Source organism: Onychostruthus taczanowskii, unplaced genomic scaffold (assembly GCF_017590055.1).
Source record: "Onychostruthus taczanowskii isolate IOZ18803 unplaced genomic scaffold, ASM1759005v1 scaffold99, whole genome shotgun sequence".
Classification (NCBI taxonomy): Eukaryota; Metazoa; Chordata; class Aves; order Passeriformes; family Passeridae; genus Onychostruthus; species Onychostruthus taczanowskii.
The window spans coordinates 1,259,640-1,329,774 of NW_024507990.1; the positions used below are offsets into that span (position 1 = coordinate 1,259,640).

The 70,135-nt window shown below is 43.5% G+C and overlaps 3 protein-coding genes and 1 long non-coding RNA gene across 6 annotated transcripts in view; all 4 read right to left on the reverse strand.

Moving 5' to 3' along the window:
• Window positions 1-326: 326 nt before the first annotated feature.
• On the reverse strand, window positions 327-13,328 carry LOC121348115 (myosin-1B-like). The gene is given in 28 exon segments (XM_041427322.1): window positions 327-516; window positions 1,108-1,203; window positions 1,346-1,450; window positions 1,542-1,712; window positions 1,807-1,932; window positions 2,268-2,471; window positions 3,335-3,643; window positions 3,794-3,918; window positions 4,092-4,257; window positions 4,337-4,520; window positions 4,902-5,098; window positions 5,368-5,486; window positions 5,586-5,712; window positions 5,948-6,640; window positions 6,829-7,071; window positions 8,020-8,275; window positions 8,377-8,513; window positions 8,597-8,720; window positions 8,879-8,996; window positions 9,090-9,177; window positions 9,683-9,765; window positions 9,877-10,186; window positions 10,918-11,088; window positions 11,801-11,950; window positions 12,050-12,168; window positions 12,812-12,950; window positions 13,027-13,130; window positions 13,230-13,328. Coding segments are annotated over 28 exon segments (4,848 nt in total). The 5' UTR covers window positions 13,258-13,328; the 3' UTR covers window positions 327-360.
• Window positions 13,329-27,607: 14,279 nt separating this feature from the next.
• Window positions 27,608-33,034, reverse strand: LOC121348117. 3 transcript variants are annotated; one of them, XR_005954329.1, is made up of 7 exons: window positions 32,975-33,034; window positions 32,502-32,576; window positions 29,830-29,881; window positions 29,667-29,709; window positions 29,049-29,143; window positions 28,813-28,923; window positions 27,608-27,975 (listed from the first exon to the last, which is right to left on the reverse strand). It is a non-coding gene; the product is annotated as an uncharacterized LOC121348117 (long non-coding RNA). The 3 variants fall into 3 exon arrangements; XR_005954328.1 differs by lacking the exon at window positions 27,608-27,975 and having other exon boundaries at window positions 28,567-28,923; XR_005954330.1 differs by lacking the exons at window positions 27,608-27,975; window positions 29,667-29,709; window positions 29,830-29,881 and having other exon boundaries at window positions 28,567-28,923.
• A 2,978-nt stretch (window positions 33,035-36,012) lies between these two features.
• LOC121348114 (myosin heavy chain, skeletal muscle, adult-like) lies at window positions 36,013-53,503 on the reverse strand. The gene is made up of 39 exons (XM_041427321.1): window positions 53,257-53,503; window positions 53,024-53,167; window positions 52,776-52,932; window positions 50,879-50,906; window positions 50,666-50,780; window positions 50,481-50,573; window positions 50,288-50,351; window positions 50,093-50,191; window positions 49,884-49,987; window positions 49,646-49,784; window positions 48,903-49,004; window positions 48,535-48,551; window positions 47,035-47,184; window positions 46,309-46,479; window positions 45,796-46,105; window positions 45,568-45,641; window positions 45,229-45,316; window positions 45,017-45,134; window positions 44,735-44,858; window positions 43,936-44,072; window positions 43,578-43,833; window positions 42,605-42,847; window positions 42,198-42,374; window positions 41,967-42,112; window positions 41,794-41,884; window positions 41,316-41,705; window positions 41,071-41,197; window positions 40,776-40,894; window positions 40,129-40,325; window positions 39,584-39,767; window positions 39,333-39,498; window positions 39,038-39,162; window positions 38,270-38,578; window positions 37,981-38,184; window positions 37,588-37,713; window positions 37,323-37,493; window positions 37,127-37,231; window positions 36,889-36,984; window positions 36,013-36,297 (listed from the first exon to the last, which is right to left on the reverse strand). The coding sequence occupies exons 1-39, from the start codon at window positions 53,461-53,463 to the stop codon at window positions 36,142-36,144; spliced, it is 5,829 nt and encodes a 1,942-aa protein (XP_041283255.1). The 5' UTR covers window positions 53,464-53,503; the 3' UTR covers window positions 36,013-36,141.
• A 16,132-nt stretch (window positions 53,504-69,635) lies between these two features.
• Window positions 69,636-70,135, reverse strand: part of LOC121348135 (myosin heavy chain, skeletal muscle, adult-like) — a 1,593-nt gene continuing 1,093 nt past the window's right edge. Inside the window, exons 3-4 of the mRNA XM_041427350.1 lie at window positions 69,986-70,073; window positions 69,636-69,895 (exon numbers count right to left, since the gene is read on the reverse strand). Of these exons, the coding sequence (XP_041283284.1) occupies window positions 69,636-69,895; window positions 69,986-70,073 (348 nt within the window). The remainder of the gene's footprint in view (window positions 69,896-69,985; window positions 70,074-70,135) is intronic.

A 70,135-nucleotide genomic window follows, 5' to 3' on the forward strand; every position in this document is an offset into this window, starting at 1 on the left:
ACAGAAAATGTGCTTGTCCTGCCTTTGTTCTATTGCTCTCCCAGTATGGAAATTAAATTAGTCTTATTCCCTTCTTGGTAATGGAGTAAGCCAGAGTGGAGAAATACTGGAGATGGGATAAGTAAAGCTGTACTGTTACACAGGGCTTAAAGTGAAATAAATATTTCATTTGAAAATGCTCCAAACTTGCGTAACTGCAGAACTGAATTGTAATGACCAAAATCACTGATTCTGCTGTGTATGCGACGAAATCTATGCTCTTTATTTTCTACATATAGACAAGGCTATGAACACTTGAAGAAGGACAGAGGGCACACATTTTGTGCAGCCCTCAGGTCACTTTGTTGTCTCATGACATTCTTACTCTTCCTCTCCTATTTTCTTGCCATGAATTTCCCGGCTCTTGGCTCGGAGCTTGTTGACCTGTGACTCTGCAATGTCAGCCCGCTCCTCGGCTTCCTCCAGCTCGTGCTGGATCTTGCGGAACTTGGAGAGGTTCACATTGGACAGCTCCTCCTGTGTGGGGAAAGGGAGTGAGTGGTGAGGAGCCCAGGGCAAAGGTTTAGTTCCTGCAGCAAGTCAGCCTTATAGGGCTGCAAATCTCCATCCCCCTCCCACCACTGCTCACACATCAGCCACACACAGGGCTCCTCATCCTCCCCTTCTCAGGTTCCTACTGGGACAAGCTTCTCCAGGACCGGATCACAAATGAGAATAAATTTCACATCTTCAATTTATCATTTCTGTACTTATCCTCCCACTAATTCCTGCCCAATTGTCAGTGCAATTTACTGGGTGGGGAAGACCAGGAAGCCTTCTGCTACTGGCTATTAGCAGAGATTCAGGAACTTGTCAGTCAGTGGGTGTCGCCCCTGGGTTTGTTTACTCTGGCCTTCTGTGTGAAACAGGCTGCAGAACTTCCCTTAATGAATGTCCCTGACTGCAGGGTGCCCAGAGCTCACCAGGGCCTTGAGAAACGATAGCAAAGCAGCCTGGCCAAGACACTTGTGTCTTGGGAGTTGCTTTCATACCCCTCTCCTGGTATTGAGCCTCATTCAACGTGTGTCCTGCCCCAATGGAATGTTTGCCCTTTCTCCAAGTACTTACAGCCTCCTCAGCTTGTCTCTTGTAAGATTTCACTTTCATTTGCAGCTTGTCCACCAGATCCTGCAGCCTGAGAATATTCTTCCTGTCTTCCTCAGACTAAAAGGTTTGGCAAATGGGAAGGAGAGTCAGTTCTTGGTTTTGCATCATGTGAGGTTAACAATTGCCCTTGGGGATGGTGTGGGCAAAATGTGACTCGCTGTGAGAAAGCCCTGTGAGAGCAGGAGAGCTCCTGCCTTACCTGGTAGGTGAGTTCCTTCACCCTCCGCTCGTACTTGCGCACACCCTTCACGGCTTCAGCGCTGCGCTTCTGCTCAGCATCAACCTCCCCTTCCAGCTCCCGCACCTGCAAGGACAAGCCCATCCCTGCAGCTTCCCTGACAATGACTCTCCAAGCAGAGACACGCTCACTCAGGCACAGCCCCAGCCCTACACACCCTGGCCTCCAGCTTCTGGATCTGCTTCTTCCCTCCCTTCAGTGCCAGCTGCTCAGCCTCTTCCAGACGGTGCTGCAGGTCCTTCACACTCTGGTCCAGGTTCTTCTTCATCCTCTCCAGGTGGGCACTGGTGTCCTGCTCCTTCTTCAGCTCCTCTGCCATCATGGCCGCCTGATCAAAGCAAAAGGTCAAAGCCATTTTGGGGCTGGACATATTTTGGGGAGAGTACATTCATCCTCAGCAATGCCAGGAATGTCCAACTCACATCTGTGATGGCCTTCTTGGCCTTCTCCTCAGCATTGCGGGCTTCCTGGATGGTATCTTCCATTTCACTCTGGATCTGGGCAATGTCTGTTTCCAGCTTCTTCTTGGTGTTGATCAGGCTGGTGTTCTGTTGAACAATAAAATTTTTCTCAGTTATTCCCAAAAGAGAGCAATTACTGAAGGAATTTAATGTTTCAATGTAAAGTTATCCTCTAAATATCTAATATCTGCATTTTCCTGATGTATCTTGTCAAGTCATACACAGCTAGATAGCAGAAAATTACTGAAATTTGAAGCAGCTCTTCTAACTGCTCACGCAATCCTACTCATTTTGCCGTAATCCATTACAAGTGTAATAATTCTGGTTCAGAAAAAGTACTTTATTACAAGAGTCGATTTAGGAATTTACACTGAAGAAAATCTGTAAAGGAAGAAAATTGCCCATGAGATTTTGAATCTAACCTGAGTGTGGAGGAGCTGAACTCTCTCACTTGCATCCAGAATCTCTTGCTCAGCCAATTTACTCGACCGCTCCGTCTGCTCCAGGGCTGCCCGGAGCTCCTCAACTTCAGCCTGCAGCAGGTTTGCTCTGCGCTCCACCATGGCCACCTGCTCCTTCAGGTCATCCTGTGTCCTCAGAGCATCATCCAAGTGTATCTGGGTGTCCTGTAGAGAATAAAGAGAAATTATAAGGCAAAGAATCAAGAGAAATTATAAAATGACAGAGCACTGTTGCACAATGGCAATTGCCACCAGTCCCATAATTATTATGGTAGTATAATGTGTATAATTATAGGAATATATTTATATGTGGACTTATTTTCCGTCTATGCACAATATGTTAGAAAAGTCAGCTGGAGGTTGATTAATGTGAATCTGGGACAGCTGAAGAGTAATGTAAAGTTTCTGAATTTTAGGAGAGTGGACTTGAGTTTTTTAAGGAATTCCTGGATGGAACCCCCTTGAGAAACTCCCCTCAAGAATAAAAAAAAAAAAAAAAAACAACAAAACAAAACAAAACAAAACAAACAAAAAAAAAAAACCAAAAAAACCCAAAAACAAACAAACAAACAAAAAAGAGTTAAGAATGTAAAACAAAAAAAAAAAAACCAAAAAAAACCCAAAAACAAACAAACAAACAAAAAGAGTTAAGAATGTTTTTTTCTGGAGTGAAGAAGTTCTCATTTCACATGTAAAAGCAATCAGGCAAGAGAGGTAGGAGATCAGCATGGCTGAGCAAGGACTTTCAGATCAACCTGAAGTGCAAGAAGGAAATGCATTGGTAGAACAAGCACCAAATGTCTTCAGAAGAATATAGAGATGCACATCCTGGGATGTGTGAGGATAGGATTACGAAAGCCAAGGACGAGCTGGAGCTGAATTCCTGTTTTGCGTGGTGAGTATTGCATCCAGGTCTGAGCTCTTCAATTAAGGAGAGTTATTAAGGAACTAGAATATATCTAGAAGACTGCAGCAAAGTCAGTATTGGAAAAGTAAAACCCACAATGCACATTCTTAGTGTAACATACCTTGAGCACAGCCTGGGTGTTCCTCAGGTTCTTCTGTGCCTCTGCAGCCACACGATTGGCATGGCTCAGCTGGATCTCCATTTCATTCAGGTCACCCTCCATCTTCTTCTTCAGCCTCAGGGCTTCATTCCTGCTCCTGATCTCAGCATCTAGGGTGCTCTGCATGGACTCCACAATTCTGAGGTGGTTTCTCTTCATCTGGTCAATCTCCTCATCTTTCTCTGCTATCTTCCTGTCAATCTCAGACTTCACTTGGTTGAGCTCAAGCTGCAGGCGCAGGATCTTCCCCTCCTCATGTTCCAGGGAAGCCTGCACAAGTGTACAAAAACGTTGATAAAATAAAAAATATTTTCAGAAATCTTAGTTGCACCTCCCAGCCAGAAGAGAGGACAACCCAGGCCTTTTCAGCCCTATTTCCTCATTTATTTCCTGCAGATGCCAGTGGTTGTGGCCACATACCTCAGCTTCCTCCAGAGCAGCCTGGATTTCAGATTTCTCCTGCTCAATCTGCTTCTTCACTTTCTCCAGCTCATGAATTGCCTTTCCTCCCTCTGCAATCTGCTCTGTGAGGTCAGAAATCTCCTCTGCAAGGAAGGGAGAAAGGCACCATGGTCAAGCAGAGAGCTGAATGGAGAAAGGTCCTGGTGCATCAAGGTGCCAGGCAAGATCTTATCCCTGCAGGCCCAGAGCTGTTCAGTGTGGCATATAGACAAGCTTGTGAGAAAGGCCAGGGAGGAGCAGAGGGCCAGGGACTTACGCTGCAGGTTCTTGTTCTCCCGCTTCATTGTTTCCAGGTGGTCCAAGGACTCCTCATAGGCATTCTTCATCTTGAACAGCTCCGTGCTGAGAGAGCGCGACTCCTTCTGCGAGGCCTCCAGCTCAGCCTGCGTTTCCTCATACTTCTGCTTCCATTCTGCCAGGATCTGAAGAGAAACGGGGTGTGAGTAGGGCTGTGGCCATCATGGGGCCATGCTCTGGCCAGGGGTGCTGGTGTCAAAAGACCTTGTCAAAGTTCTTCTGCTTCTTATCCAGAGCAGCACAGGCAGCATTGGATCTCTCCACATCAATCATCAGATCCTCCACTTCATTCTGCAGCCTCTGCTTTGTCTTTTCCAGGGAGGCACATTTGGCATTGACAGCCTCAACATGTTCCTCTGCATCCTGCAGGCGCTGGGCCAGTTTCTTCCTGGGAGGAGACAAGCACAGTTGCATGTTAAAGCTTGGAAAGATATGAGTTCTATACTGTCATGAGACAGAATTGATCACTTTAAGGGTTGACAATTGATCACTTTAAGCATTTTGAGCTGAGCACTTTTCACAAATATGTAGGGATCTAGCCTTTGCTGTGTCCTATCACCTATTAGGCCTGGCTTAGTGCTTCTAGTCTTAAAGCCTATATTTTCCCTTCCATTCTACACATTTTCCTCTGCCTTCTTCTCCCCTTTTTTTACAAATCTATAACCTTGCCTTCAACTAATTCTTGTGTTAACCCACTCTCAGAGATTCCAATTTCTGTTGACCAGCCTCCATTTTCTCCAGTCGTTTCCCATCCTGCTTCCCCACATACTTGGCTTCCTCGAGCTCCTCCGTGCGCTGAATAGCGTCCGTCTCGTATTTGGTTCTCCACTGAGCCACTTCGCTGTTGGCCTTGGACAGGGCTCGCTGCAGCTCCCCCTTGGCCTCCTGCTCCTCCTCATATTGTTCCCGGAGCAAGTCACAGTCATGGCGAGCAGACTGCAGGGCATGGGCCAGGGCGTTCTTGGCCTACATAGAGAGTGGGGATGCGTCAAGGAGCAGTAATATCCCATGAAATCTCTTCTAATGAATTAATTTCACATTACAAACATGAGTGCTTGAAGAGTGTTTGCAAAGAAGGAGAGATGTAAGCCTGGGGACAAAATCTATTAATCAAACTTATTACTGAAACAAAAGCCTTGCCCCAGGATGGCTTGTGCTAAGCAGATCCTGTCACCACTAGGCAGTGTGAAGCTACAAGTGTTGTCAGTGGCCAGTGGTAAGAATTCAGGAATAACCTTAATTTCTTCCTCTAGATGCCTCTTGAGTTCCTCAATCTGTTGGGTGAAAGCCTGTTTGCCTCTTGACAGCTGAGAAATCAGAGCATCTTTCTCATCTACCTGGCGTGAAAATTCACCTAAGGAAGCACATAAATAAGAAGATATTCTAATTGTTATTTATGACCCAAACAAGCTGTTTTAGGAATCATGCCAAAACACATGGGAGTCTCTCTAACCTGACTCTGTCTGCAGACGAGCTCTTTGAGCATTGAGGTCATTGATCATGCGCTGATGCTCTTCTTCCTTGCTCTTAATCTCACTCAGCTGATCTTCCAGAGTGCGGCACATCTTCTCCAGGTTGGCCTGTGGAGACCACAGAGAATGAAAGAAGATTAGTATCTGGATGCCTTCTTATGAACAGCAGGATTCTAACCAGAAAAAAGTGAACAGTCTTGCACATTATAGACTGTTCCTTGGAGTTAGAAGGTTAGAAACAAGTTCCATACAGAGACACGAGGTAGATGGCAATCTGTCCATAATTTTAAAGCATATACTTCAACATTATTTATATTCGTGTTTTTTTCATATTTTTCCACACCTTGGCTTTGGAGACAGACTCCATGTTGCTGGCCAGGTCATCAATCTCCATCTTCATCTCACTTTTCTCCTTCTCCAGCTTCTGCTTCACGCGTTGCAGGTTGTCGATCTGCTCGCCCAGCTCAGCTGTGCTGTCCGCGTGCTTCTTGCGCAGGGTGGCAGCCGTGGCTTCGTGCTGCAGCGTGGCCTCTTCCAGGTCACGGCGCATCTTCTGGAACTCTGCCTCACGCTTCTTGTTCATCTCCACCTGAGCTGCTGTGGCCCCTCCTGCTTCTTCCAGGCGCTCGCTGATCTCCTCCAGCTCCCTGGACAGGTCAGCGCGATGCTTCTCTGCTTTAGCGCGAGAGGTTCGCTCTGCCTCAATTTCCTCCTCCAGCTCCTCAATGCGGGCCTGCAGAACAGCAGGGACCCTTCACACCCGTGCCCTCCTCCTGCCTGAGCTGAGCCTGAGCAAGGCAGGGGAAGGAACAGACACTTGCCTGCAGCTCCTTGATTTTCTTCTGAAGTTGCATGCCCAGGGCTTGTTCATCCTCGATCTTACCCTGGATCTGGCTGATTTCAAAGTCTTTCCTTTGGACGAAATGAATCATGTTAGAGTTCAAAGAAAAGAGACAAGTGTTGCAGCCCGGCACTCAGGAACCACAGAGTCAATGGTCTCGTCCAGGGCTGCCATCTCCTCAGTCAGGTTTTTCACCTACAAATATAAGCAGGTTTTAAAATTTCAAAGGAAACATGTTCACTGGTTTTGTGTTTCATTTATCTCTTGGATGCTCAGAGAAGCCCAGCTCAAGATTTTACAAAGTCTGCATGTCTTTTGGTGAGTTGCCTCTTACTCCAAGACTCTGTAATTTCCTCAGCCTTTATGTGACTGCCAATGTGTACCTTGTTTTCAGTGGCATGTTTTTCCTTCTCCACCTTGGCCAGTGTTAGCTCAAGGTCATCAATATCTTTCTTCAGCTCTGAACATTCATCCTCCAGCTTCCTCTTCTTGGCTGTCAGTTCAGCATTATTTTCTTCTTCATCCTCTGCCCTTTCAGTCACCTCCTTGACTTTGGCTTCGAGCTGGATTTTGGTTTTGATGAGCTGGTCACCCCTTTCCTCAGCATCAGCCAAAGCATCAGCTTCCTGGTAGGAAAATGCAGGAAATAGTACTGAAGGAACCCATGTGAACTGGCAAGACTTTCAGAATTACTTTTGGGTAAAAAAACACACTGTGCAATTGCATTGGAAACTACAGATCTAGAAAAAGCTTTTAGTTAGTTTATTTGTTGGACCTTTTGCATCTTTAATACAGCTCCATTTAGCTACATTTAATTTCAACCTATATCAGAAAGTCACTTAGATTTAACTGGTGTATTCCGTTTCTCCTTTAGAAAGTGACTGTGTCTTACTATGTACTAAATTCAACTTTATGTGGAAGTGTTGAGAAATGTTGATAACTCTACCTCCGTGGAAATATTTGAAACTCCCATTAGTAGATTTATACTCAGCCAATGGTGTCAGTGGACAATAGAGTAAGATTGATCATTCCCTAAGCCAGACATTTCTACTCAAGGGTATTGCCAAAAAGTTTTTTATGGCTCTGGGAGGCCAAAAGACATTTGAGACAGACATGTGGAGATGATGCTTGTGCTGTAAGTTCTAATGGTCATGTGTCTTCTGGGAGTAGTAGGTGCAGGACGCAACGTGAGATCTGCTATAAGAAATGGTAACCAGCTCTTCATTTTTACAATTGAGTTAAGGCAGAGTAGTAGGTCAGTCAAGCTACTGTCTCTGCTCCACTAGATATACTACAGTGATTACAGTAAGGCTTTATGTCTCATATAATATCTCTCATATGGCTTTATGAACTGACACATGTAGGTATGAATACTAAAAACTCATACTTTCTAAACTCCAGCTTACAACAGTAAGATTGAGTGGAGAAAGAATGTGGTGTTAATTTTACCTTTAGTTAAATGGTATTAGGCTTAAAGTATTTTAGAAACCTTAGTATGAAATTTGTGAGTCCTGTATTAGGAAAGAAGAGTTAGATCTCATTTACTTATAAAAAAATAGAAAAATGTTACTTACAGCCTGCACTTGGAGCTGCAGGTCATTTTTCTCCTTCATTAGAGATACCATTTTCTCCTCAAGCTCCTTCCGCTTTGCCTCAGACTTTGCAAGTTCCTCCTTAGTTTTCTCAAACTCTCCCTTCATGTTGGCCATTTCCTTCTCAGACTCTGCACTCTTCAGCAAGGGCTTGATCTTGAAGAACAGCTTCATCCATGGCCAGTGCTTGACATTCATGAATGCACGAATGTTGTACTGGATGCAGAAGATGGATTCCCTGAGGCATAATTAAAAAGTACAATGAATATTCTCAGCCTGATGAGTGTCAACACTTTACCATGAACAAAGTGATTTTAACTGAAGAAGAAGAAGGTATACCTGCGCTCCACCATTCTCTGGTACTCCACCCTCATCAGGAAGCCCCTGCACCTGGCCTGGGTGCGGGTGATGAGCTGTGCCAGCTTCTCATCCCTCATCTCCTCCAGGATCCCTATCAGCCCAGCTTTGAAGAACACCTTGAGAGAGGCAATGTTGCAGCACATCACTGTCAGGTAGAGAGAGCAAAGCCCAGGCAGGCAGTGAAGGGGGGGGTTGGTACCTTGGTGTGTCCAAATTTGTACTGGGTGTGGTCCACATCGATTGAACTAAGAAGCTTCTCAGAAGCCTTCTTGCTATCGATGAACTGTCCCTCGGGGATGGCACTGGCATTAAGCACCTTGTATCTGGAATCAGAGAAAGATAAGGCTGTTTTTTACCAAGCAACACACAGCAGCCACTACTAAATCCCATCAACCGTTTTTGAAAACAGAGCACAGCCTAAATGGACCCATGAATGAACCAACATTGCTATTAATGACGCTGACAAGAACAGAGCTCTCACCTCTGTTTGAAGTCAGCATAGAGGACTCTGCTGGGGAACCCTTTCCTGCAGATCCTGATCCCTTCCAGCACGCCGTTACAGCGCAGCTGGTGCAGCACCAGCTCGTGCTCCATGGCACCTGGCAATGCAGAGCACAAATGAGTGGCACAGATTGCAGAGCAGAGGGGAATGGATGTATCAGAGCAAGGATCTTTCTGCTTGGGGTTCTTACCAGGTGTTTTAGTCTCATTGGGGATGATGCAGCGCACAAAATGGGGGTGAGTGCTCCGCAGATTGGTCATCAGCTTGTTGAGATTCTCCTGTGGGATCATGCATAGTAGTTCAGATAAAAGAAATTTACTTTTGCATACTTTGTACCTAGATGCCAAGGAACTAATATAATAAATCTTAGAAGCAGCTTTCAAATTCAATGTTTAGATTTAATGAAACTTTCTATATACTTTTTATTGAAAAGTATTCTCATTTTAAAAAAGTATAAAATTCTCCATCTTATTTGGATGAAGAAAAACACTATTCTATAAATATTTTAACACAAGCCTTTTTGGGATAAATATTTATATTCATACTACATTACAGATTCTGAAAAATATTTTTCACAATAAATTGGAGTGAACTTTTGTAAGAAATTCAGAGATCCAAATGATGACTGAATCCTGAATTTGAACACAAAATCGTTGTGAAATGCACTTCATACTTAGTATCTCTTCTTTAGAAAACTATTGCCAGAATACAAACCTGAGTGTATTTAACTCATTTTTGACATTTTGTTCATGTCACTTTATAGAAAATGAATCCATACTTTACCCGGAAAAGAGCTGAGACAGTCTGGAAAGAAGAACCCTTCTTCTTGCCTCCCTTCTTGCCGCCACCACCACCACCACTAGCCTCTTAAAATTTAAAAAAAAAAAAAAAAAAAAAAATTCAATATAGCCATATAACTTTTTTTGTTGTATCTTTACATACCCCAATTGTTGAAAAAGAAAATTTAGAAAAATAACCTGCTTCTGCTCCACCATAAGAAGCAAAGAGTAAAGCCAATGTCTTCACAGATGATTTCTGGTACAGCCCAATGACAGTTTCATTCAGAGGGTCCTTGTTCTTCTCCAGCCACCCAGTGATGTTGTAGTCCACTGTGCCAGCATAGTGCACCAGGGAGAAGTGGGCCTCAGCCTTGCCTTTGCCAGGCTTGGGCTTCTGGAAGTTGTTGGACTTGCCCAGGTGCTGGTCATAGAGCTTGTTCTTGAAAGAGGTGTCAGTTGCCTTGGGGAACATGCACTCCTCTTCCAGGATGGAGAAGATGCCCATGGGCTGGAAGAGAGTTCAATAAACAAGAGAGAATGCCTGTAGAATATATGATTATGGCTTGGTCTCAATGGGAATGTAGTAAAAGGCAGGAAGCTGAAAAACAAACTTTGCCATATAGAAAATTTATTTCTAAAAAGTGAGTTTAAAAGATTCATCATCTTGATTTACACTTTGTATTGTGATTTGGAATGTTTTTTATGCCAAAGACCATGTTAAAGTTCATGAGGAGAAAGAATGTATTTTAAAGTGTTTTTCACAAATGTGTCCATGGCATATTTAGTTGTGATTTTGAATTTTCAATCAGTGCCCTAAATTATAAGGAACTACAAGAAATCTCTGTTTCTTCCTCTCAGAGGTCAGGCACTGTACTTGCTTTGCTGTGAACCATACAGAAGCATTACAGGTAACTGTACAAATAACCATACAGTTATCTATTTCAAGATAGCTTTATTCCAGAGCCCTAAGAAAACGTTTTCATTTTCCTTTAGGAACTGCCCTGTGTTTTTGAAGGTAATATCCTTTAGCCAAGCAAATGGAGATAGCTTCCATGTAGAGAATGTGTGAGAATTGCTTCTATAGTTTTCAGTGGGGTTTGTAATATCTATAATGCATAATTAGCCACAGTGCAGGTCAAGACGTATTTCTGCAATTAAAACTGAGTACAAGAATCCAACCATTGGAAATTTAAAACAATGGGTTCTTGAAAATCGAAGATATCTTGAATTAAAACATACCTTCTCAATGAGCTCAATGCAGGCAGCCAGGTCCATCCCAAAATCAATGAATGTCCATTCAATCCCCTCCTTCTTGTACTCCTCCTGCTCCAGCACGAACATGTGGTGGTTGAAGAACTGTTGCAGTTTCTCATTGGTGAAGTTGATGCACAGCTGCTCCAGGCTGTTGAACTGCTCAGTGGAAAAAAACCACAACAACCAGCCCTCAACAATATGCCCAGTTCTTCATCATTCTCCACCACCCTTTATAAATCTCCCCAGTTAAAACACAGCTGTATTATCAGGACCACACCATAACAGAAAAACCTATATGCAGCTCCAGAAAGAAATAGCTACATAATGAAAATGGGGGATTCTTTTCAGAGCAGATTTTTTAAGTGAATCTCCTAAGATTAATCAAATACTTTGGCATTTTTTTATTCAGCAAGCAAGGTGAGTGCATGCTCTTGTCTCCAAATTGAAAACCCTTGATATCTCTGATTAAACACCTAACTATTCATTTCTTGGTCGTTTAATAATTTTGAACATATTTAACTCATTATATATTTGCCAATGCATCTCCTAGCTCTGCTCCAGAAGCTCTTTTATAAATGTATTGGAATTATTTTGGGTTTTAATCCTTAATATTAAGCTCAAACAGTTGTAATATTGCAACATATAAAATTCTATTTTCTGCATCTGCACAAACAATATGACTCTGTGCTTGTACTGATGGAGCTTTTAAGGATTTTGTTTTCTGCTAGAGAAAAAATGACTCAGTTTTTTTTTCTGCATAAAATTGCAAATGACTGGCATGTTAAACTTTCAGAGGAATATTACTTGCAAGTCCTCTGATATAACAATCCTTCCCTTCAAGAGCAGCTGTTAACCCTGGAATCCTTACATCAAAGATCTAAAAGCCAGCAATGTCCAGAACACCAATGAAGTACTGCCTGGGCTGCTTCGTGTCCAGCTGTTCATTGATGCGAACAACCATCCACAGGAACATCTTCTCATAGACAGCCTTTGCCAGGGCACCCACTGAATTGTACACCTAAACCAAAGGAGAATGGAGCAGAATAAATACAATATCCAGAGCAAAGAGTAAGTGATTCAAGTCAGAGGTTCCCAGTCAGCATCTGGTTGTTGTTACCTGCTGCACAGTCTGGCCCTTGGTGACGTATTCATTCCCCACCTTGACTCGGGGGTAGCAGAGGGCCTTGAGCAGGTCTGCTGAGTTCAGACCCATCAGGTAGGCAGCCTTGTCAGCAACTAAGTACAAGGAAAAGGAGATAGAAAAATTAGGGCTACCAAACATGCAGCACTTTTGATGAACCCTTCCCAAAACAGCTGCAATAGTTAACGTTCTTGTGATCGAATTTTTCTTACTAGTTCTCAGGGGAACCTTGACATTATTATTCAATTGAAATCATCTTTGCATTGAATGTTTTACAGAGCAGTACATCTAAAGTCTATTTGTGTCTTTAAAAATCTTCACAGAAACATGTAGAAACAATGTACTTATTAAAAATTATTCCTGGAATTCATGAGTAGTTTTGCCATAAAAAGTGATTCATGAAGTAGAAGTTCTATAACTGAATATAATGCCTTTATTTTCTTTAACTATCAAGCAGAAATAATTTTTTTTAAAAAAATCTTTTCTTTCTTAGTGGGTCTAAGCACACTGAGCAAGTTACATTAACTCAGAATGGTAGCTCAGGAGAGAGTTTTGGACATATATGCAGTTGGTAGTGCAGATAATAATGAGCAGTAATTGAAGAACAAGTGCATTTTGGATGGGAGTTTCATACCTATGTACCATCTCACCTAAAGACACTTCTACTCCATCTTCCAAATACTGATTTCTTATTGCCACTTCTATTTCTAACAAGTCAGCCAAAGATTTTGCTGATACCTTCAGTGCCATCAGGCTCTGCCTGCTCCTCTCGTTGTTTCTGCTTGAACTTCAGGTTCCCGTAGTGCATGACAGCCCCTGTCAGCTTGTAGATGGCTGTTTTCTCATCAGCACTGAAACCCAGGATGTCAATGGCACTCTGAAATAGGACCAGTAAAATAAAAAGCTTTGCCTGAGAGATGCAAATAGTTACAATACTCTGAATTGTTACTTACATCTGTTGCCATGAGCTCCTCCTGGTCGTTAATGCTGGCGACAGTGATCTCGCCTTGACTGACAAATTGATAGTCATAGGGGTTGGTGGTAATGAGGAGCATGTCTGAAAATAAGATGGGTCATGTAGGCTTAGTTTAGTCAAGCAAGTAATAGTGTGAGCAGATATTCAGCAATCTTCCTCCAAGTTAGTAATTCTTCCTACCGATTAGCTCTGGCTTCTTGTTGGACATGATCTGATAAAAGATGTGGTAGCTCCTTTCCGCCTTGAGCTGGAAAGTGACTCTGGACTTCTCCAGCAGATCTGGAAGGAAAATTTAGTTAGAAACAAGAAGAAACAGCAAAAGGGAAAAAAAAAAAAAGAGAGAAGATGGGAAGAAAACAGGGAAGGCAGTATAGATGGTGGGGTGAAAATATGTTGTATGGATAGAGGGGGGAATGGATGAATTGTGAACTGCAGTGAAATGTCTTACATGTTTCAATATCTGCAGAAGCCAGTTTTCCTGTGGCACCGAAATGGATTCTGATGAATTTGCCCTTTAAAGGAATGAGTGTTTTAAGATTTACAACATAGAAGGTATATATTAAATGAAGAAGTTGGCATAAGTTTTCTACTTAGAGACATTTTCTTAAAATCTCTGTATTTCCACCGCTAACATAAAGCTATCTTTTTCATTCTTGACCATGAAAATAATCAGCAGTGGCAAAACTGTATTTTAAGTATGCTGAGTTTACAAATGAGAAAGAATGTGTGAAATTCATTCAACAAATTAGACTAACTATATCCTCCACACAGAGAGCAGTTTCCTTAATGATTAAGAAATATCAATTTAAATAGTTGAGCTGCTAAAAACTGAATTGTGATCTAATGACCAACTTTACTCCTGATTACTTAAATCTGAAATATAGCAAATATATTATTCAATTATTCAATTAGAAAATTTCTCTTTCTTTCTTTCTTTCTTTCTTTCTTTCTTTCTTTCTTTCGCTCCTTGCCTCATTCCTTATTTTCCTGCAATTCTGTCTCTTAGAAAATTAATAGAAATGTAAGTAAAATTAAACAGAGCTATTTTTTAACATTACAATATGTTCCAGGAGAAACACCACATGAGATGGTATTTTTATTTGCATTTTAATGTTAAACAGAATTAATTTTTTGTGTTGTGAAATCTGGAGAATGATCTTTAGTATAAGTGGCAAAGCCATGGTAAGAAAATTCTGTTTTACTCTTGGAAACATGATGACTGAACAACAGAAAAGAATGACTGGCATAAATTCCTCTTTACTATGTTGCAGGAATTATTTTGTTAAGCAACTCACAAAGCGTGAGGAATTGTCATTCCTCACGGGCCATCTCAGCGTCCGAAGACATGGCTGCACTTTATGGAGGGGCTTGTTAGCAGAGAACACTGTGGAAGAGCAGATATGTTGCTCAAATTTGCCAGAAAGTAAGCACTTGTTAGAAGGAAAGAGAAGTTGTGGAAAAAAAGAAACTATATTAATACAGCCGGTAGCCTTTTGGAAGGAATTTTTGCATTGGTTCAATTCAATATTTATGGTAAACGTCAAAATTATATTTTGGGAGATTATTTGGCCTTTACTGAAATCACATTCAAACAATCTTTAGATACTTAGAATTCAACTATTTAGGCATTGTACTATGGAATTAAGAACCTCAAAATCCTTTCAACTGCTTAAGCACTCTTAAAATTAATATAGAATTATTTTAATGCTCTTTTTTCACAATTGATAGTTTTTCACAAAGATCAGAATGCTCATACTCCACTGTCTGAACTTCAAACTCTAGCTTCTTAATGGCTCAGTTTCAGTGTTTAGAAATCTTTTATAATTGTATTAATAATACAATTTTCTCTAATTTTATTAACTGCTTGAATCCAGGCATAAATTGCAACCTGACTATTAAAAGAAGATTAATGCTGTTCAAACCACACTGAGATAGCTTCTTTTCTAGTACTTTCTTTTGTTTTTTATAAATTAGTTGAATTTTAGAGAAAAACAAACTTCAAAGATTTAAAGCTCTAATGAAGTATTTAAAAATAAGGAATTTTAAAGCCTGAATTAATTTATCTGAAATATATTTTTCTTTCCCCCGCCCCAGGGGAAAAAAAAAAACACCAAAAAGCAAGCACTGGGAAGCTTAGGAAAACATTTAAATATCTCTTTCCATATAGAGTTAGGTACCTGATATTTACATATCATTTAATCTTGTATTTATTTGTACTAAAATGAGAAAACATAACATGGCAATTCTTTGTTTGTCTCTGGAACAGCTTCCAGAGGAGGGGGGCTGAGTCTTCCATTTCTTGTGAGGTAAAGAATAAGCAGAGCAGGTAACAAAGGGCAGCATTGCCTTTTAGAGAGGTAACAATCAGAGCTTAGTTTCTTATATTACAGCTCTTACTGCTTTAGTGATTCCATGACAAATTTCAGACAAAATATCGTATTGCATATTCTGAGACAAAATGCTGAATTTCAGGTACATCAGTAACGATGGGAAGGCAGTACACCCCTCTCCCTATTAGGTGAGTTAAGCAGAAGAGAAGAATGTCCCCATGGGGATTTTCTGGCCTGCCATGAGTAGTCAGAGACTTCAAACACAGCTCCTTAAAGAGTGGACCAGATGACCTTATGAGATCCCTTACAACCTGGACTGTTTTATGATCCAATAATTCACTTGAAAACCATACCAATCTTCAGCACCCCACCACCTTATACTGTGGCTACAGTGGACTTAAGAATATGCAGTGAAGCAGTGACATTCACTCAGCCACACACACACCACCCAAAAGGATCTGTCTCTGTCCCTAAGAATCAGTAAATCAGCTTCTTACCTCTTGTAACACCAGATGTGTGGCTTGTGGGCTGGCAGCTGGTCAATGCTGTAAAATAGAAATGGCAGTTCCCAAACTGTGCTGCACAAAAATCAAGAGTGAAAACATGCAGGTGCCTTGAAGACAGATTTGTAATGGAGTCCCCTCCTGCACAGGAGCACCGGAGGCAGCAGGAATGTGGTGGCACATTAGGCTGCCATCCCTTCCTGGCAGCCTGCAGACCCCATCTCTTACCTTGGAGCTTTCTGTGGAGCCAGGGCAGACGTGTTGCAGGGACATTTTATACGATCTCGCCTGCAGATGCTACAGATGCCTCCTCTTTCTTCGGTCAAAAATATTTTGGCAAACCCTCTTTGGCTAAGCATTGTCTGGCAAACTGAACTAAGGGCATAATTGTCATTTGACATGACTAGATATAATTAGAAAATTTTGATGTCTTAGTGGCTATATGAATACATCTCCTATAAATAATGTGACAGGGGTGTTAAGGAGGGAATCTGGACTAGTCGAAGCACTTAAAGAACTTGGATTCAGGACTTATGGATTCTATTGCTGGCTTTCCCACCGACTCACTGCACGACCTGAGATGGATTGCTTGGTATGTGTGTGCTGCAGCTATCCCAGCTGTACAATGGGAATGTCAGCTTTTATCTTTCCCTTGTGATGGTGTGAATCTTTTAAGAAATGCCTAAGAGGAATACATTAGGCAAGCCGCTAAGGGGGAAGTAAGTATTACAAAAAGCATTTGGCGGATGTGCTGGTAAGATTCTGAAAGCAGAGGAACAATCTCTGTGATAGAGTGGTAGTGCTGGTGCCTGGGAGTCATAGACAGGGCAATATAGTATAAGGGACAAAGATTTTGTCACAGAAATAAGAGGCTGGAGTGTAGCTGAACTACTGAGGTAAGTCTCAGAGAGAGATGTGAGGTCACTTCTGATACTTGAAGAGAAGCATACCTGCATTAGTGCAGACATACCAATCTGGACACTTAAAATTGCAAAAGAAGTGGGAGATTCTCCAAGAAAGAATAATAAGTCTGTGCATGAATTTGTGCAAGTATTATAAGATGTGCTGTGATTTCTGCTATGTAGATCAGTGCAGCTTAACAAAAAAATCTTTCTTTCTTTTCTTGATGATCTTTTAATTAATCAGAAAGTACCCATATCCAGCACAGGACCTCAGTTGTTTCTTATATCTTTTTCCCAAGTTTGACCTGTCGATCTGTACCATAAATAAAAGAAATCTTGAGGTAAAGATTTGGGCTTGTAGAAATCTATGCCATTTGAATACCCATCCCCTTTCAACAAAGAACATGAGGTCTGGTGTTGTTGGCAAACTTGCTGAGGATGCCCCTGAACCCACTGCTCCTGCTGGCTAAAGAGATAGTAAACACCTCTGGCTTTGCTTCTCCTTTTACAGTGGCAACTTCAGCCACGACTTCTTAAGTATAATGGACAGTGGCTTAGCCATTTCCTCTGTCAGTTCCCTCAGGACCTGTAAGTGGATCTCACCAGATCCCATGGACTTGTGCACCTCTATGTTCCTTAAATGGTCTCAAACCTGATCTTCTCCTACAGTGGGTCGTTCTTCATTCTCCCAGTTCCTGACTTTGCCTTCTGCAAATTGGATGATGTGGCTTAAGGACTTGCTGGTTAACACAGAGGCAAAAACCTCATTGAGTACCTCAGCTTTCTCTAGATCCCAGGTAATGACCCCATTTCTTCCAGAGAAGGCCCAAATTTTCCTGTCTTCCTTTTATCACCACCATTCCTACAGAAGCTTTTCTTGTTGTTTTTGGTGTCCCTGGCCAAATTTAATTCTATCACAGCCTTAGGTTTCCTCTGCTCCTTGACTGTTTGGACAATTTCTCTATATTCTTCACAGGCTACTTGTTCCTGCTCCCACCCTCTGTAGGCTTTCTTTTTCCATTTGAGTTCATCCAGGAGCTCCTTGTTCATCCATGCACACCTCCTGGCATTTTTGACTGACTTCCTCTTTGCTGGGATGCATCACTCCTGAGTTATCCCTGAAAAGTCCGAAGTCTGCTCTCCTGGAGACCAGGGCTCTGAGCTTGTTGTGTCCCCTCCTCGCTGCCCCAAGGATCTCTAACTCCACCATTTCATGGTCCCTGCAGTCAAAGCTGACCTTGAGCTTCACATTCCCCATCAGCCCCTCCTTGCTGGTGATAACAAGGTCCAACACAACCCTCCTCTATATTGGCTTCTCTCACTTGAAGAAGTTACCACTAGTTATCACAAGAAAGCCCTGGACCAGCTAGAGTGGTTCCAAATGAGGGATAAGAACTGGAACACCCCTCCTATGAAAAAAAAGCTGAGATGCTTCACAGAGTCATAGAATCATTATGGTTGGAAAAAGCCTCCAAGATCACAGAACCCAATCTTTGACCAAGTAGCACCACCACTCTCACTAAATCATAGCACTAATTGCCATGTCCAGTTTTTGGGGTTGTTCAGCCTGGAGATGAGAAAGGTTCAAAGACAACATCTTGAGGCCCTGCAATCCTTAAAGGGGGCTTGTAAGAAAGATGGAGCAGAGAATTTAAAGCACAAGAAGCACTGCTTTTAAGCTGAAAAAAATGTAGATTTCTGATAGTTATAAGGCAGAAATGTTTCATGATGAACATGGTGAGACATGGGGATGGGATTCCCAGAGAAGTAACAAATGTGCCACTACTGGAGGTTGGGTTTGATGCGGCTCTGACCATTATCCTTGAGGTCTTCTGCTGCCATTCTGTTAAGTCCTGCTCTCAGTGCCTGTCTCAGTAGCAAGCCTGTCTTATGCAGTGCTGTCAGGCTGGGACCTAAGGTAGCTTCTCACATGTAAGTCAGGCTGTGAGAAAGAATTCCTTCCTTGCTCCCTAATGTCCTCCAGTAGTCAGATGACATTTTCTCTAGTTGCAAATCATTCAAGTTTTATTTAGTCAAAGGCCAAGTGTGTTTGGTCAGTGTTCCCAGGAGGACACAACTGTCACCAGTGTTATTCTGCTATATATTATATGTTATTCTGCTATATAGCTTTCCACAGCTATATAGCAAAATAGATCTATATATATTCTTTGAGAAAAAAATTGTGAAGGAATTTCTGAAGTTATTGCAGTAAAGGTGAAGGAAATATATGCTCAATATGTAAAATTTCCAATTTTACTTCAGGAAAAAATACAGTATTGTGTACTTTTCAATATAAAATCCACAACTATGATATGCAACAGTCCTACAATATCTAAATATAAGTATATAAGGATATTCACCTCTAATTCTTACTACTTTCCAACTTGTCTGTGTATGAGCAACGTACTCTTTGCCAGTATATTTCACAGCCTAAACTCAGGTGACACCCTCTATCATTACAAATTGTGTTACAGTGGTTTTCTGTATTTTCAAATATTGTGAATATTTTTATTATCTTTTTACTGAATTTTATTCTAAAATTCAAATTATAGGCAGTTTTTTCCTGATGTAAGTGTTTTATATTGTCCAAAGACTGCAAAAAAAAAAAAAAAAAAAAATCAAAATACACAATGATGAAGAACTTTTCTTTAGTTTATGGAGCCTCACACAATTTCTACACGTTGAGTGGAGTCGATTTAGAGAGAGTAGTAACAATTTAAACCTGATGATGTTTATATGCACTGAGGCATAATGACAAATTCAGTGTACAGAGAGAAGAATAGAATTATCTCTGCTCTACTAGGGAAGCTGAGGAAAATGCCTATGTACTGAGCTCCTCTAAAATATAATAAAATGTATGTCTTAAAAGAAACTGTCCTGCTGCCTTTTCCATAAGACACACATCTAGTGCAGCACTGACCTGTCTTCTCAATGTGACCTTCAGGGGAGCCTTTCAGGGCTCTTTTTAGGTTACAGCAACAGCTGAGTAAAGAAGTTGCTGATTCCCACTGCTGCCAGGACTTAATGGAAACTCAGCAGGGGATGGCTGGAGAATTCAATTTCTTCTTATGTGTTCTCTCTGATATTAATGTCTGCTGCTCTTTGCTCACCATTTGCAGGGTGATATATACCTGAACCCTTTTCCTTGTCCCTCTCAAGTCTCTTTCCATGTTCAAGCACAGGGGGAAATATCATGCTGAGCTAGCACAGCAAAAGTTTGCAGTGCTGCAGTATTTGCTTCACAAGATCCAGGATTCAAGGTAGTGGGGATGATCTCAAGAAGATATGTTAACAAAACTGAAATTCTTCAGTTCTGTTAACCCTGGTCTAGCTCTGGTCCTACTCAACACCAGGTAATTTTGACAAGCATAGCTGGAGCAGTACTATGTGTACTGAAGAATGTGGTCTTACATTTGAGTTAATTCAGAAAATTGAGGGTTGAGTGGAGAATTAGAGGTATCTTAATGGTGTTCTGTCATGCTCTCTCCACCTGAGTAGCAAGGAGAGTCATAGTCCCAAAGATGTATCATATGACAGGAACCGTGCCGTCTCAGTAGTTAGTGCTGTAAACATGCTCCTGCAATGCCAGCATCTCACCAGGAATGGGAAGTTCTATTTCTTTCAAAAGCAGGTGATAATTTAGAGACAGCTTAACTAATAGCTTGGGAGCACTTCAGCCCCGTGTCTTGTAGGAAACATTCAACTATATGATGAACTCAAGGACTGATTAAACTCTGACAATCTATAACTAGATGTATTTCATTATGGAATGAGATTTAAATAATGATGGTTTCAATATGAGAACAAAGTAACAGCGTAATTAAATAGCTGGAATGAAAAGCTGAATTCATGTGTCCAGATTTATCTTATTTGATACTGTGTGATTGAGAGGTGCTAAAGTCATCATCAGTTCCCTATAACCTTCAACAAAGCAGGAAAACAAAAGATATGGGCAGGCAGCATAAATATCTGTTCACTTTAAGCATGATTGAGGGAAAAGGCATTACTCTGAGTGTTTCTAACTACCACATAATTGCATTGCAAACTACTAGAAAAACTTTCAAGATAAAAAGACATTTCAATGTCTTAGTTGTTTTGGTGGACTGTCATTAGTCCTCGCAAATCTGGTCATCTTGATCTAACAAATCCCAGCTGACAGCTCCTGGTGACATCCCACAGTAAATTTTCTGTTCCAGAGGAAGTCCCTTGCTGACATTAAATTTGGTATGCTGTAAAAATAAAAATAAATATATTAAAATATTTATTTTTTAATTTGACTGTTGTCTTCTACCTCACTTAAATAAGATTATACAAAAGGGACAATTCTTTAGCTGATATTTTAGTACACTTCTGTAAAACACCTTGTTCATTGGAAGAAAGAGCTACAGGCCAACTGAAAAATGTTGACAGTTTTTGAAATTTTGACTAAAAAAGCAGCAAGTATCAAGGAAGAGAAACTAGATGAAAAATGTAGGTGATTTACACATCTTGCTTGAAAAGATATTGATAAAATCATTCCAAAACAGCACAGTGCCATTAATGACTTGGATACATGTCAGAAGTTTGGCAGATGATACAACCAATAATATTAACACAGATTTGCATACATCTTCCAAGAGAAGATTTATAAATTAGCAAAGGTTTTTCAGGGACTTAATCAGTATTGTCAGTAGTGCTTTGAACTAGGAAAACACACAAAGACAATGGAAGCACAGGTAAGAAATACTTATGAGTAATTTAGCGGAAAAAGTTAAACTAAAATATATGGAAACAATAACCTGAAAACCTCTTAAGTAATCTTTGACAAAATACTGGTGTGTTGGTTTTGGTTTTGGGTTTTTTTCTATCTCAGCTCCTTGTTCACAGGCTAGGAATTTCAGGAAGTAGTCTCAATGAATAATATCAAGGCAAATAAACTAAACATTACATTGAAGTTTCAAGACAAAGTAATTTGGAAAAAGTAATTTGGACTATGTTTATAGAGGTCAAAGATGGAGAGAAATGTGTGAAGAACATCACAGAGAATCAGTGGATATCCAAAGTTTTTGTGTCATTGAAACTACCAATACTGATAGAACTTCTTTAATTTCCTGCAGTGAAATTAGAGAATCAATTATAGAATGGATTCATTTGGAAAGAGCCTGAAATAGCCATGGGCAGGGACAGCTTCCACTGTCCCAGGCTGCTGCAAGCCCCCTCCAACCTGGCCTTGGGAGGAATCTGCCAAGGAATCCAGAGACAGCCACAGCTTCTCTGAGCAACCTCTGCCAGGGCCTCCCCACCCTCACAGGGAAGAATTTCTCTCTAATGTCTAATATATAATTCTTTTTTCAGTTTAAATCTGTTATCCCTTGTCCTACTGGAGAAAAGTCCATTTCATGCTGCCTTTCCTAGAACACTGCCTCGTGCCAGGGAACATCTGCAGACAGGGGAAGCCAATCACTTATACTGATAAATCATTAGCAAATTTCTTGTCAAGCTTTTGACCTGTGCCAAGAACTCATCTCCTAAACTGATTTAAAGGCATAACTGGACAGCTGGCATTTTCTGGGACCCTTCCCAATAGAGTCTGCATCCAGCCTCACCATGCTTGATACAGAAATAGTTTACTTCTATAAGCACAAACAGTTCCATGCCAATTGGCCTAAGTTCCTGGACATGTTTAATTTACTAGTGGAGCTGTAGTGTTACTCTGGAAGGGTTTGGAGGAGCAACAGCAGTATCTGTCCTTGGGAAAGGAAGGACCTGCTGGAAAAAGCAACAACACCTTGATGAAAAAAGGGAATTGAAATAGATTGTGCCTCTATTAACTTTCTGCCAATGCTTCCATCTCTTCAGGGCTGGGCTCCACTGCAGCTGGATGCAAAACACAGGGGAGTCAAAAGAGAAGAGGCAGATTGAGGGTAGACTCCAGCTAGAGGCTGGAGTCCAGACTACAGCTACTGCACAGTAGCAAGGAGGGGGCAAGGATCTGCAGTGCTGAAATTCCCATGGAAGAGGGAGGATTTTATTGTGCTGAAAATAGATCCTTCTTGAGAGGCAGCTGCCTCACCCTTTGCCAGCTCTTAACCATGGCTTCCCCTGCACCGTGTTCTGGGACTGGCTGTGAATTCAGGAGCAGGAATTACAGCAAGCCAGCAGAGTCAAGTGGGAAAGTGGAGGCATCTCAACATTTCCAGTCTGTATCCCTTTAGGACACCTTCTGAGCCCCCATCCATGTTTTTATCTTGGCACCATTCAGCTCACAAACTAGAAACTTGAGTGTGTGGATGAGGAGATTGAGGTGGAAATAACAAATTATATTAAATACCTTGCTGAACACCCTGAGGCTGTGTAAAGTGTTTTCACAGTGTATCTTGCAGGCATCTCATTTGGAAGCTGAGGATGGGCTGGACAAATGGGTGGGTGTAACCTTTGAAAATTGTGTGAACTGTCTCAACTGTTCAATCAGCAGCTAATTAGTAGCTGGCTGGCAGTTGTTAATGAGAGCAATATCTCTGTGGCTCACAAGGAGTCTTATCTTTCAAGATCTCCATCAGAGCCCTATGAGTGAGTCACAGATTGCACCTTTGCAATAAATTAAGGGATACCAGTGACAGATTTAATCTGTCTGCAGCTTTGAATGAATAGGGCTTGTCAGATCAAGCTTATTGCAGTTAATGGAGTTTTCCTCCTTCCAAAGGCCAGTTTTGGTGATTCAGATGCATTCAGACTCTTCTCAGACATTGCAAATGCAATAGTTAGTGTACATCCATGGGTGTGGAACTCCCAGCTCATTCCGATTTCCTTTTTGTTGCCCTTGCATTCACATTTCTTCTGCTTATAGCTGTGGTAGCAATCCTATGCCTCAGTGAGCAAGGAGAGTCCTGGTGCTTAACATGTCAGTGACACTCTTACCTATCTAATGGAAGCTGGAGTTAGGGGATAAGAAAACAGACTCAATGGATAGCCATGCCCAATACTGTTCTTGAGCTACTGTAGTCCCAGCTAGACAAGGCAGGAATTATTCATGGTGGCAACCAAGCCCAAAGCCTTTCCCAGCTGGGGATTCAAGCTCTAACAAGTAGAGAGCAAAAACCTGTCTTTACATATGTCACTATTTCCTGTAAGTATTAATAAAATGAAGCCTTTAAAGAGAGACACGGTATGAAAGCAGGTGTGTCACAGACAAGAAATCTCTCATCTGGGCTCCTGTATCCTGTAGCCAAGAAAATGGGATAGGAGATATTGTGAATATTTAGGGAAGAGTGTCTCAGCATAAGGGAATCGTGCACCTCCATCATCCAAAAAGCATTAAAAAGCTAAGTAATAGATGCGTTCTGGCTTGAAAATGGGTGCACTGAGTTGCCTGCTGGAGCCTTTCCTGTCAGCTGCTGGCTGCTTGTTACCTTAATCAAATAAAAATCCTGGCTCTAACCAGCTGCTGCTCTGCCACGGGAGACAAGTCACACTGAGGAAGAGCAGACAGAGTTTGCAAACTCTCTGCAGATGGAGAAAGGGCCCCTGAGGGATCCCCCAGCACGTGGGTGTGAGTGGCACTGCTGCCCATTGCTGGCTCTGTTGGTTGTCTGGATTATAGGTGATGAAGGTTTGGTGTAGGTGTAGTCCTGTCCTGCTGAGAACATTTCAGGTCAAGATATCTTTCCTGATCTGCAATGTAGGAGGATTAAAAAGGCAATGGGAAGGGAGAATAGAAGATAATACCTGTGCTTTTCACTGGACTAGCAACTTGCCAGTTCTTCAGCCTTAAAACAGATATTTGGCATCAGTATTCAGTCAGCTCAAGGCCAGAAAAAAAGCTCTAATTAAAGAAACTAATAGGAAATCCCAGGGTGAAAGAGCAACAGGAGGTATGATGTCACTTTTTTAATTGGCAGAGTTCTTGCAATAACTCTTCTGAGAAATAGGGAACACCACAAGCCTCGTGGGAGAAGCCTGTAGTACTCATTAAATCCCTTGCATCTATACCCAGTCACAGGTGTACCAAGTTAGCTGTGACTGCTGGAAAATCTGCCTTATAGCATGAAAACCAGGATTGTTGCTGTCTTGACAAATGAGATGGTAACTTAATATTTGATCCACATAGGCTGTGTAACACTGCAGTAAATAAAACAATCCTCCATTAGTTCAGAGGTAAGATGAGAGCACAGCAGCAAAGAGTGACTGAAAATAAGAGCTGAGAGCATTAGCAAAAATCACGTGTTCTGTGGGTTTCCCAAACAGGCACAGTGATGTGGAGTGTACCAGTGCTGTACTTTGGAAACTGTTGGGGAGCACACGGGTGGCTGTGTTGAAATATTCTGTGCTATTCCTACATTACACATTCAGAAATTAGTAACTCAAGGGGTAAAGGGGAGTTTGTGAGACCACAGGGGAGCAAACTCCCTTAAGGGAGGAGCTTGGAAGAGTTCAGTTTAAAGCTCTTGGGCCTTGGCCAGCACCCAAGGGGCACTAGTGAGCCACCCACTTGCTTTCAGGTGCTTTAGATCCTTACAAATCCATCCTACAGCATGGTGTCTCCCCAGGCTCTGTCTCATGCACTTTGCAAACTTGACTTGCCAAGTTTGAAACCCACATCAGCCTGGAGCCAGAATCACCGGGCACGGCACGAGCTGCTTTGCCCAGGAAAGAAGATGCCCCAGCCAGCCCTGGCTGCAGCAGCTTTCTGAGGCTGAAAAACACAGGAATGATGAGACAGGCAGATGTGCTGAGGCTTTTCCTTAACACTTCCCATTCCTCAAGTGCTCCTGGCTCAGGCACATCCCAGTCCTGCTGTCTTTGTTCTGTTTGGGATCAGGAGTCTGCACTTCCTCTCATGGATTTGTCTGGCAGATTTTTGAATGAATGGAAACCTTCAGTAGCCACTGCATTGGTGGTGATGAGCTGTGTAGATTAATTACAAGTGTTTTGAGGAATATGTGACACTAAATGGTCTCCAAAGGATGGTTCTTCTCATTGGGGAGGTACTGTTTGGGCCATGAACATTCTCTCCTCTATTTTCTGCCACACATGAACCATAACCTTTCCAGATTTATGATGTGGACATCTGCCCTGTCTTGGCCCTGAACAATTCTGTCAGCGATACATCCCTAAGGATCCCAGACCAGTTATTTTTATGGATGGTAGTATCATTGCTCCTTGGGGTTGGGTTTCAGAAACAGGAGGATTGTTTTTCACTGACATCTTAAAATTTGAGGGGGAGATTAGAATTCTCCAGGGAGTAAGTGTGGCATTTGTCTCTGTCAGCTGCACAGAGTTTATAATCTGTTCCTATAAAAAGAACACCAAGATTTATACAATTCAGGACAGCATAAATTATGCTAAAATGTGGGGGTCTTCCAAATTCAGGAAACTGAAATGTAAATTAATGAAAAAATGAAAGTACACCCACATTTGCCTGCACACTGTTTACGTTACTCTCATATTTTCTTTCTGTGTCAATCCTGCAGTGGCAGTGCAGAGCTTGAACTCTTCTTGAGAAGAAATTTCTGCATGAATGCACAGAAGGGGTGAAAACCTTTGTAGGCTGTTGTACTGAAAAAAAATCCTGGAAAACAGATTTTTCCAGTGCTGCTTTTCCATGTAGGTGTGGAGGACACCTTTTCTTTTTTGGCAGGAGGATTGAGGAGACAGAAATATCCCCCTTCACTGGTTTCCACAGAATTCCCTTGGACAGACATCTCCTGTGTGGCTCCTTAGGGAATATGTTGGGCACATCACAGATATGCTAAGAAATGTCTACATGAGCTTCTCTGTGCTATCCCCCCCACTGCCCCCACCCCCATCTCCAGTATCAAAAAATGTAGTAGGCACTAATGCAGCAAAGTTGTCAGGGAATTTCCTGAATTTTCCTGTGGAAGATTTCACACAACAATATGCTCTGTGCTTTGACACTTCCTGTCCTCCCTCAATTGCTGCTCAACCAAGCATTTCCCCAAAATTCTGGGAGAGGGGTTAGTGAGTAGGGGTGCTGTCATCCTCTTCTGCTGTCATCCCAGACCCACTGAACAGGGAGAGCCTGGAACCTGCCTACCACAGTCAGCATGGCTCAGTCAGCCCTGAGTCAGAACAGCATCGTCATCTCCTGAGGGACAGGGATAGAAGGAAGGGAAAATGGGCCAGAGAGGAGTTGGAAGTCAGTGCAGTGCAGCTGAAGTAACTCACCCTCTCCAAACTATGAAAGAATCACTGACCCTGTGTCAATCTGACAGTTTTCCCCCTCAGAGAAAATTTCTGGTCACCTGGTATGAGTCTCCTCAAAGCTGTGGGGAAACAGGGCTGTTGATGGTGACTTGCATTTAGCTCAGAGGAAGGTGCTGGGCTTAATGTAGTTCCTGCCAGAGCAGCAGCTCCCTGATGTCCTCAGCTGAGATGTCCATGTGGCAGTCCTGACAGAGCAGTCCTGGCAAAAGACTTGTTAACATGCCCAGGAAACAATCCACACATGCAATGGCTTCTTGGATTGTTTGGGAAGAGCCCGTGGCATGGCAGCCAGTAGACAGTGGATTATCTGCATAACAAGGAAGTTTGGATTTTGTTTTATGCAGAGCATCCAGGGCTCTTCTGATGCAGGCCAACAAAGTGGCATGTGCAGGAAGAATGTGATTCCCCTGCTAGTGTCAGGAGTACAATGTGGCACGAATGAACCCTTTCCTAGCATGGTATTGTATAACCTCCAGTGAGCAGCTCATCCAAAAGAGAAGGGAGGTGCATGCCAGAGAGCACAGGGAGCACTAATCTCCTGCTAACAACATAGACAAAGAGAAGCAAAGTAAAAAAAAAATTATGTGATGTAATATAATGATGAACATTAACTCTGGAAAGAGGCCATCCCATCAGTCATTGCAGAAGAACAGATATAGAGTCACAACAGTCAGTGTAAAATTCCCAGCCCTTGTTATAAATTCAGTATTTACAAGGCACATGGTTCTCCCCCAGACAATTCTCTCCCTAATCGTGAGAAATGTTTGGCATGTCATGAAGGCTTTTGTTAAATGATTTTTGTGATTTGCAGATTGCTATTCATGAGTGGGCATTTTGGTATATCATTTGTCTATCTAAGACTATAGTTTGTGTTTTACACATCTGCCTGGCTAGAGAGGCTTGATAAATATCCCTGTCATTCATTTGGTATGCATGACAAAGCCAAAACTTCTTGAGCAGAAGAACATTGGAACTCCTGGAAGTCTATCTGGAACAAAAAAGAAGCCTTACATTAAAAGCAAGACTGCTGTCATTTGGAAATAAGAAGGATAGAAACACAGAAACAGTCACCTCCCCAGTCTGCCTGTAACAATCAATCTAACTTACAGTCAATTCTGTAATCTCATCAGGTCACAAATTATTGCCAAGTCATAGTGAAAACCAAAAGTGGGATGGAAAAAATTTCTGATATAGTGCTCACCACTGCAGTGATCAGAATTTTATGGCATCTTCCAGATTTTAAGTTTTATAAAATTTGTTTACCTTTAAAGTTCTCAAAATATGGATATATAGGTGTTTTAGGATCAGAAACATTCCTCTAATTTTCAAAACGAATTAGCAAATGGGCTCTTTGCATGCATTCATTTTGCTCTAATATCTTCCTTCAGCTTTTTTTTTCTCCTTGTTTTTTTCTTTTTTTTTCTCCTCAACGGAGTTATATAAATAAATCCATCTTGTATCAGTTTCAATCACTCAGCAAGTATGACCCATCATCATTCAAGCCAATCTTTTCAAGTCTCTCATCATAAAGGAGTTAATCCATTCTCATGAACATTTTAATAATTCTGATGGGGTGGAACAAGAGAGACAGGGAGACAGAGACATGCAGGATGGACCAGGAGGCAGGAGAAAACAAAAAGCAGTAGAGAGGTGAGTAAAAGGAAAGCTGTTTTCAAGCAGTGGGAGAAGGTGTTTACTGCTCAGTACTAACTCTATTCAATGACCACCTTGTTCAGAAAGAAATATTTCTTTCTTCTCAAATAGATCTTTTCAGTAACTTGACAGAAACTGACTGGAAGTGTTTTCCAAGCCGCCCAAAACTCACAGTGTTCCTGCATAGGATGTGCCTCTTCAGGGGTCAGGCTGGCCTCGTGAGAAGGACCATGATCTCACTGCTCTATGCTTCACAGTTGCTTGCATGAAGGTCACACTCAATCTGTATTTACAAGAGTCACCTGCTTGTAAAACAGCTCACCCTGCAGTGCCCAGTGAGCACATATTCTCTCAGGAGTGTCCTAAATACTTTCTGTCCTCCCAGTCACCACCAGTACGTCTTCTTACCCTTCCTTTGATGTTTTCAGCTGCATCTTTGGTCATTCCAGCTCACAAGCACTTGTGGTGTGGTGAAGGCACCAGACACAACCTGCCTGCCCCTCCTGCAATGACAGGAAAAAGCAGAGATTTGGGAAATTGATCTGTTACCCATGGTCTAAAGAGACAGTCATTGAGGTACTGGGCAATGAGGATGAAATTGGGTGGAAAAACACAGAATATACCAAAGCTGCTGGACCTTTTCTTCAGACATTTCCCAGAGATTCATCTTTGCTCTTTCTTTTGAAATTATACATTTGCCTTTAAAGATTGAAAACCTCTACTTATCACTGCCTAAATAATATTTATTCATAATTCCTCTTTATTTTGAATGAGCAGCATGTGCAAATGGTGAACATTCCCCAGAGTGAAAAAAATTTCCAGTATCAAGCCTTAAATTACATGCCAATCAATTTGATTGTAATACTGGGGATTTTGGGCATTAGATTATTCAGAGTAAAGCACTTTCTCTAGTTAGCCTTAAGGAAATAAAGTCACTCAAGAAAAATAGTTTCTGTGGAACAGGGATGTGTTCATCCATCTCTGATGACAGGAAAGGGAATGGAGCTCTTATGTTCTAAGAAATACCTGTCACTCTTTCACATCAAGGTTATCATGGACTTGGAAGTCTCTGCAATAAAAACAAGGTATCAGATGCATCTATTTTAAGCTTTCTCTCAGAGGTGTATATTTATGCCTATTATGGATCCATGTTTTTCCCAAGATCAGTTACCTTTACATCAGCACTTACCAGCTGACAGGCAGGCTGACTCCAGGAATAGTGTGTCACTGCAAAATGATGCCTGTCCTCCATGTATGGCAACAAATCACAAAGTGAGGAGAAATTAATTTTCCATTTCACCGCTATTAATATTCCATTTTGATCCCGATAATCCTCTGTAAGTTACAGAGTGTGCAGTGAAGTTCAGCACAGTGCAATGTGTGGGAATTTTGTGTTGCCCAAATGTACCATTTATAACAGAAAAGCCAACTAGTATTTTTAATTTTTTAACTTTGCAGGTTTTTCTCTATTAAAAAAATCCCACAGTAGCAGTAGTTTGTGCAAAGCACTGTAAAATAATCATTTATTAAGAAAGAAATAAAAACATCTGATTTAAAACATGTTATGATTGCTTTAAAATAAATATATATCATCCATTTCATATCTTTTGTGACATCATCAAAAGTAAAGTGAATGGACAATGGCTAGTTACAAAGTCTGTTTGCCCTTCAGCCAATAGACAGAGACTTCAAACTTTTCTACACTTTAAATGCAATTTTTTTTAGGGAAGCCACAAGAGCAGCATATAAATTAAAATATTCACATTCTGTTCTTCCTTTTATGGTATTATGAAGACTGTGGGATGGCTCCAATCACTTTCAGTCCCTCTGGTGGACACCAGACTGGTATCCAGATATCAAATATTATCACTAGTGCCCAATAACCCTTCACTGTGTTGAACTTGTTTCTATAATCTTATGCAAAACCTCGGAACACTTTTCATCATGAAACCCAGGATGCTGTTGGCTTTGTGTCTACCAGGTCTTTTTCTGCTTTCCAGCCAGTCATCCCCAGACCTGTGCTGGTACATGGGGTTATTGCTCCCCAGGTCAGTTTTTATTTACTGAACTTATGTCAACCTGTTTCTCAACTTGCCAAGATCCCTCTGAATAACAGCACAGCTAAGTGGTGTATCAGCCACACCTCCCAGTTCTGTATCATCAACATATTTGCTGTGTGTGCACTCTGTTCCAGCATTTAGAATGCTAATGAAGGTGTTAAAAGAATGTGGGCATTTGTTTTGATCACTGGAACACAGCACCGTTTCTCTGTTAAATTTTTTTTCCCAACAAGAAAGTCAAAACATGAAGAACATTAATGCAAATCACCTTTGAGGGACCACAACAGTGCAACAAACTTGTTTCAGAAATTTTAAGCTGTCAGATGCTGAATTCAGGAAGGTGAAATGTCATGTTAGCTATTATATCAGGGACTGCATACCCTTGCACAATTCATGGTTTTCCTGCAGAAAGACTAATATAAACAATTAAAACTGGATTTTTATCTGAAGGGTTTAAGGCTCAATCTGACACCTTGGGAAGGCAATCTAGGTTGCAGGAAGGACAGCCTCCTCATTCCTTATTAGACAACCACTGATATCCTTAGAGAACACTGTCCTCAAGAGAGGGTGCTTCATAACCAGTTCCCAGGCTCACACAAGCTGTGTCTCCTGTCTTTAACTATAATTATAAATTGCTGGCTCTCATGACTAGCAAAATGTTCAATAATAGCTCTTCATTTCAGAGTAGGGGACCCCTTCCCTGGAAGTAGACCAGCATACAAATCACAGCCCTTCACTCTCTATCTGTGTGAGTATTTAAACTGTTCTTCAAATTTCCATGGAGTCAAATCATTTCAACACTGTAACAAAAATATCTTTTTAGGATTTGTTGTTGTTGATCCTAGCACGACAGTAAAAATAATTATGTAATGATCAAGACACCAAAAGAATAGCCATGAACAGGCTGGTTTCGTGGCACAGCAAGGTCCCACATTGATAGGGGACAAACCTTTGTCCATTCTGTGGCAATGGAAATTGTAAATCTCAGCAACAATCCACAGCAAAACATCCAGTCCCTACCATGTTTTCCTGTACACAGTTCTTCCTTTGGCCATGAGATTCACTGCCACAGCTGAGAGTCCCAGCCTGTTCCCTTGCACACACAGTGCCACATTATAATAGCAGTGTGCCCCTAAATATTTTTTCTACTTTTTGCATAATCATCAGAGATAAGAATTAAAATGATCCATCTAGATCAAATAGTTACGAAATGAAAGAACAGAAAAACACCCTGGAGAGAAGGAATAATACAATCTGATACATTTAAAGTGTATGCAGCAGAGTGAGAAGGACTTCCTGCAAACACTGGTTGTTAACAACACAGTTCATGCTCTGCAGCAGGAGTTCATGCTGGATCAGCAGCAGTCCATTAGTCATGACATGTTAGTAAATCACACAAGAAATTCAACACCATTTTTGACAGGAGCAGGTGCATGACACGAATGTCTCTAGACTTTGGCAAATCTTCAGGAGTGTGTAATTTCATTCCCCAAGAAGCAAAACAAAGCTGAGCATTTTCAGATTGTCCAGTAGCTTAGTTCTTCTTTAACAAATTTCTTTTAACAAATTTACCTCTATAGTCACAGAATTAGCCACGCTAATAGTTTCAGGGTTGGATTGTGAACATAACCAATGGAACAAAGCAACTGGCAAAGTACCAAAGCCATCATCATCTGACAATTCTTCATTTCACAAAACTGAGACCAAACCTATGTAATGTGATCTCATGCCACACAGGGACACGTCCAGTCAAGAAGACACTGGGAACCAAAAGATTTTGGGCACAAGAGGACATGCTTACCAAGGAAAGGTTTTTCTCTGTCATCACCAGATTCTTAGCACAGACACTGATTTATGAAGGGCATACAAACCGAACCTGGGGGAAGAAAAAACCAAAAAGGACTGAGGGCAACCATGAAGAGTTCAGCAGGAACAAACCATGCAGACCTGTAAAAATCTCCTGTGAAAGAGCAGGTGTGTGTGGAGAAAAGCCAAAGGGCTCTCTGCAGGGTGACACTGGGGTCAGAGCTCTCAGAGAAAGAGCATCTATAGAGGACAGTCTGCAGGAACACTTTTCTGATGTCGGTTTTAATCTTAATTTTACCTGCCACTTCTCCTGGGCTGGACCCAACTGCTTTCAGTTTAGCCTTGCTTTGGAGCAGTAAGTGGCTGAGCCATTCAGAAATGTGCCCTTTCCAGAGTATGCCAGATTGCTGAGGATGTCAGGAAGCAGCTGGATTCCACAGGAGCTCAAACTGCAGTCTTTGCACCTACCTTAAGCTCTGTGCATCAGAGGGAAGGTAACTGGCCTTGCATTTCCCTGTTGATTTAGCTCCATGGACAGAATCTCTCATGCCAGACATTCCCTCAGACAGGCAGCCAGTGACCCATTTGGCTTATGTTAATAAGACAAGTCATCTGAGAGTGAACAGTAATACCATAGTGAGAATAAATATACACTGTCCTTCCTGGTGTCTCCAAACACCTCTGATGGAAATTTTACTATGCATTCAGTAATTATATTATCAAGCTTTCCACTTCTGACTCTGAGAAGGTATGACAAAATGTTTGAGAATGTCTAGAACAAGACAAAGAGTTGAGAATTTAATGAAGCATTTGTTCTTGAGTTGTTTCTGTAACTCAGAATTACTGTTAAATAGAAAAGAGCTCTTCTGGACTACATTTGTGTCTTTTATAAGCCAAATGCTCTTTAGATGTCTTCTCCATCTGCACTGATACCTTTGGGAACAGTTTCTAAACATGACTGAATTTGGCTTAGTAACTCACACTTTACTCAACAGGACATAAAAATAGGACACCCTTCCTTCTAGAATCCTACTTATTTTGAAAGACTTTTCTTGTTTCTTCTTTGACTGATATACTTTCCAACAAGCTTCCTACCTGTCAACACTGACTGGTTAATTACTAGGTTTAAAATGCATGAGAAATTGTAGTATTTGTGACTTAGAAGCCAGGCAGACCGTGGAGCTTTCCAAACATGCTTGTCATTCACTAGGTACCTGAGATGGTGCCAAAATACCTTCAGTAGTTGTTATTGCATGTCTTCCAGTCCAGCTAAGACCAGATAAAAGGCTAGGTTTATAATAAGAAAACAAACCTAGAAGAGTAGCATAGGAGCACTGAATCAGCAGGAAGCCTTGCCCTCTTCTTTTATAAGCCTCAACATTGCAAAAAGAGGGAAGCATCAAGCACTTACTTTCAAATAAATACAACCCTGAGAGCAGTCGCTCTCCTTGGGCTGCTCCACAGGGTGTGCAGTGGAGGTGGCAGGGCCACTGGCACTGTGCCTTGTCCTTTTGTCAGCCACACACTCCCAAGCACCTCCGTGGTTCCCTTTCTGGGCAGAGTGCCCAGTGCAGGTGAGGCCCTGTGCCCTGAGCAGTGCCTGCTCCTGTCAGCTCAAGGTCTTTTCTTCCAGCATTGATGACCCAAACATTTCCAGCTGTTCTTTGGCCCATCCCACCTGTTCTTTGTTGTGTCCCAGTGGGGAACACATGAAACTGGATGGTCTACCTGGCTGGAATTTAGCTCCTCTGATTTGCTCCTAACAGGTAGGCCAAACAGTTTCGGCACCCAGGTTTCAGTGAGATGGGCCAGGCAGTTTCAGCAGGTTTGAAAGACCCAAGCCTCAATGAGATGGGCCAGGCATTTTCAAGAGGTTTGAAGCACCCAGGTTTCAGTGAGGTGGGCCCAACAGTTTTAGCTGTTTTGAAGCACCCAGGTTTCACAGAGATGGGCCAGGCAGTTTCAGGAGGTTTGAAACACCCAGGTTTCAGGGAGACGGGCCAAGCAGTTTCAGCAGGTTTAAAGCACCCACGCCTCAATGAGATGGGCCAGGCAGTTTCAGCAGTTTTGAAGCACCCAGGTCTCAATGGGATGGGCCAGGCAGTTTCAGCAGGTTTGAAGCACCCAGGTTTCAGGAAGATCTCCCTGCTGGTCTGCAGTGGAGCAGGGCCCACAGCAGGATCCGCTCGATGGCTCCAGGCTGCCATCCCCTGGCACCAGGGCCTGCTCAGCTGCTGCCCGGGAGCTCCCTGTGACTGACAGGAGCCTGATGGGCCCTGAAGATGAGAATAGAGCTGAAGGACCCTTGCCCTGATATCAACAGCCTAAATGGTGAGGCAAAAGGCACGGCCACAGCTCAACTGACGTCTTTGTGCCCTACACCAGCACCCACCCTGGGGCATCACCACAGGTGTCTGTGCTTTCTTCACATGACCAATGGACAGAGGTAAGTGGGATAGTGGGCCGCTGCCTCATTGCACCCATGGTCTGTTCAGGCTCTCTCCACCCAGGGGGGAGCAGATAGGCAATCCCTGGCAGAGTTTCCTTGCAATCCCTGCCAGTGCTTACCCCTCATCTCAACTTCCACAAAGTTGGGGGGTGCTCAACTTCCTGCCCAGTCCCCAACACTGCCTTGGGCCTCCAGCTTGAAGCTGATCTCTCTGATGAGACCTACTGGTACCATTTAATATACTTCCATGTATACATCCCAAGATTTTAGGTCCACTTGCAGGGTTCAAACCTGTATGGCTATCTACTGAGACAGGGAATTTGATGCACATTTCCAATAAATGATGCATCTTCTTACAGAGGTGCAGTTTGCCCTTTTCCTTTCATACAAGGTTATCTTAGAAAACTTATCTTCCTAAGTCCCTGGGTGCAATTAGTCTCCTTGGCCTTGTTTCTTCTTATTTTCTCTTCTGCTACCACTGCAGAGAAATGAGCTGATATTTTCACACAATTACGCAGAACACGTGGCAGACCTCCCTCCTGAAAGGGAATTCTCAGCCCAGACTCCATATCTTCACAAATGGCATTGCATTTTGTTTCTGTATCTGTACAATTTTGTAATTTAACAGTATCAAATATGGTGTATTATTTAATGACACTGTTTGCTGAGTGTCATGGAAGCCTTCTAATGTACATTTCTAATGTACAATTCCTTGTCCTTCCTTAGTGCCTGAAATAACTAACATAATTTCATTGAAAATATGTTCTTCCTGTTCAACATACTCTGAATTACTCAACAGCTGCTTGACAAACACAGGCAACAGCACAAACAACTTTTCTCTTTCACTCTGTGTCTGTCAGGATTACTTATGTGACTAAGAAGCTGTCTTTGTTCTTTTGCTAAAATGTTATTGAAGGGATAACCATTTGGAAATTAGATGATAAAAAGCTGTACCACCTCAAAGCTGCACAAAGGTTTTATAAGACAAAACTGTGTCCAAAGACTAATGGTGATACAGACCTCAACCGTAAAAAACAAATGGTAACTAATCATGACGTGAATGCAAATGAATCTACTCTTTATTCCCTATGTATTGAGATGCTTGAAAATATCAAATCTAGAAGACAGTGACAGAGGGTTCACATTTTGTGCAGCCCTCAGGTCACTTTGCTGTCTCAGAACATCTTCACTCTTCCTCTTCTATCTTCTTGCCATGAATGTCACGGCTCTTGGCTCGGAGCTTGTTGACCTGAGACTCTGCAATGTCAGCCCGCTCCTCGGCTTCCTCCAGCTCGTGCTGGATCTTGCGGAACTTGGAGAGGTTCACATTGGACAGCTCCTCCTGTAGGGGAAAGGGAATCAGGGGTGATGAGTCCAGGGCAAGGGTTTCACTCCTGCAGGAAGTCAGCGTTATAGGTTTCACTCCTGCAGCAAATCTCCATCCCCCTCCCACCACTGCTCACAAAACAGCCTCACACAGGGCTCCTCATCCTCACCATTTCAGAACCTTGTCCCTGCTGGGACAAGCTTCACCAGGACCATGTCATATGTGAGGAGCAATTTCAACCCTTCAATTTATCATTTCTGTACTTACTCTGACACTAGTCTGAGTGAGTTATTCGATAAAGAAGACCAGGAAGCCTTCTGCTGCTATTAGCAGAGATTCAGGAACTTGTCAGTCAGTGGGTGTCGCCCCTGGGTTTGTTTACTCTGGCCTTCTGTGTGAAACAGGCTGCAGAACTTCCCTTAATGAATGTCCCTGAGTGCAGGGTGCCCAGAGCTCACCAAGTCCTCAAGAAACCATAGCAAAGCAGCGTGGCCAAGACAGTTGTGTCTCTGAAACTTCATTCATACCCCTCTCCTGGTATTCACCTTTATTCAGCATGTGTCCTGCCCCAATGGAATATTTGCCTTTTCTCCAATCAATACTTACAGCCTCCTCAGCTTGTCTTTTGTAAGATTTCACTTTCATTTGCAGCTTGTCCACCAGATCCTGCAGCCTCAGGACATTCTTCCTGTCTTCCTCAGACTAAAGCAGTTGGTAAACAGAATAGAGAGTCAATTCTTTGTTCTGCAACATGTGAGGATAACAATTGCCCGTGGGAATGGTGTGGGCAAAATGTGACTCGCTGTGAGAAAGCCCTGTGAGAGCAGGAGAGCTCCTGCCTTACCTGGTAGGTGAGTTCCTTCACCCTCCGCTCGTACTTGCGCACACCCTTCACGGCTTCAGCGCTGCGCTTCTGCTCAGCATCAACCTCCCCTTCCAGCTCCCGCACCTGCAAGGACAAGCCCATCCCTGCAGCTTCCCTGACAATGGCACTCCAAGGAGAGACACACTCACTCAGGCACAGCCCCAGCCCTACACACCCTGGCTTCCAGCTTCTGAAGTTGTTTCTTCCCTCCCTTCAGTGCCAGCTGCTCAGCCTCTTCCAGACGGTGCTGCAGGTCCTTCACTGTCTGGTCCAGGTTCTTCTTCATCCTCTCCAGGTGGGCACTGGTGTCCTGCTCCTTCTTCAGCTCCTCTGCCATCATGGCCGCCTGATCAAAGCAAAAGGTCAAAGCCATTTTGGGGCTGGACATATTTTGGGGAGAGTACATTCATCCCCAGCAATTTCAGAAGCACCCAACTCACATCTGTGATGGCCTTCTTGGCCTTCTCCTCAGCATTGCGGGCTTCCTGGATGGTGTCTTCCATTTCACTCTGGATCTGGGAAATGTCCGTTTCCAGCTTCTTCTTGGTGTTGATCAAGCTGGTGTTCTGTGCAACAGAAAACACAAGATTCCTATTGTCAGACCAAATGCTTCAACATCAAGGCCTGAAAATGCAGCTAGAGTTTAGGGAAGTCTTTAGTGCAAGAGACTTCTTTAGCACCAGAGCAGTAAACCAGATATTGAGAGCTGGATGGAGGGGATATATTGCAGTACACTTCTTCAAATGTTTACACAGTAATCACTTACAAGAGCAATAACAATTTAAATCTTTGCTCTCACTTGTCAATGCAAATAATTTCCAGCAGCGCCTGACCTGGGTGTGGAGGAGCTGTGCACGTTCAGTGGCATCCAGAAGCTCCTGCTCAGCCAATTTCCTCGAACGCTCCGTCTGCTCCAGGGCTGCCCGGAGCTCCTCAACTTCAGCCTGCAGCAGGTTTGCTCTGCGCTCCACCATGGCCACCTGCTCCTTCAGGTCATCCTGTGTCCTCAGAGCATCATCCAGATGGATCTGGGTGTCCTGTATTTAAAGAGCCAGTTTTGTCCTAATGAATTTCTCCAATACTTTGCTTTAAAAATAAATCGACCAGAAGGTAAAGCAAGACCTTGAGAGCTCCCTGGATGCTGTGCAGGTTCTTCTGTGCCTCTGCAGCCTGGCGGTTGGCATGGCTCAGCTGGATCTCCATTTCATTCAGGTCTCCCTCCATCTTCTTCTTCAGCCTCAGGGCTTCATTCCTGCTCCTGATCTCAGCATCCAGGGTGCTCTGCATGGAGTCCACAACTCGGAGGTGGTTTCTCTTCATCTGATCAATCTCCTCATCTTTCTCTGCTATCTTCCTGTCAATCTCAGCCTTCACCTGGTTGAGCTCAAGCTGCAGGCGCAGGATCTTCCCCTCCTCATGTTCCAGGGAGGCCTGCACAAGTGGACACAAACATTGACAACATCAATAAACCTACTTCTTCCTTTTAGGGATAGGATATTTCCAGAGATCTCAGCTGTCTGCACTCCCCAGCCAGAAGAGAGAAGGAGCCAGGCTTTGTCAGCTCTATTTCCACATTTCTTTACTGCAGACACCAGTGATTATGGTCATGTACCTCAGCTTCCTCCAGAGCAGCCTGGATTTCAGATTTCTCCTGCTCAACCTGCTTCTTCACTTTCTCCAGCTCATGAATTGCCTTTCCTCCCTCCGCAATCTGCTCCGTGAGGTCAGAAATCTCCTCTGTGGAACAAAGATCAATGGCATGGTCAGGCACAGAGCAGAATGGGAAGGGTCCTGTCCCACCAAGGTGACAGGCATCTCTGCACACCCCTCTCTCCAAAGGACTACATGCATACTCTTTGTGGAGGCATCATTAATCAGCACTGTCTGTACCTCAGCTTCCTCCAGGGAGGCTTGTAGTTCAGATTTCTCCTGCTCAACCTGCTTCTTCACTTTCTCCAGCTCATGAATTGCCTTTCCTCCCTCCGCAATCTGCTCCGTGAGGTCAGAAATCTCCTCTGTGGAACAAAGATCAATGGCATGGTCAGGCACAGAGCAGAATGGGAAGGGTCCTGTCCCACCAAGGTGACAGGCATCTCTGCAGACCTGCAGGCACACACCCATGAGCAATGGTGGTAATGGCTGACAGTGAGAAAGGCCAGGGAGGAGCAGAGGGCCAGGGCCTTACGCTGCAGGTTCTTGTTCTCCCGCTTCATTGTTTCCAGGTGGTCCAAGGACTCCTCATAGGCATTCTTCATCTTGAACAGCTCCGTGCTGAGAGAGCGCGACTCCTTCTGCGAGGCCTCCAGCTCAGCCTGCGTTTCCTCATACTTCTGCTTCCATTCTGCCAGGATCTGAAGAGAAACGGGGTGTGAGTAGGGCTGTGGCCATCATGGGGCCATGCTCTGGCCAGGAGTGCTGGTGCTGGTACCAAAAGACCTTGTCAAAGTTCTTCTGCTTCTTATCCAGAGCAGCACAGGCAGCATTGGATCTCTCCACATCAATCATCAGGTCCTCCACTTCATTCTGCAGCCTCTGCTTTGTCTTTTCCAGGGAGGCACATTTGGCATTGACAGCCTCAACATGTTCCTCTGCATCCTGCAGGCGCTGGGCCAGTTTCTTCCTGGGAGGAGACAAGCACAGTTGCATGTTAAAGCTTGGAAAGATATGAGTTCTATACTATCATGAGAGGTCATGTGTTCACTTTAAGGGTTTTGAACTAAACATTTTTTACAAGTGTTAAAGTATCTATACTTTGCCGTTTCCTATCATCTGGGGAGGATTAGGCCTGTCTTAGCACTTCTAAAGCCTAAGTTTTCTCATTCCAATCTGCACTTTTTCTCTCTCTCTCCTCCCTTTTTTTACAAAGATATTCTATCCTTGCTTCCATCCCATTCTTATCTTATCCCACTCTCAGAGATTCCAATTTCCCTTGACCAGTTTCAGTCTTCTGAAGTCATTTCCCATCATTCTTCCCCACATACTTGGCCTCCTCGAGCTCCTCCGTGCGCTGAATCGCGTCCGTCTCGTATTTGGTTCTCCACTGGGACACTTCGCTGTTGGCCTTGGACAGGGCTCGCTGCAGCTCCCCCTTGGCCTCCTGCTCCTCCTCATATTGTTCCCGGAGCAAGTCACAGTCGTGGCGAGCGGACTGCAGGGCATGGGCCAGGGCATTCTTGGCCTGTGGGGACATTGCGTTCAGTGACCTGAATACTTATCTTGAAATACCTCTTCACTGTAAACTTGAAAATAAAATTGAAATGTATAACTGGGAAAATGGATATCATGGAGCTGGTGAAGCCCTCATTGTGATATTCAGGAGCATAAGGATGCAATACTGACTCTTGGACAGTAATCTGCTGTTTGTGTATATGTTCAGTCGTATGCTGAATCCTGTCTCAGAGGGGATCATCAGAATTGCATGGAAACCTTGTGGATTGCTTCCTCCAGAACCTGAAATATCACCTTCCTTCCTTATATAGAGGAAGAGTAAGGGCTTGTACATTAGTGCTGTTTCCCCTGGTCCTACATGTGTTTAGGGAAGAAACTTTGAGGCAGTCTAGTGTCAGACAGGATTCTGCAGATGCTTTTGGGGGTGATGTAGGCTGTGGACAGTAGGGTACTTCCAGACCTTGATTTCTTCCTCCAGATGTCTCTTGAGTTCCTCAATCTGTTGGGTAAATCCTTGCTTGCCCCTAGACAGCTGAGAAATCAGAGCATCTTTCTCCTCCACCTGGCGGGAATATTCACCTGGATAAGGAAAGGGAAAAAAAGAAGCAGACTGTTACTTCGATGACACCTTCTGCCTGTAAAACCATGTAACCAGGAATGGCCTGGAGAGCTTATTCCAGCTGCCACCTTGTACACTCTGGCTTGCTCAGAGCATGCAGGTCCTGCCATTGAACTTTGGGATAAGGATGTCTCACCTGACTCTGTCTGCAGACGAGCTCTTTGTGTATTGAGGTCATTGATCATGCGCTGATTCTGTTCTTCCTTTGTTTTAATCTCACTCAGCTGATCTTCCAGTGTGCGGCACATCTTCTCCAGGTTGGCCTGTGTTTCAGCATATGGAAAGGGATGTGTGGATAACCATCCACATGCTAAAGAAGGCTAGCAGCAAGGATTGTGTTGCATTCCACTGGGTCAATGAACTAATAAAATAATTGTGTACCTTGGCTTTGGAGACAGACTCCATGTTGCTGGCCAGGTCATCAATCTCCATCTTCATCTCACTTTTCTCCTTCTCCAGCTTCTGCTTCACGCGTTGCAGGTTGTCGATCTGCTCGCCCAGCTCAGCTGTGCTGTCCGCGTGCTTCTTGCGCAGGGCGGCAGCCGTGGCTTCGTGCTGCAGCGTGGCCTCTTCCAGGTCACGGCGCATCTTCTGGAACTCTGCCTCGCGCTTCTTGTTCATCTCCACCTGAGCTGCTGTGGCCCCTCCTGCTTCTTCCAGGCGCTCGCTGATCTCCTCCAGCTCCCTGGACAGGTCAGCGCGATGCTTTTCTGCTTTAGCGCGAGAGGTTCGCTCTGCCTCAATTTCCTCCTCCAGCTCCTCAATGCGGGCCTGCAGAACAGCAGGGACCCTTCACACCCGTGCCCTCCTCCTGCCTGAGCTGAGCCTGAGCAAGGCAGGGGAAGGAACAGACACTTGCCTGCAGCTCCTTGATTTTCTTCTGAAACTGCATGCCCAGGGCTTGTTCATCCTCGATCTTGCTCTGGATCTGGCTGATTTCAAAGTCTTTCCTTTGGACCAAGTGAATCATGTTAGAGCTCAAAGAAAAAAGTGCTGCAGCCCAGCACCCAGGTGCCCCAGAGCCACACTTACTTCTTGAGTTTCTCATCCAGCTGCTGCTTATCATTCTCCAGATCCATGATGCTGTCCTGGGCCAGCTTCAGGTCTCCTTCCAGTTTCCTCTTTGCTCTCTCCAGGTCCATGCGCAGTTTCTTCTCTTGCTCCAGGGACCCTTCCAGCTGAACACAACAAGACCATCAGGGCTCTGCCAGCCAGCTTGGACTCCATACCTGTCCTGTTCCTGCTCTATGGCTGTGTGCTTACATCATCCACTTGCTGTTCCAGCTTGGTCTTGGCTTTGGTCAGAGTATTGACTTTGTCTTCCTCTACCTGCAGGTCATCCAGGGTCTGCTGATGGGCCTCTTGGAGGGCTTTCTTCTCTTTTGTCAGCTTGGCAATGGTCTCGTCCAGGGCTGCCATCTCCTCAGTCAGGTTTTTCACCTATGAGAAAAAGGGAGCAAATATAAATAAAGGAAGTAGATATAGAAGTCCTGTAAAATCACAGGGCTCTTTTTCAGAATGAAAGTGGCAGGGTCTATCTCCATCTCCTCAGTCAGGTTTTTCACCTATGAGAAAAAGGGAGCAAATATAAATAAAGGAAGTAGATATAGAAGTCCTGTAAAATCACAGGGCTCTTTTTCAGAATGAAAGTGGCAGGTTCTATCTCATACCTTGTTTTCAGTGGCATGTTTTTCCTTCTCCACCTTGGCCAGTGTTAGCTCAAGGTCATCAATATCTTTCTTCAGCTCTGAACATTCATCCTCCAATTTCCTCTTCTTGGCTGTCAGCTCAGCATTAATTTCTTCTTCATCCTCTGCCCTTTCAGTCAGCTCCTTAATTTTGGCTTCGAGCTGGATTTTGTTTTTGATGAGCTGGTCACACCTTTCCTCAGCATCAGCCAAGCTGTCTGCTTCCTGGTGGGGAGACAGAATTTTGTTGATTATAATGTTTTAAACTTTCTCTGCTCTGCCTTTTTTAATCACAGTGTAGGCAGGTTTAAAAATAGCAGCTGAACCTGAGTCTCCAGGAACAGAAGGATCTCGAGTGGTCTCTACTGATAAACTTTGGCATTTGTAATCAATATTTATTCCAATGTTTTTTGTCTCCTAAATTTGTCTCCCAGTGCAGTTATCTATGAAAATGCCTCATAACACAAGCACTATTGCAGAACTGAACATTGTAGTTCAATTTCTAATTTCAACATAAGCATCAGCTTGGAATATGGCTTTCTTCTCATGGAAATTGTAGTTACTTTTTTTTTAGTTGTCTCAACAAAACCTTAAAATAGTTGTAATTTACAGGCTTTTTGATTTCTGAAAACACTTTTTTGGGGAAAGAAATGTATCAGTTTTTTACAGACTGCATGGCCAATAGAGTTCTGGCCTATCAGCTACCTCTGTGGCTTCTTTCCGGGCACATCTAGGATCTTCTCTGGTAACTAGCTGATCATTCATTGGGTGTTAAGAAACTCCCTTGTCCTATTTGAGTTTGAATGGAAAGTATCCATGTTTCTGAAAATAATCAACTCTTTCTTGTAGCTGTATGTAGGAAAAGTAGGCCTTTCTGTGAGCCTCTTTGCAGGACAAGAAGCATTCTGACAGTATATCATTCTTTTTCCAGGGGTAAATGAACAGTGATACTCACAGCCTGCACTTGGAGCTGTAGGTCATTTTTCTCCTGCACCAAGGCCACCATTTTTTCCTCAAGCTCCTTCCGCTTTGCTTCAGACTTTGCAAGTTCTTCCTTGGTTTTCTCAAACTCTTCCTTCATGTTGGCCATCTCCTTCTCAGATTCTGCGCTCTTCAGCAAGGGCTTGATCTTGAAGAACAGCTTCATCCATGGCCAGTGTTTGACATTCATGAATGAACGAACATTGTACTGGATGCAGAAGATGGACTCTCTGAAATGAAATTCACACAGTTATTGTATGGATATGGTGTGATTAATTTAAACTTCATCAGTAAAGTTCCATGAAAATCAAATAAATATGACAAATATCTACCTCCTCTCCACCATTTTCCTATACTCCACTCTCATCAGGAAGCCCCTGCACCTGGCTTGTGTGCGAGTGATGATTTCTGCCAACTTGTCATCTCTCATCTCCTCCAGGAGTCCCAGCAACCCAGCTTTGAAGAACACCTTGAGAAAGGAAATGTTGCATCATGTCATTGTGATGGAGGACAGAACAGAGCACAGAGTCATTCAGATTGCTGAAAGACTTTAATGGCCATCAGTATCACCTTGGGCCCCCTCCCAGATCCTCTCTCCAAGGGTTTAGGACTTCCTATAATCTCAGCCTAAGCATTCAGTCCTTGTCTGAGCTATGTGTCATGAGTACTGGTTTCCAGTTTAGCCACAGCCTCAACCACTCCTCTGCCTGGTCCTGGACACTGGTGAGCTCTACCATGACTTATTAATTCCTGGCTTGGTGTTAGACCAATCTCACTGCTATGTATATGTCCACTAATTAATGACTTGGGCCTTGCCTTTTTAGCCTGCCTATATCTGACCCTGCAGCCTGATGAGTGTCAACACTTTACCATGAACAAAGTGATTTTAACTGAAGAAGAAGAAGGTATACCTGCGCTCCACCATTCTCTGGTACTCCACCCTCATCAGGAAGCCCCTGCACCTGGCCTGGGTGCGGGTGATGAGCTGTGCCAGCTTCTCGTCCCTCATCTCCTCCAGGATCCCTATCAGCCCAGCTTTGAAGAACACCTTGAGAGAGGCAATGTTGCAGCACATCACTGTCAGGTAGAGAGAGCAAAGCCCAGGCAGGCAGTGAAGGGGGGGGTTGGTACCTTGGTGTGTCCAAATTTGTACTGGGTGTGGTCCACATCGATTGAACTAAGAAGCTTCTCAGAAGCCTTCTTGCTATCGATGAACTGTCCCTCGGGGATGGCACTGGCATTAAGCACCTTGTATCTGGAATCAGAGAAAGATAAGGCTGTTTTTTACCAAGCAACACACAGCAGCCACTACTAAATCCCATCAACCGTTTTTGAAAACAGAGCACAGCCTAAATGGACCCATGAATGAACCAACATTGCTATTAATGACGCTGACAAGAGCAGAGCTCTCACCTCTGTTTGAAATCAGCATAGAGGACTCTGCTGGGGAACCCTTTCCTGCAGATCCTGATCCCTTCCAGCACGCCGTTACAGCGCAGCTGGTGCAGCACCAGCTCGTGCTCCATGGCACCTGACAAATACCACCATTAGTGACTACCCTGCTCTTTGACACTCGGGAGAAGAGCTTCTGCTGCTGAAGCTTTCCTCCCCTTGGCTTGCCTTACCAGGTGTTTTAGTTTCATTTGGGATGATGCACCGTACAAAATGGGGGTGAGTGCTTCTCAAGTTAGCCATCAGCTTGTTTAAATTCTCCTGTGAGATTTCAAGGAAAAGTTCAGGTTTAATCTAGTAAGAATCTCATGTCTATGTATGATGTGCTTTAAAAAAACTGAGTATTTCTGTGTCTTGAACTGTAGGAAATACATGATTATGTTGGTGTAAAAATCGTATAAATATGAATCAGAGACTTAGTGAATTATAGGTGTGTCTTCTGACTGAAATTTCACTGAACACATATGTTATTTCAGTAGATATATAAATGAGGAAATGAATTCTGCTCTTACCCTGAAGAGAGCTGAGACAGTCTGGAAAGAAGAACCCTTCTTCTTGCCTCCCTTCTTGCCACCACCACCAGAATCTGAAAATCAAAGAAAAGAAAAAAATTGTAATAATATGGACAAGATATATTGGATACTACAGAACACAAAGCCTCTTTATATTTCTAGTGTTTGCAGCTTTAATTCTAAGAAAACTTTGTCCGACATTAAAAATACAATTTCCACAAAACTGACCTGCATCTGCTCCACCATAGTTGGCAAAGAGTAAAGCCAGGGTCTTCACAGATGATTTCTGGTACAGCCCAATGACAGTTTCATTCAGAGGGTCCTTGTTCTTCTCCAGCCACCCAGTGATGTTGTAGTCCACTGTGCCAGCATAGTGCACCAGGGAGAAGTGGGCCTCAGCCTTGCCTTTGGCAGGCTTGGGCTTCTGGAAGTTGTTGGACTTGCCCAGGTGCTGGTCATAGAGCTTGTTCTTGAAAGAGGTGTCAGTTGCCTTGGGGAACATGCACTCCTCTTCCAGGATGGAGAAGATGCCCATGGGCTGGGAGAAATCACAAGTGACAAGGGAAGGTTATAATGGAAATGTTCAATATCACTTTGGATGGGATGTTCACCTGCCTGGTCTAGTGAAGAGACCTGAAAGCTTCCCAGAGAGATTGTATTGAAGGCACTTAGAGCAAACACTCTCAAGAACCATTTACAGATTCAATTTGTGTGATTGCACAAGATGCTTAAGAAACTCACCTTTTCTATGAGCTCAATGCAGGCAGCCAGGTCCATGCCAAAGTCAATGAACTCCCATTCAATTCCCTCCTTCTTGTACTCCTCCTGCTCCAGCACGAACATGTGATGGTTGAAGAACTGTTGCAGTTTCTCATTGGTGAAGTTGATGCACAGCTGCTCAAAGCTGTTGAACTGCCCAAAGCAAGGAAAGGTGCACAGGTTCTCAAGGTGTGCCAAAACACACAGGCCTTGGCTGCCGTTCTCCTAAGATTGTTTGAACTTGAAACACCAGTCCAAACCCTGCTATACCAGCATGTGTTTCTACTCTAAAACTCACAAATGTCCTTGAAGGACATTTTCATTATTACTTTGCAAATCAAGCCAAAAGTGACAATTCTTTTTCACTGTGCTACTCAGCTGCAAGTCTTTGGGAAGCTCAGTAGCTTCATGGTGTCAGTTCTCTGAGCTGATGGACAGCAGAAACCTCCTCAGTGTCCCACCCAAGAATTTCCCTGGCCTCAGAAAAATAATCTGGGCATTTTGTGTTCTGACACAGAAGTCCTTGCATCATCACAGCATTCACAGAACAGGAAACACGCTGTGAACTTGCCCAGACCACTGTCTTCACAAAAGCATCCAACCCTGTGGCCCATAGCTGTGTAAGCCTTAGTCCTCTATGTGCTTCTGAGTCCTCCTGACCTGTCCTTGCCCATTGCTTGACTTTGGTGTCAAACCCTTGCTCCTTACATCAAAGATCTCAAAGCCAGCAATGTCCAGCACACCAATGAAGTACTGCCTGGGCTGCTTTGTGTCCAGCTGTTGGTTGATACGAACAACCATCCACAGGAACATCTTCTCAAACATTGCCTTTGCCAGCGCACCTACAGCATTGTTCACCTAGAGCAGTGAAGAAAAGACGGGAGTTACCTCTTAGGGGCAAATAATAATATGCACATACTCCTTCAAGCTTGACTGTCAGATGTTACCTGTGTCACATTTTGACCTTTGGTCACATATTCATTCCCAACCTTGACTCGGGGGTAACACAAGGCCTTGAGAAATTCAGCTGAGTTTAGGCCCGTTAGGTAGTAGTCCTCTATGTGCTTCTGAGTCCTCCTGACCTGTCCTTGCCCATTGCTTGACTTTGGTGTCAAACCCTTGCTCCTTACATCAAAGATCTCAAAGCCAGCAATGTCCAGCACACCAATGAAGTACTGCCTGGGCTGCTTTGTGTCCAGCTGTTGGTTGATACGAACAACCATCCACAGGAACATCTTCTCAAACATTGCCTTTGCCAGGGCACCCACTGAATTGTTCACCTAGAGCAGAGACAGGATTGGAATTACCTCTGAAGGGCAAGGAAAATTGTGTACATATTCCTTCAAGCTGTGCATTCTTGACTGTCAGATGTTACCTGTGTCACATTTTGACCTTTGGTCACATATTCATTCCCAACCTTGACTCGGGGGTAACACAAGGCCTTGAGAAATTCAGCTGAGTTTAGGCCCGTTAGGTAGGCAGCCTTGTCAGCCACTAGAGGTGGGGGGAGAGAGAAAAGCCTTTGTTCATGGACAAACTCTATCATTCATGTATTGTTAACCGCGTTCCTGTTCATGTTCTAGGAATGGAAGAGGATTTATCTCATCCCATACAGAAAGCCTGTGAAGGAATGCAAATTCTGGACACTACTGGTGATAGTCTTTGAAAGAAAGAACAAGTATGGCTTGGATAGGAAGAGCTTGAACCTGGAATTTCCCAGAAGAACAACAAAAGCCTCCAGCAGGACATAAGGCAAGGCATATTCTCTTTCTGTGGGAAGGGGATTTCTGGGTAGCACAGCTTGTAGAAATTATTTCATCAAAAACACTGTTGCCCATCAGGGTGTCTTAATGCTTGGAGGTTTTCAAGAGTGAGAGAGAAATATCCTGTGTTGAAACTGCAGTTTCTGCTTTCAGGCAATATGATTTGGAGTATCCACCATTGGGTAGAATAATGGAACTTCCCATGACTAGGAAAGAACCTCTGCAGTTAGAGAGACTGGTGGCAAAAAAGGAATTCTCAGTGTTTTATGTGGAGACTCAGGCAACTGCAGTGTGTCTGTGGAGGCAGAGAAGGGCATAAATCAGCACAGGGCACCCACTGAATTGTTCACCTAGAGCAGAGACAGGATTGGAATTACCTCTGAAGGGCAAGGAAAATTGTGTACATATTCCTTCAAGCTGTGCATTCTTGACTGTCAGATGTTACCTGTGTCACATTTTGACCTTTGGTCACATATTCATTCCCAACCTTGACTCGGGGGTAACACAAGGCCTTGAGAAATTCAGCTGAGTTTAGGCCCGTTAGGTAGGCAGCCTTGTCAGCCACTAGAGGTGGGGGGAGAGAGAAAGCCTTTGTTCATGGACAAACTCTATCATTCATGTATTGTTAACCGCGTTCCTGTTCATGTTCTAGGAATGGAAGAGGATTTATCTCATCCCATACAGAAAGCCTGTGAAGGAATGCAAATTCTGGACACTACTGGTGATAGTCTTTGAAAGAAAGAACAAGTATGGCTTGGATAGGAAGAGCTTGAACCTGGAATTTCCCAGAAGAACAACAAAAGCCATTTTGACCTTTGGTCACATATTCATTCCCAACCTTGACTCGGGGGTAACACAAGGCCTTGAGAAATTCAGCTGAGTTTAGGCCCGTTAGGTAGGCAGCCTTGTCAGCCACTAGAGGTGGGGGGAGAGAGAATGAAAAAAGCATTTGTTTACATTCAGTCTCTGGAATTCAGGTGTTGTGAACAACTTTGCTGTTCATGTTCTAGGAATGGAAGAGGATTTATCCCATTCCATATAGAAGGCTTGTGAATGAATGCAAATTCTGGACACTACTGGTGGTGATCTTTGAAAGCAAGAAAGAACAAGTATGGCTTGGATAGGAAGAGCTTGAACCTGGAATTTCCCAGAAGAACAACAAAAGCCTCCAGCAGGACATAAGGCAAGGCATATTCTCTTTCTGTGGGAAGGGGATTTCTGGGTAGCACAGCTTGTAGAAATTATTTCATCAAAAACACTGTTGCCCATCAGGGTGTCTTAATGCTTGGAGGTTTTCAAGAGTGAGAGAGAAATATCCTGTGTTGAAATTGCAGTTTCTGCTTTCAGGCAGCATGATTTGGGGTATCCACCATTGGGTAGAATAATGGAACTTCCCATGACTAGGAAAGAACCTCTGCAGTTAGAGAGACTGGTGGCAAAAAAGGAATTCTCAGTGTTTTATGTGGAGACTGGCAACTGCAGTGTGCTTCTGGAGGATAACATATTGCCTCTGGAGGCAGAGAAGGGCATAAATCAGCCCCTGAGTTTGCTGATACCTTCAGTGCCATCAGGCTCTGCCTGCTCCTCTCGTTGTTTCTGCTTGAACTTCAGGTTCCCGTAGTGCATGACAGCCCCTGTCAGCTTGTAGATGGCTGTTTTCTCATCTGCAGTGAAGCCCAGGATGTCAATGGCACTCTGCAGTCAAAATAATGAATTCAAAAATGTGTCCTTAGTGGGTCAGAGATGTCACCCTCAAGACATGCCCTGTAGGTACTTGGTTGCTGTGTTACTTACATCTGTAGCCATCAGCTCCTCCTGGTCATCAATGCTGGGGACAGTGACCTCCCCTTGACTCACATAGTGGAAATCATAGGGGTTTGTGGTAATGAGGAGCATTTCTGAAAAGAGGAAGAGGCAAGGCAGAGGTTTACTTTTCCAGTCAGATGAGAGAGAGAACTCTTCCTCAGTTGTCAACCCTAAAAAGCCATAATGCTCTTTCCTACCAATTAGCTCTGGCTTCTTGTTGGACATGATCTGATAAAAGATGTGGTAGCTCCTTTCCGCCTTGAGCTGGAAAGTGACTCTGGACTTCTCCAGCAGATCTGCCCAGGGAGGTTGCAAGAGTTAGACACTTGTGGGAATGTACATGGAGATGGGATTTTGGGAAGGGATGGGAGCAGTCCAGGAGAATCTCTTACAAGTTTCAATGTCAGCAGAAGCCAGTTTGCCTGTGGCACCAAAGTGGATTCTGATGAATTTGCCCTGTTAAGCAGAAACAGCAGCAGGTCAGCCTGGGTGTGTTCTGCTGACATCTCCTTTGCATGAAGAACTGCTCAGGCATCATGCGTGTTGCCATGAGGGGGAGAGATCTTATGCAAAGCAAGAACTCACAAAGCGTGAGGAGTTGTCATTCCTCACGGTCTTGGCATTTCCAAAGGCCTCCAGCAGGGGGTTGGCGCTGATGATTTGATCCTCAAGCGTTCCCTGCAGGGTGATAATTATTGCTAGTTTCCTTTCCAAAAATCATGTCAGGAAAAAAGGAAAGCATTGATCCCAACATGTATGTACTACTTTACCTGCATTTTGCCTGATGCATGTTCCTCCTTCTTCTTCTCTCCACTGGCTGCAATTGTTGCAAAGTACTGGATGACACGCTTGGTGTTCACAGTCTTCCCGGCCCCGGATTCTCCGCTGCCAAAGCCAAGAGAGAAGCAGAGGGTGCGTGGTCAGGCAGGAGGTGCCCTGGCACCGGGCAGCCCCGCAGGGACCCGCGCAGGGGGTGTACGTACGTGATCAGGATGGACTGGTTCTCCCGATCTGTCAACAAGGCAGAAAAGAAGAGATTATTATTATTGCACTGGCAATAGGCAGCTGATTTCTTTCATAAACCCATTTGACTTCACTCATTTTGAATATTTTGATGTTCTCAGCTGCAGGTGGGAAGCTGACATCTCAACCCTCCGACAGTGCCTGGTGTAGAACATATGCAGATATTTTCTGGATAGTTCCTTCATGTCATACTCTTAAATTTGTTTATGAAAATGATTCCAACTAAGGATCAGTTTTGTAGAGTTACTGATCAAACTCTCTATCAGCAAGCTGAATTGAACTGTAGCATAAACTTTATTACATAGGAATAACCACTCCTGATCAGTCCACAAGACCCTTTAAATGGTTTTTACGTTGTTTTCAATTGATTGTTCATTAAATAAAATTACAGAGACATCATACAGAGCAGTCTGCTCTATAATATTGAAATTTTCATACTTCCAGAGCTGGAATTAATCTATCTTTTTTCAATAGCTTGAGCTGAATTTGCTTCCCACAATTTTGTATGCTTTCTTAACTCATGCTAACTTATTTTTTTGTTCCATTGTTATGCTCCATTTTTGAACCACTCAATGAAGGAAAAAATATGTTCCTGGTGTTGAGTTTGTTTCATCATGTACTCTGTCTTTGCTATTCATCTTATCTTTGCCATGCATAATTTATAAAAGTAATAAAAATCTTCCTTCTACAGTTACCAGCACAGCCTGTCCTACCTTTGGGAAACCTTTTTATCTTCCTCTTGACCTGTTCCACTTTACTACTTTCTTTTTTGAAGAAGGAAGCCTGAAAATGTATATGACACACCAGGTGCCATGATACCCCTTGTATATAGTAATGCTTTCTGTTTTGGTCTCTATTTCTTTCTCAGTGATCTCCAGGCTTCAGCTTTTTATTTTGTAGATTCATGATTCTTGAGACAAAATTTTGAAGCAGTATTAGAACACACTTATAAAAGTTGTTGGCAACAAGGGGTTTTTTTCCCCAGTGGCATTTGTTTTACACCCCTGTTCACAAAAATTTTTTACAACTTGACTGAATAAGAACTTAATGTAATAAAGTCCCCCTGAAATGAATTATTAGACTTAATTTCTGCTGACCTTAAGAACTTAGTCAAATCAAAAATATTTTCATCACTTCCAGATTATTTGAAAAAATGTTGAACAGTTGAAGGCCCAGAACAAGCCCTTTGACACTCGCCATTCAGACCACTCTTCAATCCAGCTCACCATCCACTTGTCCTGCCCTCCCTCCCTCCCTGAGTTTGCCTATGACAGTATCATGAGAAAGAACATCAAAACCCTTGCTGAAATCCAGGCAGACAATATCCAGTGCTCTCCCCTCATGTCTCAATGCAGTTATCCCGTTGTAGAAAGAAAACAGGTTGGTTAAGCATAATTTCGCTTTGGTGAAGCCATGCTGACTACTCCTGACCAACTTCTTGTATTCTCCATTCTTAAACATTCTAATCCTGGAAGCCATTCCAACACTCAGGTGAGGTCAACAGGCCTGTAGTTCCTTGGATCTTCCTTTTTGCCCTTTTCGAAAACTTGTGACATTTGATTTCTTCCAGTCTTCACACATGTCTCCTGGCTGCCATGACCATTGCAAGGTAAATGAGAGCCCAAGATATGATGCCCTCCAGTTCCCTCAGCACAGGTGCATCCTGTTTGGATGAACTTGTGGATGTCAGATTTGACTAAACTAACCTCATCCTCTTCAACCAAAGGGAAGTCTTCATAATTTCCAATGACAAGAGAACATGCACCCGAACAACATTATTAACTGCTTTGCCATTAAGAGACTTTTTCTCCTTTGTGAAGAGAGCCAAGTGATTTTAAAGAAAATCATGAAACTCACCAGTCAGCATGAACTGATAGGCGTTGTCAGAGATGGAGAAGATGTGTGGAGGGGCCTCCTGGCGCTTCTTGCCTCGGTAGGCCAACACCACCTCGGGGTTGTACACCGGCAGCCACTTGTAGGGGTTGACAGTGACGCAGAAGAGACCCGAGTAGGTCTGCAAGGAAGGGACACAGCACCTTGGCTTCCCCTGAGCCTGGCCCAGCAGCTCCTGAGGCTGCCCAGAGGAAGCTGCTGCTGCCACTTACATAGATCATCCAGGCTGCGTAACGCTCTTTGAGGTTGTACAGCACAGCAGGTTCGTGCAGGTGGGTCATCATGGCCATGTCCTCGATTTTGTCATACTTGGGAGGGTTCATGGAGAAGATTTGATCTTCTTTCACAGTCAGGGTCTGCCAATAAAACAGAAAGATCCACACGTGTCACCTAAAAGCTCAAAGTGGGGATCAAATGTTGTTCTTGAGCCTTGTTTTTGACTCACCTCTCCCCCTTCAGTCTTGACAGTGACTTTGCCTGATTCCCTGCTCTCAATTTTGCCTTTCACAAAGGATTCTTTGGGATGAGCCACAAAGACAGATGTCTTGGCATCGAAAGGTTTGTTCTGGGCCTCAATTCTCTCCTTCTCTGACTTTCGGAGGTAAGGAGCTGCCTCCCCAAAACAAGCTAACTCAGCATCTGCAGAGGCCATTGTTGCACTTTACTGAAGGCACATCAGTAAAGAACCCTGTGGAAGAAAAGAAATTTAACATGAATAGATTATTAATGTACCTTGCTTGCAACAACAGCTTTTCTAATGCTTTAAAACTGAGCACTTACTAGAATTGCTAAAACTACCAAAACTTGTCTTCTTTGTGTTTAATTATTTAAACCCAGAAAAATATTGTTTCATCCTTAAATAATATATAATAACCTTGAAAAAATTTCTTTTGTGTCTTATGTTACTGTACAGATTTTACTTAGGCTTTATGGATTGTAGTGTCATATTTAAGAATATGAAATATTTTAAAGGAACCTTTTATTCAAGTATAAAATAATAAAAAAGTATAGATGGAATAGATACTATAGCCTTAAAAGTAGATGGAAAAAATTAGTTTAAAACCAGTTTCAAAGGAAAAAATATATATGTATAATATGCAATAATGGGAATACCTAATAGCTAGATCCAGTGCACTTACCTTGAAACTTTTCTAGCAGACAGGGCAGAGCACTGCAAAGACACTTTTATAGAGTCTGGTTGGCAGGTGCTCTGCATTCTTCCCCTTTCTTCGGTCAAAACATTTTTTGGCAAACATTCTTTGGCAAAGCATTGTCTGGCAAACTGAACTAATGGCATAGTCATTTGATTTAATAAGATATATTTAGAAATGTTTTGTATCTTACCAATGCTGTGAATGTATTCACTATAAATAATTTGTCTAGAGACATAAGGAGAGAAGTTCAGTTAGTCGAGGCATTTGGAAAATTTGGATGTAGAACCAGTGAACTATACTGCTGCATTTCCAATGGTTTCTTCGTGTGCTCAAGGCAGATTTTTATTGCATGACTGTGGTGTTACTGTAATACATCCTCAGTCCAGCATTTCTATCGCATCACAAATATCACGGTCACTGAAGCTCCTTTAAACATGCTCTTCTCCTGGTTGTTGCCATTCTGATTATTAAAAGAGCTCAGTGAGTAAAGCTCAGTGAAGAGCAGAGGGCAAGGTCAGTAAATGTGATCCAAGGAGATATCCAACATCAAGCACTGGCGTGGGCATGAAAAGCGTATTCCAAGGATGAGCATGCAACTTTCTGGATTCAAATCCAGAGCTCAGCCCTGGGCCCCCTGTGCAGGGCAGGGAGAAGCTGGTGGAAACACCCTCTGCCCTGAACAGGAGGAGCTCAGAAATAACCTGTGTAAACCAGTGAATGCAGGGGGCATCAGAAGTCCTGTGTGTGCGCAATCTCTGACTTCCATGGACATACAGAACTTAGAGCACAAATCAGAGAATGGTTTGGGTTGGAAGAAACCTTAAAACACTCATCTAGTGCAACACCACTGCTGTGGGTAGGAATTTTGAATATATCAGGTTGCTCAAAGCCCCATTCAACCTGAGCTTGCACACTTCCAGTGATTCCAGGGGCATTCCCTTATTCTGGGGCTTGTGTCTCACTGGGCTCTTCTTAAAAAATGTCACTCTTATATCCAACCAGAATCTATCTTCCCTCCAGTGTGTTGACTGCAACACATGGCTTGGTGTTATCAGCAAACTAACTTGCTGACAGTGTCCTCAATCCTACTGGTCATGTTCTTGACAAATGGGTTAAATAATGCTGGTTTCAAAACAACCTGCCAGGGGACACAATTTCTTACTGGTGACTGCCTGAATTTCAAGCCGTTGACCACAACTCTTTGTGTGTGACCATCCAGCCAATGTATCATAGCATATTTTCCAGAATGATCTGCTCCATGATCTTGCCATGCAGAGAGGTGAAGCTGACCAGCTTGTAGTTCCCTGGGTCTTTCTTTTGCTCCTTTTTAAAAATGGGGATTTTTCTGTCAGTGGAACTTCATCAGACAATGACAACTTTTTAAGTGTGATGGATAGTGGCTTAACCACTTCATCTGCCAGTTCCCTCAGGATCTGGGGATGAATCTCATCAGGGCAGCTCCCTTATCTCTCCTTCGTTGACTCTCCCTTCCAATTATTTTATAGCTGTCAGTCACAGCTCATGTCAGTCACGCAATCCATCCCAACAAGTGTCTGTGCTAGCATAGTGCCTGTCTGGGCAGCGGCTACCAGCTCCTTCTGTCTGTTGCCCACAGTGCTGCACTGATAGAGAAGCACTTCCTCTGGGCTATCAGCCACATCTCCTTGTTAGAGGAGTTTGCCCTAATTCCCGTAAAACAATCCACAGGTTTGGTCACTAATTCATTCCCAACTTTGACTCAAGGATAACACAGGGTCAAAGCAGGTCTGCTGAGTACAGAACCATCAGGTAGGCTGCCTTGTCAGCAGCTGAAACACAAGAGAGACAAAGAAAAAACTGATCATTGGACAAGGATTGGAATTTGGGGGGGGGGAGGGGGGGGGCGAGAATGACATTAATTAACAAAATTCTTCATTGCACACCTTTTAATCTAGTGTCACAACAAACATTGAATACAGAAAAGCTAAAAAAGCCAAGATTGCTATTTTTTTGAACATAGTTATCAGTAAGAAAACTTTCCTTGTATATTTTAACTAAATTTATAAACCAAATTACTTATTTTAATGATTTTCACTTTAAAAATTCATTAAGATTTCTTCTCTACAGTTGGTTCTGTCATATTTAGACTTCTCCTACTGGCAGTACAGACCATGGCCTTTGGAGTATAAGAGCTTCCTTAGATCATGACTATGTATGAAACTAGAGACTTTGTCTTCTAAAAACCCTGTCAAAACCCTGCATATCAAATGATAAAATGCATGAAAATATCCCATAAAAATCAAACTGAAGGAGTACGATTTAGTAAGAAGGGCCGGGGTCGACCATCAGTTTCATATATACTAAGGGAAATATGTGGTTTTCACATTATGAACTAATTGCTTTTTTCCTGTCTGAGAAAAAAAAATTTAACTGATTTCTTTATTAAAAGGTTAGTTGCTAAGGATTTTCTGTGCCATCAGGCAAAAACTTGCTATTGATTCTAACTAAATCCAAGGTCATGTTACTGAAAATGGAAAAGCAGAAACTCGTTGTAGCTCACATTCCCTCATGGACAATATATCAACTCTTGAAATTCAGCTCATGTATAGAGCACTTGAGGTGATTTCTAGAATCTTGAGATACATACCAATGGATAGAAAGATATTATAATGATAAATATGAAGGCATATTCTATTTAAAGGATATTAAATTAAGTTTGCCTGAAAGATAAGATATAGAAGACATTCTGCATGTCCCTAAAAATAGAAAATTAGTTGCAAATTATCATGGTTTTACATGTACCATGTAAGATTTTAACAGCTAAAAATCACAGCATCCCCATGTCTGTAAAAATAATGTAGTGTTTTTCTTTGAGCAAAAAGATTAAATTTATGATTTATAGAATTCAGACAGAGGAAGTATGTAAGAACTCTTCAACTCTTACTTGAAAGAAGAGTGAGGGATATCTGATGCTTCTCCTAGGGTGACAGCTGGGGATTCTCTCCCCTCACAATTGGAACTGAAAATCTTTGCTTTCCCAGTGGCAAATGACAAAACCAGTCTACTCAGCAGAGCACTTTTGGGGCTTTTTTTCCTGTTGTGCTGTGCAGGACATGGACCCAGCCTTGCAACAGGTAGGAGTGAGGCACATGGCCAGGCAGCTATTGGGCTGCTAGTCCTTAGGAAAGGGTGTACTGAAAGCAGCAGCAATGCCTTAACACTAAAAGAAAAATTAAGTAGATCCTGCCCACCACTGTCTCCCATTTCTGCTCCTGGTCATTGCAGGGCTGGACTCTGCTCCAGCTGAGAGCAAAGCACAGCACACTCAAAAGGAGCAGAGGGAGTCTGAGCACAGACCCTGGACACAGAATGTCCTGCTCAGCAATGTGGGGTGGGCAAGGTATTGCAGGGCTGACATTTCCCATGAAGAAGAGACTGGAGTATGCTGAAAATAGAACCATCTTGAGAAAGACATCAAGCAGCTGACTCGCTGTCTGCCAGCCCTTAGGATATGACTTCTTCTATCTCAGGCTCTGTGTTAGCAGGCAGAGAGAGAGAGAGAATATTTAGCAACAAATAAAAGTACGTACATACACAGATTTCCAGCCTATGGCCTAGCAAAACCTCACAATTTTTAGATTTGCATTGTAAACTGGAGACTAGAGTTTATAACGTTCTAGTGTGGAAACTTTTCACAGCCTGGAAGAGTGATATTTTCTTTATTACTTTTATCCATGTTTCAATACTTTTATTAATGAGTTTATTCAGTGGAAGAAGCCCCATGGTCCTTGTTCTGATGTCAGAACCTACTACTAAAAATAAGCCTAGGAAAAGAGTGATCAGATCTTCATATAATTCTCATCCATTCTGTTATGCAGCTTGAAAAAACTGATTGAAAATGAGCACTGCTGACTACTCACATTTGGCAAGGAAGGCCTTTTCATCTTGTCTAGGTTGAATCTTATTATAAACAGATTGCCCTATGGCAGCCAGCAGAGTTTTCTACTGTAGTAGAAAATAAACTGTGAGGTCCCATTTCCCCTTTCACCATGGTGCAGCAGTGAAATTATATCCAATTTATGATTTTTGTATGCTCATCAATTATCTCTTGCAGTCTCATAAGTTTCTACTTTTTCACTAGTTTCTCAGTACAATCTGAAATTTCAGACATGTCTTCAGGATGTTTGTTTATCCAGTAGGACACTCACTCAGTGGGCAGTAGATGAAGTATTCATTGGTAGATTCATAAAGAAAATTTCACATGTTAGGTAGCATCATGCCTCACTGAGACTGTGACTGGGGAGTTTTGAGTCCAGAAACTTTTCCTGAAGATTGGCTGCTATAACATTTATTTCCAACTGACTCTATCTTTGGGTGTAATTCATTCAAATCAATAAGCATCAGTAGATTCCACCAGTAGACTGATTATGCTTCTATGATGGACATGTCCTCTGATCTAGGCCTTGTGAGGTTTTACTGCTTACAGAATGGCATGGCATTTCATGGGAAAGATGCAGTAGAGATTCAGGGGGATAATAAGATGCATTGCAGAGTGAAATTGGGTCTTGATAAGTAATTATTACCACTACTAGATGAAGAATAAAAGCATGACTCTAAGTGACTTACTTATTTCCCTAACAACATGAAGCTCACAGGATAAAGCAAACAGCTCCTGCTAGTGAGCCCCCTGGGAGGCTGGACAGAGCTCAGAGATGCTCAGCTTCTGCTCCAGTAGGAAACCTTCTGCTGTGGGTCAAGGACCTGGAGAGCAGGCTCAGGTGCCCTACACAAACAACTGTGTCTCCTTGTGTCTGGGGACAGGTCATTGCTGCTCCTCCTCAGGTAACTGGGGTCCCTGATGCCCTGATCAGGAGCTGGGAGGTGCTCAGGGCCATGGGAGGGACAAGGAATGAGCAGGATCTGCATGGATGTACTGTTTCTCTGGCAGACCATGACCCATGTAAACTAAGCTCAGACACAGCTGGGCGAGCAGAGGAGCAGTGTGTGTGATCCTGTCCCACCCTGGGCCTGGGCAGGGGCTCACTGCAAGGGACACACCTCCAAGGACATGTTGAGCTCAGGTGGGTGAGGGTGAGATGAATGGGAGCACTCATCAGTGGGAAGTTGAGAAGGCATAATGCAGGATAGGGGATGTAAAGAGAGGAGGGACAGGCAGTGGAGAGAGAAGATGCAGTAATGTGGGTGCATTTAAATGAGAAGTTGATGCAGCAAAAGTTTTGCTGGCATGGAAAGGGCTTGAGCTCTGCTGTCACTCTTACAGGAATCCAGGAGACAAACTCACTACAACATCATCCATTTTAGAATGTGCTAACACTTTTCAACACTTTCATTTCTTTTTCAGTCTCAAAGAGCAAAAATCTCAAGAGGAGCTTCATACTTTGGAGATGAAAATCAAGAATTGTGATGAAATCCTTTTAATCCATTCTCTCCCTTCTCATTTTAGAAATAGCTTAGTTTCAGTAGACTGACCCAAGAAAACAAAATTAATCCAAATGCTACACCTGGAACACATGTGCATACTTATTGTTGCCAAAAAAAAAAGGTTACTATCACAAAGATTTGGAAAATAGACAGGGTTACTAGAATAGTTTATCTTCTAATGAGAAGCGTTTAGCTGTAGGAATGAAATTATCAACATGCAAGAAAAGACATTGTCTCATATACTGACTTGATCCAAAATGCAAAGATAAGCACCCAGGTTTCTTGTTAAAAAATAGAATATGTGCAGCATTTTTTGCTGCTTCATGTTAGTTTTACATTAATCTAGAAGGAAAATTTCCAATGGGAATTGCAGCTTGCAAATGCAATGGGATTTGCAGCTTGCAAACGCTATTCTCAGCTATGCTGTTAATATTTATAAAACATGCCAGGAGGGACCTTTTTGCCTGTGGATCCTTAATGACTGATAAGGAATGTGTAGCCTCTTACTGAAGATCCCTGGGTAAAGTAAGACCTCTCAAGAATGCTGGCATGAGATAAGGAGAAATGCCAGAACATTAATTCTCTGGTGCAAGCTTCTCACTGTGACACTTTTGCTAAGATGTGGCTGAACACTGGACCCTGGAGATGGTAAGAATTAATTTCACATTGAATTTCTATTGAAATATGGGTATTGTGTTGAATTAAATTAAATATGTTGAGTACTTTCTCTGCTTTTTGGCATATTTGATCTGGGTAATTTTTTACCTGGGTAAAATGAGTCTTTAGAGACTTGAGCTGTCATTCCAGATGAGCAGTGCTAAAATGGATGGATAAAAAAACAGTTGGGGATTATGTCTAGCAAAAAACCAGTGATGAGCCTAACAAAGGAGAGATTAACTAACCTGATGAGGTACTTTGGGCCAGTTACTGGCCATTGCAAGAACAGAACAGGAGAGAGCTGATTTTTGCTGCTTAGAGCATCCTTCAACCTGATGAGATACTTTGGGCCAGTTACTGGCTTGGCCATTGCAAGAACAGAACAGGAGAGAGCTGATTTTTGCTGCTTAGAGCATCCTTGTATCTCAGGGTAGCTGTGAATGGACTGAGATGGCTTTGTGCTCTTCTGATCCTGCCCCTTCCTTTGGAGACTCATTTCTGCAATGCTTGATGCAATTATTAGCTGATCTCACAGAAGGGAAAACATGTGGGACTTCTGAAGTTTCAACAGAGTAATTTAAACCTAGGAATGTCTTTATTTTGTTTGGTGAGAGCAAAGTGTCTGCCCACTGAGGAAAAGTAAGTCTTGCAAAGAAAAGTGAAGAGGGAGGGCAAAACCAGCTAGAGATTAGTGACAGTTGACACACAGAATTTTTGACTTAATGATAAACTGCTTTCTGTTCGTGAGATTTCTATGGTTACTCAAATTCCTCCCATCTTCACAGCATATGTCAGAGAAAGAAACATGAGCAGCAGGTTCTGGATGAGGAGGTGACATTCAGGATGCCCTTTCCATCACATGCCAGAGTAACTGAAAATCTTCAGTTACCAAACAGGTGAGTGCGGTGGACAGGCTCTGATGGCAGTGGAAGGAGAAGGAAAAGGCAAAAGGAGCTGGACAATGGCATGGAAAGAAAAGAATTGAGAACAGCAATATGAAATAAAATTATTTACATTGGAAGAAGAGGGTTCTCCAAATTTGCTTTCAGTTTTGAGAGGATACACATTAAGAATAGTAAAACTTTGGTTTCTCATGGGTGTTCTACATGTGTCCTAATAATGTAATTTGGATCTTCAATAAAGCTGTGCTGTAATTCCCAGGAGAACATATAGGACTAGAATAATCTATCTAAAGATGGCTTTAGGAAGAGCACACCTTGTTTGAAATTATTAGTTTAGACTGAAAATTATAGCAAGATGTAAGAATCCTAAATAAATCCCTGCAAAATAAAACATTCAATAAGTGTGATATGAGTTTAGAATCCTAATGAATATGATAATTTTCCAAGTACAGCATATTATATTTTCAAGGTATTTATAATTTATGATATTTTAATAATTTTATATTGTTCAAAATATATTATCCAAAATAAAAATGCTGTTTTTCTTCACTTATTTACCAACCCAACCCAGTGAATTCTTTCCTACCACGAAAACATTCTAGATCTGCCACAATAACATACAAACACAAATGCAAAGAAAAAAATTTTATAGAAACCTTCAGAAATATCAAAATATACCTTTTTTTCCCCCAAAGTTAAGTTTCACCCTGCCAAAGTGTTTGGATGTCCCTGTCCCAAAAATATCTCAGGACCTTCACAAAGTCTGCAATGTGACCATGTCAGGTAATCAGGTCAGGGAATTGTGATAAGTCATGGTGTGATCAAAAGGGCAGCTCCTGTGGCAGATACATGATGTGGTTCCAAGTGTGGAAACCACACTGCTTTAAAAGGCAATAGAAATCACAGCACGGGATGCTCATGTATTCTTTACCTGCCATGTAGCTCTGGGTGTTTTAGGCCAGAGTTTTTTCCCCTGAAGACACAAGTCTCTTGGCAGACTCATGCTGGGACAGCCTGTGTCCATCTCAGTAGCTCTATTATCATGGAAAAGTCACATTCTGGCCACAGATTCCTCCTTGGACAAGGGATCCACCAAACCAAGACATAAAGCACAGCTCACCTAAATAGGGAAATTATCTGTTCTTGGCCTTCCAAAGCCCCTCCCTCCTGCAGCTGTGGGCAACTCACTGCCACATGCCAGGGCAGAAAGAGAGGAAAGAGCTCATCCCTGTCAGCAAGAGGAAGGAGAAGACTTGAGGGCACTGGAGCTGGAGGGCTCTTCTGTGACTGCAGCCTCAGATGCACAGAGAATTCCAGATGGAACCATCCCTTTGGGACAGAAACAGCATCTTTGGGGGTGGGTGTCTCTCAAGCCCTTCCTCTGCACATTCTGCCATGGTAGAATCAGCAGTGATTGCATGGGGAGTCTTTGAGAAGGTCCTAATTAATACTTGGTGTAAAAGAGGAAAATCCCTGTTGCCCCACTGTTTGATTTGCATTACAGGTATGATCTAGGGGCCCATTGAATGTGCTCTTACCTCAGACTGATATTCACCTCTTGGGACTTCCATCCTTTGCCCTGAAAACCCATTTCAGTCTAGGTGCCAGGTCCTCAGCACTTGCTGTTCTGCCCCATTGATCCTATCCTGCTGCTCTACCAGCTGAGGGAGAGATGCCCTGGATTTGCAGTGTGTGCTAGAAATTGACCCTACCTCTCACAGGCCTATCTCCTGGGAAGCTGGTCCTGCTGACATGTCCCAGGGGAATATGTCCCCTCTACAGAAGGAAACCTCAGGGCAGGAAAGAAAGACAAAGAAGATGATGAGGAGGATTTCTTCTTTCCAATGTAGCTCTGCTGTTCTTTTTTATTGAACAGTGAAGGTCAGGTGGGCTTTGCTTGGGTCCGGACTGCCATGTTCCAATCTGCTTTACAGGGAAGAATATCTTGATTATTTGTGTATTTTGAGGTTCCATACAGGTAGACCATGTGAATGGCCTAAGAGTCCAGGAAGTACTCACGTGTGGCAGCTGGACCTCCTCCTAGGAGAAGTGAGGGTGTTCAGAGCCCCAGGCCTCTCCTGGTGCCTGCACTATGAAGGTCCAGCCAGATCACAGTTGTCAAGAGAACTGTTGCAGTCACTCTTCTTGGGCTGCTCCACGGGGTGTCCAGTGGAGGTGGCAGGGCCACTGGCACTATGAAAGGAGACACGTGATGGGCTGATCCTCCTGCCATGAGCCTCCTCCAAAGCTCCTTTTGGCCCTGTCCTCTCCTCGAGCAATGGCTCTTGTGGAGGCTGAGGGGCATTTTGGTGTGGCCTTGGAGTGCAGAGGGAGCTGTGAGTTTGCTGGGGGGCAGGGTCATCCCTCAGTGCCATCGGCAGTGCCCAGCTGTGCTCAGGACAGGTCCTGCCTGAGAGTGTGCACCTGTACCTGAGCTCAGGGCATGGGGCCTCCTGCTTTATTCTCAACCACACCCATGAGAGTGAGAGAGATATAAGACAGTGTGTGCAAGAGAAACAGGCAGAAGCTGGAGGAAGAAGCAGCTGATTGTACAAAAAACATAAAGATACCTATAGTAGGTCAGAACAGACACAGTTAAACCCACAATGAGAAGGTTGCTTCTTCAGTGACATGCCAGTCATTCCCCATTGGTGTCCTTTGGGACAATGCTTTTGGACAAGTCATCAAAGAAACTCTCTAGGTGTCTCTTGTGACAGTAGGGCTCATTGACTCCTCAGTGGTCTGCATCAAGGACTTCTGCAAAATGAAGATGGGGTGGCTGGCTGTGACAGCTTCAGAAAGGGATAGAGCTACAACAGTGGGGGCAATTTCATGAGCTGATATTGCTGAAAGGATTTCCAAATTAGTTTCATAACCCTCAGCTCTCACTAACCTGTTTGATTCAGTGTATACACAGAGCCCCATGGCCTTTGAGGTTTCTGGGAAAATCCTCTGAGTGTTCTGTCAGTGTGGTGAGGAGGTGTGTTGGAGCCATGTGGCGTGTGAGAGCTGGGCACTAAGGGACAGTCCTGACAGTCCTTCCAGCACATGGCCCCAGGCAAGCTCAGCTGTTTGCCAACTCAAGAGAAACTGGCAGCAGCTGGTGGCAGCAGCTGAGGAATCCTAGGGTGAGGGAGATGGCACAATGTAGGGACACTACTGGTGTCTTGTAGTTGCTCTTTGTGACTGAAATCATCTCTCCTTCAGAGTGCAGTGCACTGCACCTTCTGATGACTCTCTCAGAGACTGATGTTTAGGGTTTATGAGAGCCAGCATCACAAACAAGAGTAGGAAAAGGAAAAAGCAAAAGGATCACCCTCTCTTGACTCTCCCATGGGAAAGAAGCTGTGCTGAAAGGAAAATGGGAGAAGCATTAGGCAGGAGCTGGACAAAGAGCTGCTGGAGACAGGAGAGAGCACAGGCTGGATTTTTCAGGAGTCTCCGTGGCAATGGCCAGCCTCTAAGTTTGCAGATCCTCAATCCAGCACTGACCCCTGCTTTTCCCTTCTCCCAGAGAGGAAAAGGAAGGAAACTTCTGCAATGCAATTGCCCAAGGAACACAAAACCAAAAGAACAAAACCACTGGCCATAGTGTGTATGCAGAGGAATCTACTACAGTCTTTATTCACTAGACACTGAGGTGGGTACAAAGGCTCATGGCAGAAGGAAAGTAACCAAGAGGTTCACATTTTGTGCAGCCCTCAGGTCACTTTTGTGCCTTGTGACATCCTCACTCTTCCTCTTCTATCCTCCTATGGAACTCCCGGCTCTTGGCTCGGAGCTTGTTGACCTGAGACTCTGCAATGTCAGCCCGCTCCTCGGCTTCCTCCAGCTCGTGCTGGATCTTGCGGAACTTGGAGAGGTTGACATTGGACAGCTCCTCCTGTGTGGGGAAAGAGAGTCAGTGGTGAGAAGCCCAGGGCAGGGGCTTTGTTCCTGTTGTACCTTGGCTTTGTTGAGGTGCAGATTTTCCCTTGGGGGAAAGCACAAAGCTCCATCCCATTTCTTCCACTGCTCACGTCACCCTCACACATAGCTCCTCATTCTTGCCTTTGAGGAAGATCCATTGTAGAAAGAGTATAATGTGTATAAGCATAATAAACATAATTCTGCTTTAGAATGTGGGAAGGAAGTAAAACGGGCAGGTGGGAAATGTGATTTTTTTAGTGCAGAATCAAATATTCAATTACATGTGCAGATCCTTAAGTGGGTTAGGAATTTATGAGAGACATTGATTACAAGAGGGCTCCTCTGAAAAATTGCCTTAAATAAACGAGAAGCCCCACTCTGTGCTGGACTGTTTTCACAATGAAGAAACTGTGCTAGGCAATCTTAAATTCAGGGGCTGTAAGACTTCCTTCAGGGCATCCCTGACTGCTGCATGCCTAGAAACAGGGACAGGTTCTTTGTACAATTATAAAAGCATAACACAAAGTGGTTTGGGAGAGGAATTCTAACACCTTCCTTGTCTGCTATCAAAACCCTAAAAAGAAGTTTTTTTCAAAATTTCTTAGTGAATTGTATTACTGAGATCAGTTATAAGACTCCTTACAGGTTGTTTTGTGGTTCTAATGCAAAAAATGCTATGTGCATTTGCCCTCCTCCGTAGTCTTTTTTGTGATTCAATGGCAAGTCTGATTTATGATCCTTTCAGAGAATTAGAACTCCATTCCTGATGAGTGGCATCTTCCAACTTTCTTATATCTATCTTCTCAATGGTCAAACTACCCTCTGGGAAAGTGATTCTTGCCAAGCATTCAGAGAGGAAAAGATGCAAAAAAGGCCTTTCCTTGGGGACATCAGTAGAGAGGCTTTTCTAGTACTGCTGATTCTCTGGTAAATTCCAGCCCTCTGTGTTTGGTCAGTGTCAACACAGCTCTTTGCTCCCTGCCCTGACCTGGGTGTGGAGGAGTTGCACACGTTCAGTGGCATCCAGGAGCTCCTGCTCAGCCACTTTCCTCGACCGCTCCGTCTGCTCCAGGGCTGCCCGGAGCTCCTCAACTTCAGCCTGCAGCAGGTTTGCTCTGCGCTCCACCATGGCCACCTGCTCCTTCAGGTCATCCTTTGTCCTAAGTGCATCATCCAGATGGATCTGCGTTTCCTGGAAAGAAAGAGGAAAAAAAAACCCATAGATGTCAGTTGTTTGAGAGGCAAAAATATCGTGGATCTCATTTCTATTTGTGAAGCTCTGCTGAACGGACCTTTAGCACAGCCTGGGTGTTCCTCAGGTTCTTCTGTGCCTCTGCAGCCTGGCGGTTGGCATGGCTCAGCTGGATCTCCATTTCATTCAGGTCTCCCTCCATCTTCTTCTTCAGCCTCAGGGCTTCATTCCTGCTCCTGATCTCAGCATCCAGGGTGCTCTGCATGGAGTCCACAATTCTGAGGTGGTTTCTCTTCATCTGGTCAATCTCCTCATCTTTCTCTGCTATCTTCCTGTCAATCTCAGACTTCACTTGGTTGAGCTCAAGCTGCAGGCGCAGGATCTTCCCCTCCTCATGTTCCAGGGAGGCCTGCACAAGTGGACACAAACATTGATAACCTTGATAAAGCTACTGTTTGCTTTTTAGGGAATGTTAGGCTATTTCCAGAGATCTCAGCTGTCTGCACTCCCCAGCCAGAAGAGAGGACAACCCAGATGTGGTTAGCCCTATTTCCTCATTTCTTTACTGCAGACACCAATGATTATGGTCATGTACCTCAGCTTCCTCCAGAGCAGCCTGGATTTCAGATTTCTCCTGCTCAATCTGCTTCTTCACTTTCTCCAGCTCATGAATTGCCTTTCCTCCCTCCGCAATCTGCTCTGTGAGGTCGGAAATCTCCTCTGTGGAACAAAGATCAATGGCATGGTCAGGCACAGAGCAGAATGGGAAGGGTCCTGTCCCACCAAGGTGACAGGCATCTCTGCAGACCTGCAGGCACACACCCATGAGCAATGGTGGTAATGGCTGACAGTGAGAAAGGCCAGGGAGGAGCAGAGGGCCAGGGCCTTACGCTGCAGGTTCTTGTTCTCCCGCTTCATTGTTTCCAGGTGGTCCAAGGACTCCTCATAGGCATTCTTCATCTTGAACAGCTCCGTGCTGAGAGAGCGCGACTCCTTCTGCGAGGCCTCCAGCTCAGCCTGCGTTTCCTCATACTTCTGCTTCCATTCTGCCAGGATCTGAAGAGAAACAGGGTGTGAGTAGGGCTGTGGCCATCATGGGGCCATGCTCTGGCCAGGAGTACTGGTGCTGGAGGCCAAAAGACCTTGTCAAAGTTCTTCTGCTTCTTATCCAAAGCAGCACAGGCAGCATTGGATTTCTCCACATCAATCATCAGGTCCTCCACTTCATTCTGCAACCTCTGCTTTGTCTTCTCCAGGGAGGCACATTTGGCATTGACAGCTTCAACCTGTTCCTCTGCATCCTGCAGGCGCTGGGCTAGCTTCTTCCTGGGAGATATAAGGTCAGCTCACATTAATGCTGAGTATCAGTGCGTGTTTTTTATTATAGTGTGCCTAATCAATTTGCAGTTTACAGTCACACAGTGCTAAGGGCTACATTTATGCTGTACTTTGCTTTTACTACGATACTAAATATATTATAGGATAAAGTTTCTCATTTTCTATTGCTCTTCTGCAGATCAGGTCCCTAACTTATTTCTCATAATATAGTGATGTTTCCCTTGCAATGTAACCTTTGAGTTTTCAGTCTTTTCTGCTTTTTCTATCACCACGTACTTGGCCTCCTCGAGCTCCTCCGTGCGCTGAATCGCGTCCGTCTCGTATTTGGTTCTCCACTGGGCCACTTCGCTGTTGGCCTTAGACAGTGCTCGCTGCAGCTCCCCCTTGGCCTCCTGCTCCTCCTCATATTGTTCCCGGAGCAAGTCACAGTCATGGCGAGCGGACTGCAGGGCGTGGGCCAGGGCATTCTTGGCCTTGGGGGACAATTGGTTTAGGACAATTAATTTCCCATGAGATAGTAAAATGGAAACTTGATGGAAGTTGTTGAAAATTCTTGGATTATAATATTTCAAGCCACATCAAGAAAAAATGGCATATTCATTCCATGTTTCAAGAATCTAGACTGCCTTCTCAGGAGAGATGATGGACAAATTCTAAATGACAGCTATACAGCTGCGAATTATTGCATCCTTTTAAATATGTTCTAAAGTTTCAGCTGCCACTGTGAAAAAGTAGACTAAGATGTTCAGTTTCTTTTTAGATATCTCTCAATCATTTTTTATTTGTCATCATAAATTGATTAAAGACCTAAAATTGTTTTTCCATATCTCTGTATCCACATTGGAGGGGATGTCTTCCTCAGCTTTTCACACCACAGAGGGAGGAGGTAAAATTTATCACCTTGCTTGATAGCTCAAAAATTAAAATGATACAGCTAACATTCTGATTTAACGTGAGAGTAGGAGATATCCATAAAGAAAACAGATTCCCAATCCAAAATCAGCCTCCTACAGGAAGTGACTTTACCTTTATTTCTTCCTCTAAATGTCTCTTCAGTTCCTCAATCTGTTGAGTGAATGCCTGTTTGCTTCTGGATAACTGAGATATCAAACCATCTTTTTCTTCCACCTGGCGTGAATATTCACCTAAGAAAGTTTTCAGACAGATTGCCATTTAAAATCAATATTTCTTTTAAGCACAGTATACCAGCTTACAGAGAATAGATCAATTTGAGTAAAGCATAAATCTTTTTTCTCGTTATAATTGGTTGCCTGTTGTTCCTTTTGAGGGGATATAGGGTTGTATTACCTGACTCTGTCTGCAGACGAGCTCTTTGAGCATTGAGGTCATTGATCATGCGCTGATGTTCTTCTTCCTTGGACTTAATCTCACTCAGCTGATCTTCCAGTGTGCGGCACATCTTCTCCAGGTTTGCCTGTGTGTCAAAGTCACGTCAAAAAGAGGACTACCACTAAGTTCTAGCATACAGTTCTCAAGGTGAAAAACAATGCAACTGGATGTGATAGAAGAATACAAAGAGAATCAGTCATGTATTAGAGTGTGTATAATACGGCAGTAACATGACAGAAACTCCATACCTTGGCTTTGGAGACAGACTCCATGTTGCTGGCCAGGTCATCGATCTCCATCTTCAGCTCACTTTTCTCCTTCTCCAGCTTCTGCTTCACGCGTTGCAGGTTGTCGATCTGCTCGCCCAGCTCAGCTGTGCTGTCCGCGTGCTTCTTGCGCAGGGCGGCAGCCGTGGCTTCGTGCTGCAGCGTGGCCTCTTCCAGGTCACGGCGCATCTTCTGGAACTCTGCCTCACGCTTCTTGTTCATCTCCACCTGAGCTGCTGTGGCCCCTCCTGCTTCTTCCAGGCGCTCGCTGATCTCCTCCAGCTCCCTGGACAGGTCAGCGCGATGCTTCTCTGCTTTAGCGCGAGAGGTTCGCTCTGCCTCAATTTCCTCCTCCAGCTCCTCAATGCGGGCCTGCAGAACAGCAGGGACTCTTCACACCCGTGCCCTTCTCCTGCCTGAGCTGAGCCTGAGCAAGGCAGGGGAAGGAACAGACACTTGCCTGCAGCTCCTTGATTTTCTTCTGAAACTGCACACCCAGGGCCTGTTCATCCTCAATGTTGCTCTGGATCTGGCTGATTTCAAAGTCTTTCCTTTGGCCCTGAGGTATAATTTAAAAATGCAATGAATATTCTCAGTCTGATGAATGTCAACACTTTCCCATGAGCAAAATGACTTTAACGGAAGAAGAAGAAGGTGTACCTGCGCTCCACCATTCTCTGGTACTCCACCCTCATCAGGAAGCCCCTGCACCTGGCCTGGGTGCGGGTGATGAGCTGTGCCAGCTTCTCATCCCTCATCTCCTCCAGGATCCCTATCAGCCCAGCTTTGAAGAACACCTTGAGAGAGGCAATGTTGCAGCACATCACTGTCAGGTAGAGAGAGCAAAGCCCAGGCAGGCAGTGAAGGGGGGGGTTGGTCTCGTGCTCCATGGCACCTGGCAAAGCAGAGCACAAATGAGTGCAAATTTCAGAGCAGAGGGGAATGGATGTATCAGAGCAAGGATCTTTCTGCTTGGGGTTCTTACCAGGTGTTTTAGTCTCATTGGGGATGATGCAGCGCACAAAATGGGGGTGAGTGCTCCGCAGATTGGTCATCAGCTTGTTGAGATTCTCCTAGAGTAACCAGTTACCAGTGTGAGTTTCCTTTTATTGAGTGTTTGATGCACCAAGGTAAT

Coding starts and splice junctions, on each gene's coding strand:
- LOC121348114 (XM_041427321.1), bottom strand. CDS start 53,463: ATGGCCTCTGCAGATGCTGAGTTAGCTTGTTTTGGGGAGGCAGCTCCT. Junction 41,885..41,966: donor CTGGATGAGAAACTCAAGAA/GTAAGTGTGGCT, acceptor CTTGGTCCAAAG/GAAAGACTTTGAAATCAGCC. Junction 39,499..39,583: donor AGCAGAAGAACTTTGACAAG/GTCTTTTGGTAC, acceptor GTTTCTCTTCAG/ATCCTGGCAGAATGGAAGCA.